Source organism: Vanellus vanellus, assembly GCF_965231255.1.
Source record: "Vanellus vanellus genome assembly, chromosome: 26".
NCBI lineage: Eukaryota > Metazoa > Chordata > Aves > Charadriiformes > Charadriidae > Vanellus > Vanellus vanellus.
Window position 1 is genome coordinate 1,892,298 of NC_138931.1, and position 67,027 is coordinate 1,959,324.

Below are 67,027 nucleotides of genomic sequence, written 5' to 3' on the forward strand. Positions count from 1 at the left end.
AGAACAGGAATGACCATGGTCAAACAGATGCCACTAATTCTGCATTGTTATTCCACTGAGAAAAATAGAGAGGAATGGTTTTTGCTCAAGCACCAGCTCTTCCAGGTCTGTGAGGGGAGATGATGGCCCACTGAGGCCAGGTTAGCACTGTTGTTGGTGAGAAACCCATTGTGGAGTTGGAGGAGGAGCTTCATTCCACCTTCTACCTCTGGGCAGTATAAGTCATCCAAGAGCCGCTGCGCAGCAGTGACTCCCCTCACCAGGACAGCCTCACCTGGACACACTTGTGTACCTGCTGTCGTATCCTATTAGTCCCAGTGCTTTCTGCAAGGCAGGCTCTGGCCTCCCAGGCTCAGCCAAGTTCTTGCAAGGTATTTGCCTTCCTCTGTGCAGCACTGGAATAATAGCGGCCAGTAGCGGGGTCATTTATTTGGCCTTTCATCCTTCAGCATGATGGATGAGGATACTGATAAAGAGCTGCCTCTATAAGAAAGTCTGGGTTTGGTCCTTAGCTCTCATATGTGGCTGTATGAATTGTCTTCCTGCTTCATGAACAGCTGTTAAAGACTTCTGGATCTTTGAATGCTGTGCCCAGGGTTAAAGGCCTTATGATAAGGGCTGGGGATTTTCTGCTCCCTTGCTGTAAATAAAGTGAGTTTCTTCCCTGCTTACAGCCAGATCTTTCCCATGGGGCAGTGTCTCTGAGGAAGCCCCACAGATGCCCCTGGGGCCGCAGCAAATCTTCGTGGATTTCACAGCCTGTTAAGTGTCCTATCCCTTGGCATTTCCCAGCTCCGAAGGCACTCCGTTCCTGAGGGACTGATGCCTGCTGTAACTTTCAGGCCAAGGAATCACAGCTGCATATCACTCAGGAGGAGGGCAGAGGGGAAAACATCCTCATCGGTTACAGAAAAGTTGGGAAAAGGAAAGCTATGGCATGGGAGAGGTGTGCAGGAGGCTCAGCTTCAGGGCTGGTTTTGCTTCAGCTCCCTGCATGACTTTGCAGCACCGACTGCGCAGAAGTATGTGCTTTAATTTTCTCTCCTGTTTCTGAGCATATTTTCCATTATTTTCTGTCTTGTCTATGCAAGACAGAACGCAGGATAGATTTAGATACCTGCGTTCTGTGACTGTACATTTCCTAGTGCCATGGGACACTGATTTCATTTGGATTTCTAATTTATTTCACAATACTGTGGAATAATTAGAACTATTAAAGCCAAAATGTTCTTTGCTGCCTGTTTCTATTAGGCAAAGCAGCTCAGACTGTCAGGTCTTTGGGGAGGGAGGAGGAGGTTTGTTTTTTACCCCCTCCCAATCTTTTGTCCTTCGTAACCTTTACTTCTTTTGCTAAAATTAACATTCATGCAAAAAAAACAGAGGTGGAAAATTGGTCCCGCTTCCCATTGCAGCAAACATTCCTGCGGAGGAAAGGTTATTCTTTTCATAGCCGTGCTATAGGGCATATCAGATGATATAATCTGCCCTTTCTCAGGCTAAATCATCAGCTCTAATATGTTTTCCTTCTTTCGTTATTACTATCCTCTCCTTGGAACATGAGTACTTTCCGTGTTGACTGTAACGTTACTGTCTCTGCTGGTAGCAGATGGAAAGCCAAGCTGGAGGTACAAGTCATGTTACCATTAAGAGCCAGCAGCGAAATGTAGTGGTTTCTAATGTAAACCTTCACGTCATTGACAGAGCTGTTTCTCAAAAAACCCCAAAGAATAAAAATCCCAACCTTGAGGCACAGCTAAGTGTCCTGGCAAAATCCTGTCTTTAAGAGAGTTTTACAACTGGTTTTGATGGAACTGGGAATTTTTAGCTTTTTATTGGAATAAATCAATCAATCAGTCAAGTGAGGGCTCTCCTGGGCATAAGCAAGAAAGAATTCACATACTATGAAATCAAGCAGCCACATTTTTGAAAGGAGGAATATTCCTAATAATCAAATTTGAAACATCAGTTTGGGGTATAATCAGCTGAAGCAAATCAGCCCCACATAATCTTGAGTGCATGCAATGAAAATCAGAATTTCTATGTGCTGGGAAGAGCCAATGTGCCTGCATTTGTTCTAAGAAAATGAATTTAGAAATGGCAAAACATTTTGTTGCAGTTTAAGTTAAATTGTTCATTTTAGGTGGACCCAGTGTAATTATTCCCCCTGCTGACATCTTTCATTTCCTAATGAGCCAAAGGTTCCTATGCAGTTATGAAGTTCACATGTGGATTCTGGTCGCCGTTGGGCTGGTTTCGTGCTGGTGCTGAGACACTGACTTCAGGGTTGTCCCGCTTGTTAACTTCCATAAGCAATGCAAAGATCGTAGCTGGGTCGTTCCCATATAGCGAGGGTGGGGGGTGGTTAAGGTATCCTGGTAGAGATCCAGGCTGTCTGGGTCCCCGCTTTGTTCGAAATGGGCGCTGGAGGCACAGCTCCCTTGGGACGGCTCTCAGCGGCGGCTGGCTGCTGGGCTAGGGAACGCTGGACAGGCTGAGTGTGAACTCCAGCCGTGCTGCTCTCCTGGAACTTTGGATGTTAAAGTTAATATCCCTGGCTGCTGACCTGCCGAGGCCTCCACAAGCTTTCTAGAGCCTCCTCGGTGGGTCATTCTCAACCAGTTTAGAGACCCTTTCCTCCCTCGCTTCCCGATCCTGTATGGCCAGCTGCCGTTAGAGAGCAAACCCTGAACTCGGGAGGAAAAAGAGGAGCTGGTTTTGATTCATTTCACTTGCAAATTTAGTGCCTTGCCATTGTTACATCTTTAGGAGCCCTATAGCCAGTATGGGATTTTAAAAGCGCTCTGTATTCGCCGTCTCTCCCTTGTCCCATTCTCCGCTCCCCCCCAGCCTCCTCATTCCCTATTCAAGGAGCTGCGGTGAGCCTTTGTGCTCCGAACGCCCAGCAGTCACCGTTGTGTCTCCGTTCATCAACAAAGAGAAACCTTATCTTCTGATGGACACATACAGCACATTCTCTGTGACATTTAAATCTCCCTTTGTAGCCAACTCAGATATTTTTGCTGTTAAAAGAAGACGGTACAGCTGGGTGATTTCATTACTGCAAATGTTATTACAGTGAAAGCCTGTTTAAGACATAATGTCACTGAAGGGAAAATAGGATCTAGCAGCAAGTGTGGCCTGATGGAGGGTGCTGGGATTCATCACAGGCTGAAAGAAACCTCTCAAACATCAGACCTGCTAATGGAGCAGCCTTTTTCTTCATCAAATCAAACCAGCCACTTCCTCAAAGCCCTAAGGCTAGGAATTAGAAAGAAGATTGAAAGGAATTAGGCACCCAGCTCTCGCTGACTTTATATTTGAGCTCCTAAGCTGTTCTTGCTGCTTTAGAAATTATAGCTGGGCTGCTGGGGTTCTTAGTGCCACAGACGCAGTGAATAGAAATGCATTGTGTCAACGGCAGCCACAGGCCTCAAAAAGACACTGCTGCTGCGTGTCCATGTTCATAATGATGAGTGCTTGGACCAAGAACACTCAAGAAAAGAAATAATCACAGACAGGTCCCAGCCTCCCTGAAGTCAATGTGAATTTGCTAGGGACTTGGCCCCAATTTCCACCCTGACGTAGCTATAATTCCTTTTTTCTCCAAAGCAGATTTCCCTAAGGATTTTGGATTTGCAAGAATAAAATTTGAGCTTCTAGAGTCAGAGGTGTCACGCAGCCAGATCAGCGCTGAGCTCCGGGAGTGTGTGGCTCTGCACACGTGGGTCTGAGCCGCACCGGGCAGATGTGGCAGTTAGTTACAGCGCAGAGCCGTCCAAACAGACCTACACTGCGCTCCCAACCCTCTGCCTTTGCGAAACTGGTTTCCAGTGTTGATTGGCTCTGTTTTGAAGATCGCTTTGCTATGCAAGATAGATGTGACCTTCATCTTAGCCTTTAAAAAGCGCAAGTAGCTGAGACTCCTTGCTAATGGGATCATGAACGTCTCGGCTGTGCTCCCTTCCGGGGGGGTGCGGGTGGTTCTCTTCCATTTGACATCTTTCTGAGCACTGAAACACAATGAGCATCAGGTCAACAGCAAACCTCCCACCAGCTTCAAGAAGGTTTGGACTGTGCCCCAGCCTGCTCTGCTAACAAGATGTGACAAGCTGAAGTGAGCAGTTAGACAGAAAGCATCAGGATTTCACAGCATATTTTGCCAGCAACTTATTGTTTTTTCAGCTGTTTTTTTCTTTGATTTTTTTTTGTCCTCCTTGCGCTGTAGCAACTCAAATCTATCCCAGGCTGCTTCTGACATTAACAAGACAGTGGATGACAGGCAAAATGCGTCCACGAGCATTTTGAGTCTCCCCACTAAGTAATCATAAACACTGCAAGTTTGCAACAAAGCAAGCAGCTGTCTTTCTCCCTCTGGACACGGACTGCTTCCTCACAAATTGAGGCTCTGCAGGTTTTACAGCTGTCGGACAATGAGTCTGGTGCCTGTTATTTCCTCCTCTTTTTTTTGCTTTTTCTTTCTTTTAATGGAAAATATCTCAGCATTGCCAGAACTCAAGTGGCCGCCTCCAGCAGTGAATCAATACAGCCAAGTGACGAGGCTTTAACTTTCTGGCCGACGCTACTGGAATGGGCACAGAGGGGTTGTGTTACTTGCGCATCTTCTCTTCCAAGGGCTTATTACCTTCGATCACATTTCTTACAGGGAAGCAGATATGTATTTGGGGGCTGGGAGAGGATTTAACAGCGCACAGCTTCTGTCCCAGAGGTGCTGAGAGTGAGGAGGGTGGGCTGTGCTTGGGGAGACCCCCGGCAGGGTGGTCACCTCGAGCTTTGCAGTCTCCTTCCAGACTGCTAGAGCACGTATGGAGCCCCAAAAGAAATCTTTATCCTTGACCTAAATGGAGGCAAGTAGAGAGTAAAGATTACTCTTTATTACTTCATGACTTTGACAGAGAGTCAATCCTACCTTGGATTGACTGGTGACATGACCTTAGCCTTTTCAGGTAATTTTTCTGTGATATATTCTGAGGCAGCCTGCAGTGGACCCCACCTTTACAATGCGTCGTGCATGGTGCAGTTAGAGAAAAGCCTGTGCACAGTGAGAGCGGGGGATTTACCTCCCCCAGCTGGTAGTTATTGCCCCCTTCGCTGAGTGCGCAGCTGCTCACGGGCAGTTTCGGCGCCACGTAAATCACATTTGTTCAAACCCCTTTCAGTATGTGGCTGTAACGCTGCTCTGTCATCCTGCACTACCCTTTTCAACAATGCCACCTTCTTACCCTGACTGTTAACGTATAGTAGGCTTAATTTTACCTTGTTATGCTACAGCTATCTGTGCCCTCTGCACTCCCTCCGTCTGCCAGCCTCCTCTGCAGAGGGTCTATCAAATAGCACATGTTGGATGAAATACATACATTCTTCCTGTTTATGATTGAGTATAATAAAGTCTGGCTCCTGTGCCTTCCAGGTGGCTTTTGGACATGCAGCATTTAGTGCGTGCAGTGATTGATCTCTGATCTTTAAAATAGAGCTGTGAAGGCCAGGGTGAATTTGCATGCGTGGGGAGTATAAAGCCAGGAAATAGCAGCTCTGAAACTCTCTAACCCCTGCCCTTTATTTCCTTGTGTTGAGTTTTCCGTGTCTGACAACGCGCACAGTGGTGATTTATGTATAACCAGAGCAGCCTCCAGTGGTTGGATCTGTGAACTTTTCCAAGCAGCCCTTTATCTTAGCTCACTTGTGGGTTTTGCAGACCCCAACCCTGATTCCTCCCTGCTCCAAGCTCAGCCTTGGAGAAGGGGGGAGAGCTGGGAGCAGCGGGTGTCCTGCTTATTCTGCTGGGAGCCGATTTCATCCCTAATTGAGCTGAAAACAGCTGCTCCATCCTCGCTGCTGCAGGCCTGCTGTGCACAGCAGTTTTTGACAATAGCTGAGATATAGGGATATCATAGCCGCCTGTGCCAGCATCCCACCCCTGTTGTAACAGCAGCATCCCCCGCAGCAGGCAAGTTTGTCGGTCAGGGGATATAGGAAATCTCTGCCGGTGCTATCCTTAAAATATCCAGCCCTATAGATACCCTCTGCAGTGGTGCCTGTGACTGAGGGAAGCCAGATCTACCTCTGTCTCCATAGCTGTGCTCCCACATAATCTTTGTCTGCCAAGGACCAGATGATCCTTCCCAGTTAGGGGCTCAGGCATCACGGAGTGATAAAGCTCGCAGGGCTGTGAGGTTGCAGGACACCTTTGTGTCCTGCCCTGCAGCTGGATGCTTCCCAGAAGGAACAGCTTTTAGAGAATCACTGCCAGGAGGAGGGAATGTTTTGGGGTTTGGTTTTTAAATTCTCTGCCTGTGTCTTGGTAATTAGTTCTCAGAGTGATTTTTGCTTCTCAGGGCCCTTCAGGGCAAAACAGGTGAGAGACAGGACTCCGACCTGGGGGTGATTAGAAGGAGGTGGGGAAATTTAGCAAGATGCATGTGAAAGTCACAACAAACCCCAAACGGTGTTTGTGCCCGGGCCGAGCCTGCAGACCAGAGCCAGTGCTCTGAGTGGCCTCTTGTCTTCAAGGACGGGAGCTTCAGAAGCGATGAGCTGAGCTCATAAATCCTGCCGGGGAGCAAGGAGCAACTCAGGCTCTGCTTCAGCACTGATGTTTATGGAAAACAAGGAGAGGAGGTGAGGCAAAGAGGTCTGGTTTGTGTCTAAGAAACTTCCCTTATAAAAAGAGAGATTGCTGACACTTTTCCTTGATGCGGCTGCCCAGGCATTTCAAAGCATCTGAGATTTCATTATCTAAGAAGCAGTCACTGGCTTTGTTGGGGACTTCTGGCTGCTTTACAAAGCAATTCCAGTATTATTATTGGAATAAAAACATAACAACTACTAATCCTCTGTTTAAATGACCAGTAAGTTCCCTGCAGGCAATGCTCTGCCAAAACATTTATCCACCTAATTTTATTTCATGTAGTTTTTTTTAAATTCGGATTTAACCTTTTGTGATGGGGGTTGTAAGCACTTCTGTTTAGAAGCGCGTTTTACAGACTACTGGGAATGTAATTCCTTGGTGCAGGGGAGGGAGAGGGCCTCAGCTTGTCCGTGTTAAAGGTGTCTCGCAAAGCTGTGAAAGTGCAAATTTCCTTTTAGGTCACTCGACCTCTGTTTGTCGGAGGAGCGCTGCCAGGTGGAAGTGAAACGCTCAACCTTTCTGCAGGTAAGTGGACTCAACCCCTTTATTCAGGGGACAAGACAGGCTTTTCCCAAGCTGGCAGCATCACCCAGCAGTGCAGTACTGTCAGCTCAGTGAGGACAGCAAAGCCATCCCTCGCCCAGGACCTCCTGGGGTCTGTCCCTTGCTGTTGTCTGTGCCCCCTGGGAGCCTGGGCATGCAGGAGCTGGAGCAAACCAGGGAGGAAGGGGATAAATCAGGTCTCTCAGTGCTGCTCCTCATGTGTTGAACAGGAGCCAAAGGGTGGGATCAGCGACTGCTCCTCGCTGCCTGGGAGCAGAGGCAGCTGGCAGCAGGGCAGCCCTTCTTGAGGGCAGGAGCTTTTGGAGGCCCTGCCAGGAGAAGGGAAGGCTGCTCCTGGCCACCTGCGGGGCTGTACCTAGTACCTCTGGCTCTCTGTGCCTGGAGCTGGTGGCAATGTAGCTACCTGACCTGTCGCATCTGCTGCCCCAGCGTGGCTGATGGACAGGGAGCCAGTTAGGGCTGGGCACAGTCACCCTGGGGGTATTCACACAGCAGAGCTGTTGGATAAGGAGCATTTGGGATGGATGGGGCTGGCGCCTCTGTTCCCTGAGGGTCAGGTGAGTGTAGCTGGCAGGAGGGCTTATTACCAGATCTGCAGCTCTGAGAGCTTTGTTAGTCTTGCACGTGGGTCTCTCCTGGGACTTGTTAGCACCGGGTGAATGTTTCTGTAGGTGCAAAGGAACTGGAACAGACAAAGTCCATCATCCCTGATACCCAGATCCTACAGCGGCCAGCAGTTACTGCTTGGGGAAAGCAGCTAAGAGCAGGGCACATCCCAAATGCCTTCCTGAGCATATCTTCCAGCTTCTGGGGTGTTATCAACTTCCTAGGCTGAAGCTGTATCCAGAACTTCATGGGAAAGCCTGAGAGATGTGAAATCCAGGTGTGTTCAAGGTCTTCGAACCCACATATGCTGTTAACCTCCGGTACGGCTCCTGACAACTCTGTCATTTAGCTATGCACAATGCAGGGGTAAAACCAGGCCTGTGGTGTACTGAAAGGTGTGTGCTGCTTTGAGGCTGCAGTCCTGGAACCTGGGCTGTCCGTGATGGATGTTGAAAAAGCCCAGCTAAACCTCATCGCATGCACATACCATGGTGCAGGTGGGACAGGACACGTATCTGGTGATGCTAAGTTCATCCTTGAAGCTTCTGAGGTTGCATCCTGGGATAACCACAAGTTAAGCTGAAAACAAAACAGGAAATTTTCCAGGGTTTTAATCAAATAGCAGCATGGGAGGCAATGCCATAAATCTTCTTAAGATGTGTCGTTTGGCCTGGAACAGCATGTTTCAATTCTTCCTCAGGTTGTTTTTCCCACCACACTCCCACTTTCTGATTTGAGTCAAACTTTTAAATTGAAAGCCAGCACTTCAAAGGGAAAAGGAGAATATTCTGCCTGGAAAATGTTTAACTGAAATATTGCAGCACTTCTGAAATGAACGGTGTCATTTAGAAAATGTCAAAACAAAAAGCTTCAATCTTTTGAGTTTCCTCTTTCTTTTCTTTTTTTTTTCCCAGAAAAAAAGTAATCCCTGACTTTGACATGAATTTGTAAATAGTTTGTCATCTCACCACGTACATTCTCCCCCCAGGCTTATTTTCGTAGCAAATGAAGAAAATGTCACCAAGCCCTGGCTCTGCCAAAGAGACCCTAGCAAGCCGGGGACACAAGGTCAACTGTAAAAAAAAAACCAAAAAGCTGCGAAGGAGCATCCTTTAGAGACGGCTACAAATTTATGATATGGGTAATCATGTAATCAGCACCACTTTATTGGCTTTTTCTTCTCTCCTTCTCTGTGCGCCTGTGGCTTTTGGTTTGCTGGAGGAGGAGTGAGAGAAAAGCTGGCAGGAGAATTTTGGTATGTTGTTGTTGTTGCTGTTGTTTTTGTCTGCGTAGTAATGGGCACTTACGTGTGTATGTCTGTGCATGCTTGCATGCGATCTCTGCATTTGTGTCTGTCTCCCTCATTCCTCCCTTATCCATCCATGCACAGCATGATATAAACAAACCTGCCTCTGGACATGTCATGGCTTAAAATAGATGTTCATACATCAGCCTTTCTACAGCAGCGGCAGCAGCAGCAGGAAGACATGGCCGACTGGATCTGACTACAACACTCACTTTGAGCCGAGAAATCACAGCTCTCACAAAGGTAGAGTAACGGGGTGGGCGTCTCCTTCCTCCTGCGTGTGTGTCTGTCTGTCTGTCTCTGCGGAGTGTGCGGGGCTGAGCAGCCTGCGCTCCTTCAGCGATGCCTCTTCAGAGCTCTGTCTGTGCATCTAGGCAGGCTCTGGCTGTTTCTCCCCTCCCTCCAAGCGTGGCACGACTGGCAGAGGGGCTCCGGAGGCAGCCATGAGCGTGCTTGGGGCAGTGGGGTGCGAGCCCCCGGGCTTGGCTGCCAAAAAGGGGGGGTACAGCCGATGCCTGTGAGGGTTCCGGGAGCCAGGAGTGCTTTGGGGTCTGTTCTGAGGTCTTGGACGTGGGGCAGTTTCTCTTCCCCTGCAGCACTTTGCGGGGGGCTGGTGTGGCGGCGTGCTGGGGGTGGGATGCTGGAAACCAGCTTTGGCCCTGAGGTTTCTAGAGCTGTACCCCAGGATACGTGTGGATCGCTATTTTTCCAGCCAGCTGTAGCAGTAAGAGGGTCTGCTATTTGGCTAGTTACAGCCTTATACGGATGATTTAGTTGCTTTTTTCAGACCCTTCTGCTGTTTGTTTCTCAATGCTGCCCGGGGCTGGTGGCATGTGGCCGCGCTGCAGCCAAGGTCACACAAGGTTTAAGGGCCCCGGCACACGGCCATGCTGATTGCCTTTTCCAGGTGGGGTTTGCCAAGTCTGAATTCCCAGCGTGAAGGAGTCCAAAATTCATCAGGGCAGGGGAGAGGTGTCAGGGTGAGATCTGGCCCGTACCCGTGCTGGGGGAGCGCGGTGTGCTCAGTGCCAAGGATGAGCAGTGCCGGCAGCGCTGATCTCCCTGGAGTGCCAGGCAGGGGCTGAACTGCCACCCTGGAAGAGGGAGTGGGGAAGGAGACATCCATGAGTCTCCTCAGACTCCCTCTCTGAGCTCCCCCATGCCCTTGCAATGTTTTCCTCCTCTGCACATTGCCAAGAAATGGCTGGAGGCTTCTTCCTTCTGCACTGTTGGCTGCTGGCCGGAGCCTGAGGCAAAATGTCAGAGCAGACAGACGTGCTCTGATCCAGCCTGGCCAGCCCAAGGTCGCTGCATTTCCCAGGGACCACTGGCCGGTGCTGAGCTGCTGCTAGGGGGCTGTGATGGGATGCTCTTTGGACACCTTCCAGGGCAGCTCAGGGCAGCAGCAGTGATGGTGGGAAAGAGAATTGTATTCTCATGTAGGGGGGTAGTCTGTCAGTGGGGCAGCAGCAAACGAGCAGAAAAAGGCGGCTCTGACAAACCTCTGGCTGCAGGGACTGTTAACTGCTCCGCATGGGTAAGGCTGTCCGGGGAGGTTTCTAGCAGATGCGTGACAAGTATTGGCATGATCTAAAGGTTTGAGAGCAGAGTTGCATCCTAGAGGATCCACTTTGCAAAATGAGCTTTCTCATCCCCTGAAATTAACCCTTCCCACCCCAAACCAGTCCTAGATATTCAAATGCAACAGCAGGACCGCTGTACTTGGAGGGGTTAATCCTGCCTCTCCCTCCCCACAGGCTTTTGTGCCTGGTCCGTAGGAGGCTGGGTCCTGGCCAGACTCTGCGTGGTGCCATATGGAATCCTCCACCTGTTTGGGGGTTTCTCCTCCCCAGTCCTGGTGGCATGCCCAGACCTGGCCGCCTTTCATTGCTTCTGATAGCAGGTTGGCAGCAACAGTTCTCGCGCTGGCATTGTCCCGCTGGCAGGCAAAGCCCCAGAGCCAGCTCTGAAGGAAGGTGGTCCTGTGTAGAACATCTCTTGCCAATGTGGCCTCAACCCAAAGTCATGGAGCTGGAGCGAAACCTCAGCCTGTGGAGACTCAGCAATCTGGCTGCCTCTCTGGCTTCCCTCACCAGCCCTGGCATCAGAAACTTCTCCCCAGCAGTAATGCTTCTTGGAAAGGAGTGCGGGTGATACACTGTCTCACGCTGGGAACCACTGGGTAGCTGACTTGACACAGCCCTCTCATCAGGAGGGTGAGAACTGACTGCTTTGGGCCAGTCTTTCTACAAAAGGAATGGAGTGAGAGGTCCCCAGTTCTTCTAATGGCATCTCCATTGTTTCCATGACAGGACCGTGGGTGGCAGCAGCAGCAGAAGCGACCTCCAGGCCGCTCTCCGGCCTTCACGAACCCACAGGTATGCCTTGTGGGTCTCGGCAGCTCCAATGGCTTTCCTGTCCAGGTTCTCCAGGCATGGCACCAGGTCACCAAGCCGGGGCTCGCGGGAAGAGCGCAACAACCACCCCATCCTCAGCGTCTTTGAGCTTGAAAGGTTGCTGTACACAGGAAAGACAGCCTGTAATCATGCTGATGAGGTCTGGCCAGGACTCTACCTGGGAGATCAGTATGTATCGGAGGGCAACATAACTGGGGGGTTCGGGGTATTTTTGTGAAATGGGGAAATCTGGGAGGGGAGGTTGGGAAAAGTGAGGGAGAGGACGACATGGTGGGTGTGGTACACTGGGACAAAGGAAGAGGGAGGACATAAGCATGGCTGTGCAGAGAGTTCAGAGCGCTGCTGGGAGGGGGGGAGGATAGGCGGAGGTGGTGTGCCCGTGGAGTCAGAGATTGACTTAAAATTCAAGAATCCTAAGAATCTGGCATTTTTCCTTTGCATCCAGCTTTCTCAGATGTAAATGTTTGTCCAGGACAGCCCTTACACTGTCCTTAGAAACTTTTCTTTAACTCATCTGAACTTATGCATCTCTGTACTGTTTCTTACTCTCTGCAGAGATATAGCGGCCAACCGGCGTGAGCTGGCTCACCTGCGCATCACCCACATCCTCAACGCCTCGCACAGCAAGTGGAGGGGGGGTGCTGAGTACTACGAGGGCACGGGTATCCGCTACCTGGGCATCGAGGCCCATGACTCGCCTTCCTTTGACATGAGCCCCTACTTTTATCCTGCAGCTGACTTCATCCACCAAGCGCTGAATGAAGGTCAGTGGGAAAGATTTCTGGGAGTGGGGAGCTGGGATGGGAAGGAACTGTCCCAGGCAGATGGGAAGCTAGGTTGACATCCTATTGCTAAGCATCCTAGAAAACAAAGGTGTTTCTGGCCTGGAATGGTGTCTCCTGCACTGGATCACCTCCTCCAAAGAGGGGACAGGCTAGGTGAGAGCACTGGCTCCACAGGTCACAGTTCCAGCCTGTGTCCTTAGCTGTGACTGGTCCTATTCAGTCTGTTTTGGGACATCCCAATACACTGATACCCTTTGCCAAGAGAGGGACCTCAGTGTATCACAGTCATACTATAACCTCTGACCCCAGAGGCTGCACACCTAAGCCGCAGCTCCAGGACACCCCACGGCAAACAGTCGGGTCCTCGGTGGTTTTTTAATTGGGATATTTGGTCTGCTGTGACACAGCCCCTGTGTTTCACCCCCAGGAAGGATCCTTGTGCACTGTGCTGTTGGGGTGAGCAGGTCGGCCACCTTGGTCCTCGCCTACCTCATGATCCGCCACCACATGCCCCTTGTAGAAGCCATAAAGACGGTCAAGGACCACCGCGGTATCATCCCCAACCGGGGTTTCTTGCGCCAGCTGGTCGCCCTGGACAATGCCCTGAGGCTGAAGAGGAGTGCGTGAAGGAGGACGAGAGGGGTTGTGCGGTGGGAGCGTTGTGTGTGCGGTGCTCATCTGATGCTGATGCCCGCTGAGTGGCAGAGATAGGGCTTTCCTCACGGTGCAGATGCTTGGCAGCTAGTGGGTTACATGCAACTGGCCCCTGGGCCTCCCCCTCAGCTAAGGGGGTCCCCAGACATGCGAGCTATTCCTAATGGTAAAGCATAGGCCCTCAACCTGCAATCTTGCCACCTAGATAGGCGTAACTTATAGCCTCCTTCCCAGCCTGCTCGCTCCAAGATGCCTCCGGAGGGACTCGGCCCCACGTTTCAGGTTACTCTATCCCTGTTGGCTCCAAGAAGCCTTCAAGGCTTTGTTCTCCCACGTGGCAGATGCATTTGCCAAGCCAGTCCTGTCCCTCCCATGAGACTGAAGCTCTGTGTGTTCCTTGTCTTGTTTCCCATTCGGTTTTGGTCTGTATAGCAGTGTGAATTAGGTCTGGTGTGCGGGCTCAGGCAAACAGGCCTTTTGTCGTCGTGTTTGGATGTCCTCCATGCCTAGTGTTAACCTGTGAAAATAAAGCCAGTGCTAAGGAAAAAGCTTGGCCATCCCTTGTGTGCTTTGAGACAGACTTTATGTGTTCAGGCTGGGATCCGTCACAGGAGTCGGTGGGAGACCATCACCCTGAGTGGGATGAGATGGACCTGAGTCATCCCAGATCCTCGGTGCAGGGGCTGAACCTGTCAGACTCCACTGGTGGCCAGTGCCTGTGCTGGGCCTCCCCGCTCTTCTCTTTTCCAGCAGTGGGGACAGAAAGGGGATGCTCCTGGTGGAAAGCAGAGCCGGGCTGGCAGTCACCAGGGTCGCCATCCATCACGAGGTGGCGATGTCGGTCTCCCAAAGGCAGGCAGGCACCAAGCCATCACCCAGGCTTGGGCTGTCCACTGGGGCCTGCGAAAACCACCTTGGCTGCTTGCGAGCCGAACCTCAGGAGGGTGGCCAGGGCCAGGAGCAAGTGTCTGTGGTGGCCCGTGGGTGCTGGGTGGCCCCACGGGTGCTGGGCTGGCACACTGCCACCACTCATTGTCCGCCTGCTCTTATTATAGCCCCGTTCTTCCTCCACTTCCTGAGAGCTCATGGAGCACCACTCGGCTGCCGGCTATATGTTGTGCTGAGATCATGTTAACACATAGCAAGAGGAGCCCGACGGCCACGCAGGGTGAGCTGCTTGGCTTGGGGCACACTGAGGCCCGTGCTGTAGCACCCCATCACTGCTGACTGGTGGCCCCGAGCAGTCCTGCCCTGGGGAACGCCTGCCTTCAGCTCAAGAGCAATAAGGAGAGCAAACTTTAGTTTGCAGAAGCTGTGGTGTCCTCTGTGAGTGTTGCACGGCTCCTGGGCTGGGGACTCTGCTCTCAGAGGCCCCTGAGGTGCCACAGGGTGCTCAGGGCACGGCACCATCCCAGAAAGGCAGCGGCAGAGAGAACAGACCGACTGCTGGCAGCGGGGCCAAGGTTACCCCGAGCAAGGGCTGCAGACACTGAGGCAAGGAGGAACGGGCATTGGGCAACGCGCAGGGGCTGGTCGCGCTCTCCAGTGTCGCTGGGTGCTGCTGGGACTGTTGGACATGCCAGAAGCTTCGGCGGGGGCGATTGGAGCTTGGCAAGGTCCTGAGGGGTGTAAAGTGCCTCCTGTCTGATTTTGCAATTCTGCTTTGTGCTCCTTGCTGCTGCGAAGCTCCCTTTGTGCAGCCTGCTGCGAGTCGGCCCCCGAACGCAGAGCGTGGCTGTTGTTTGACAAAGCTGGGATCAGGGAGGCTCTGAGCACGAGGGCAGGTTGTGTTTGGAGGATCAGCAAACTAATCCAGAGAGCGAAATCACTGACAGAGCCCATGGTGTGCTGTACCTCACTGTGCTTGCAGCGGCTGAGCTCCTGTGTTGGGAGATCAAAGCGCAGCATGGGAAAGTACCCCGATTTCTGGAGGTCTGTCGGCACAGCCCCAGCAGAAACCTGCCTGATCCTGGGATCTATTGGTGGAGAAGGACACACAGAGCCCACGATACTGCCATCCCTGACATGGGGCACGTGGGGGCACGCAGAGCCATTTCACAGCCCCACACTGTGAGTCCTGCTGCCCTCATGGTCACCAGTCACCTGCAGGATCCACAGTTTGGATGGAGACTCTGATCATGTCTAAAACCATTCCCTGCACAAGACTGAGAGCCATCAGGAGCTCAGTGCCTGCCAGGAGGTTCCCCCAAAGGGCTGGTGCATCCCAAGGACAGGCTGGGCTCCAGCCAGGTGGCATGTGAGGCAGGTAATGCAAACTTGAGTCATGTGCAGAGCATTTCTGCTGGATGATGGGGCTGTATTTGAGCAGAGCCCCTTGCCTGTGCATGCTTCATCGGAACATGTGGCAGAAAGGTGCATCGTGGGCACACGTACCATGGGGACGTACGTGAGGGGAATGAGGATCATGAGAGGCTTGAGAGGTAGAGCTGTGTGAATTTCATGAAGTTCAACAAGGCCAAGTGCAAGGTCCTGCGCGTGAGTCGGGGCAATCCCCAGCACAACTCCAGGTGGGTGGAGAATGGATGGAGAGCAGCCTTCAGGAGGAGGACTTTGGGGTGTTGGTGGATGAGAAGCTCAACACGAGCTGGCAATGTCTGCTGGCAGCCCAGAAAGCCCCCAGTATCCCGGGCTGCATCCCCCGCAGCGTGGCCAGCAGGGTAAGGGGGAGATTGTGCCCCTCTGCTGTGCTCTGCTCTGGGGAGACCCCCCCGCAGTGCTGCCTCCGGCTCGGGGGGTCCCCACAGCAGAAGGACACGGAGCTGTTGGAGCGGGGCCAGAGGAGGCCCTGGAGATGCTGGGAGGGCTGGAGCCCCTCCGCTGGGAGGACAGGCTGGGAGAGGTGGTGGGGGGGGTCAGCCTGGAGAAGAGAAGGCTCCGGGGAGACCTCAGAGCCCCTTCCAGTGCCTAAAGGGGCTCCAGGAGAGCTGGGGAGGGACTCTGGGTCAGGGAGGGGAGCGATGAGACGAGGGGGAATGGTTTTAAACTGAAGGAGGGGAGGTTTAGATGAGATATTCAGAAGGAATCCTTTGCTGTGCGGGCGGTGAGCCCCTGGCGCAGGGTGCCCCGAGGAGCTGTGGCTGCCCCATCCCTGGAGGGGTTCAAGGCCGGGTTGGACGGGGCTGGGAGCGACCTGGGCTGGGGGGAAGTGGCCCTGCTCAGGGCAGGGGGTGGCACTGGGTGGCCTTCAAGGTCCCTCCCAACCCAAACCACCCTATGATTCTCTGACACCGTGCGCGGTAGGAGCGCCCACCGCGGGCGCAGACGGCTGTCCCACCGCCCCCGGCCCGGGGCGCCCCTTCCCCTGCCTCGGCCCCGCCGTGCTCGGCGCTGCGCCCGCCGCGGGGGGGGCTCCGGGGGCGGCCGCGGTTCCGGGGGCGGCGGAGGCGGGGGCGGGGCGGGGTCTGCGGGAAGGGCCGTTCCGCCACCGCCCAGCCCGGCCCGGCCCGGCCCCGCCGCCGGCCATGGCCCCGCCGCGCCGCCCCGGCCCCGGCCCCGCGCAGCGGCTGCCGAATGTCCCCCTTCCAGTGGTGCAACGGTGAGAGCGGGGCCGGGGGGGGCTGTGGGACCGGACGGGGCGGGGGCGATGGGGATGGGGGGCCGCTCCCCTCCCTCTTTCCCGGGGCGGGGAGTGGGGGGAGGCTGTGGGACGGGAGGTTTGGGGGAGCGGGCATCCCCCCCTCCGGCCCCTCTCGGGAAGGTTCCCCCTGGTTGCCCGTCCCTGCTCGCCCCCGACCCCTTTCCCTCGCCTCCCGCCGCCGGAGCCCTGCGGGGGCCCGGGACCCCCCGGGAGCCCCGGTCCTGCCGCCCCCGGGGGTGGGATGAGCCCGGGAAGGAGTTTTACTTCCAGAGCAGCGAGTCCTGCTCGACTCCCAGGAATAAAGCTAATTACTATATGAGTGTGCCATGCCTTCGCTTTGTGGGGTGCCTGCGATGACCCACACAACCCCCACACCCCCTTTCTCCCCCCCTCTCCCCCCTTTGTACCCCCTTCTCCTCCTTTCATGTCTCCGCAGAAGTGGAATAAACTTATTTTTAAAGGGCCCCAGACGCGGCCGCGGCTCCTCGCTCGGCTCCTGGCTCTGCTGTTCGCTGTCAGAAATGCTCAGGAACGTGGAACCGAGTTTGCACATGTTGAGGGTTGGTTTTGTTGGGTTTTTTTGGTTTAAATGAGAAGTGGTTTGTTTTTATGACTAAGTAGTTGAAAAGCTGCGCTGGGAATTCCACCATCAAAGCCCAGCCTGGGCAACAAAGGCTGGGTTATTTTAATTTATGAAAGGGTTACAGCCTTTGAAGCTAAATATAGTGCAACCAGTGGCTTCCTGTCCTGTAACACATACCTTGTGTGCTCTTGTGCGACGCGGGGGATAGGCAGCCCCTGGTCCTGCAGGCACTCGGCCCGGGACGTGTGGCGAGTGTGTGGGTCTCCATTAAACGGGGTACGTGTAAATGCCAACGTGGTTGCATTAAAGAAACATCCTAAATAAGAGAAACTTTGCTTTGCGAGGCTCTGAGCAGCCGCAGCTCTCCTCAGCTTCCCAAGGCACGGGCTTTGGGAAACTCCGCGCACAGAGCCCAGCCTTGTTCAGAGGCCGAGCCGTGGGTTCAGGGGATGAGCTGTGGGCATCGGAGTTGTGCATTTTGGCTTTAAGCCCCGAGCTCACAAATACTCAAATCAGCAGAGTCTGGCAAAACTGCTTATCTGGACCTCGTCAGAATCAGGGCCATTGGTATAAATAAGTCTGAGACCCAGTAAAGAAATCACGTTTTCAACCTAAATAGGTACAGTCAAGATACCATAAGAGATGGCGTACGCTGCCCTGCCTTGGCGTTTCAGCTCCTCTTCTGCATCGCATTTTTCCTCCTGTTGCCCGGCTGTAGTTCGGGGCACAGTGCAGTCCCCGGGCACGGGCCAGGTCACCGATTTGGAGGGGCGCTGGCGATCCCCCACAGAGAACTGCTCAGCTTAGGGGCAGCTTTTGCGGGAAGCCGATTCCAGCTTCACAGCAAAAATTATATGGAAGCTGCATTCAATTTTCTGATGCAAAGCCCACAGCTTTTGTGTGGGAGTAGAAAGAATGGTTTTATTTAATGACCTGCTGAGTTTTCCATTTGTTTTATTGGAACAAGAATTGGGGTGAGGGAGAAGCTCTGCTCAGCAAAACCCCCCCGTGCCTGCGCAGCATGGGCAGAAACTTGTGTCCGTCCTGACTTGAAATGCTGAAAAATACTTCAAAGTGTGGTTTGCAGAGGGCCAAACCACACGGCATGGCCGGAGCAGGAGGGTCAGTGCCTGCAGAGGTGTCGGCCAGGCTGTTTAGTGGGGTGGTGGTGGTTAAATCATGCTGTGGGGTTTGGGGGGGGGGGGGAGCAGGGCTGGGGTCACCCCGTTTGGCAGCTCAGCTTGCGGCGGGGTCGAACTGTACCTTCGGTGCTTCTGCTTCTGCCCACGAAGGGGAGGGTTTGCAGTTTGCGTGAGAAACCGCTTTGCTGGCCAGATGAGCCACCTCCTTCTTCTGCGCATCCTTCTTGAAGTGAGGGGGGTCCCGAGAGTCAGTGTGTGTCTGTAGGTACTTTCCCAGATGTCTACTCACCCCTTTTTTCTCATTTTTCTATTAAATAATTATTCCAGCACGCTACCTTCAGGGATTCTCGTTTCAGGTACAAAACCGGTAGACTTAAGCTGGTGAAATGGGTTGTTTCGGTTTGGGTTTGGTGCCCATCAGGTCTTCATTTTGCGTTGGTTGGAACCAGATTGGATCCGTTTCCCTTGAACTAAAAATACGGCTGCCTTTGTCAGGCGAAGGGGTTTGCGCTAATCAAAACCATCACGCAGCCGAGGCGCCCACCGCGTCGATGGGCTCTGGTGGGGAGGAGCGGGAGGGGAAGGGGCCGCCCAGCGTTGGGAGGACCTCGCTTTTCCTGTCGCCTCGCCGAGACCCGCTGCTCGAGGGCTCGTCCTGGCGGGACCTTCTCATCTCGGCCGAGCCGATGGCTGTTCCCCGATGGGGAAAGGGCACTTCCCCGGAGCCCCGCTCGCTTTTCGGCACCGCAGCCTGGAGCTCGTGAATTCTGGAAAGCCTATTTAACGGGAATGAGCCTTGCTAAGCTGGTGAGTCTAAAATTAGCCTTGCCAGCTGTGTTGCGGCTGGCGGGGACGTGCTAGACCGGCTCCTCTCTGCTTCCTTCAGTACGGGGCAGCAAGTTACAGCGTCTCTCGTTCCACCTCAGTTTTTTCCCCACTGCTGGTTTGAGTGCCCCTCTCTTGGCACCCACATGGCTTTTACAGGCAGCAATTGCCACCTGGGGGGAATTTGGGCTTCTAACATGGGGCAGTGCTGAGTGAGCAACTTGCGGTGTTGGGGAATAGGATTTCTGCCCCACGGGATGGGGTGCGGAGCGGGGACCACGGGGACAACCCCCTGCAGAGGTGTGAGGTGCAGGTGTGACGTTCAGGGGGTTGTACGCTGCCTTTTGACTCCTTTAAAATGAGCGCAGAGAGATGCACGGGGGGGACGGGGGGGGTGAGCCTGGCATCAGCGGGGTCTGTCATCCCTGGGGATCTTTTTCCCAGCCCAGCGCTTCCCCTGGCAGCGTCTCGCGGGGCAGGATCGGGTCATCCCTTGGCAGCAGCGGGAGCCGTGGCTCGAGCAGGGCAAAGCTCTTGCCATGAGCAGCAGCAGCAGCGTTTCAGGCCCCTCTCCCCTCGCTGTAACTGGGGTTTGGGCTGTTTCTGCCACCACGGCCCTCGTGGAACGGAGGGGAATGGCTGGTGCTTTTCAGCAGATTCTTGGAATAGCGCTCAGTTTGAAATACACGTTATTGTCTTACTTGTGACCCGTCATTGTTGCCACAACCCGCCGCTCTCCGTTTGCCCAGCTTCCAAGGAGGCTTCCTCCATCCACCAACAGCTGCTCTCAGCCTCTGTCCCACCACCGCGCACGCCAGCATTACCTCATTTACTTGCTCAGTGGTTTTTTTAAGAGCTGATAGACTTTTGTTTTCTTTTTGGTGACCATTTCTCAATCATTTCCAGCAGGGAAATGGAAAAAAAAAAATAATAACCTTTCCTATTGTCTTTTCCTGCACCTGGTGGTCTCAAGAGCAGAAGGGTGGGAGAGCAGGACCTGACAAACAGATCCTCCCTTTCTGGCTCTGTCAATGAGGTGGCTGATGAATTGCCTCTGCAAATTACAGGAGGTAAAGATCGGCGAGTGGCTCTGCCCTCTGTAGCAGGAAAACCTCATTTCCTATGGTCCAGACTCTTGTCTGGTACCTGCTCCGGCTGCACAGCCGCAAACCGCCATCCCCGGAGCTGAGTGCCTCTCCGGCCACAATGGCTTTGGCCATCGCACCGATGGGGGTACATCAATTCAAAACTCACCACAAAGCAGATACCTGAGAAGGTGCCGGGCTGGCTGCGCCACCAGGAGCACCGCCGGCACGTGGCACCCCGCGAGGTCCGCGAGTGCTCCCTCCCCCAGCCGAGGGCAGCCTGCGCTGGCTGTGCCGCGGTTGTGCCGTGGTTTACAGCGTGGAAGAGCTCTGAGCTCACTGACGCCACAGCATCGCTTTTCCTACTTGGGAAGACTCGCTCGGCCTCCTGCACCCAGTGCGTTGCAGGCACTGCTTTATCAGACCGAAGCTGGTCCGTGCTTTCCCCGGGGAGCTGCGTCCAACCGGGCTGGGCGAGCGCGGCCGCCCCGGCTCTGCCCATGGGCACAGCTCCCGGCCCCAGTGCCATGGCGAGACCGGGAATAGCTGGGAATTAAGTGTCCCAGGGCAGGATCTCACCCCAGGGGTGCCGCCTGCCCATCATTGTTCCGCAGATGCCCTGGGCCCCTCTCGAGCACACGCCGCTGCCTTCTGTCCCCATCGCAGCAGGGAGGGAGCCAGACAGACCAAACCTGAGATCTCGCCGCTTGTGTGGAGGTTTCCGTGAAGGATTTTAGTGGGTTATAATTAAACCCAGAAGTGTTTCTGTAGGAGCTTTTTGATGAGATTGCGCAGCGCGGGAACAGAGGGGCGGAAGGGGTGGGGGGGGGAGATGCTCCGCAGAGCACAGATGGGGCTCGGGGGCTGCTCTCCTTCAAAGTCCCGTCTGAGCGAGATCTGATGAGAAATCAAAGCTCCAGTTCTTGTGGGGTCAGCATGATTTCAAGACATAAAAAGCAGTGCTTGTTTAGTGCCAGAGCCTGACTCCGCGTCAGCTCCCCACAGAGGCAGCTGCAGTGGGGCTGCTCTTGCTGTGCCTTTCCCCCCTCGGTTCGGTGGGGACCCTCCTGGGGTGGCCGCGCTGTCACCCGCTCTGCATGACGCCCTCCTCTGCCTTTTCCCCGTGGTGCCAGACTTGCAGCGAGACGCGGTGGCCCAGGAAGCGGCACGTGGCTGGTGTGTTGCTGGTGCCCACGTTTTTTGCTCAGAAAAGGGGATTTGGTCACTGTGCTGCTGAACGTGCTCCTGCACAGCCCCGGCGCTTCTCTCAGCGCCGAGGACGAACCCGCCACTTGCCATTTCTGGCTCCCACAGAGCAATGACAGACGCCAACTGTTCTTGTTTTTCAAGCTCTTTTTTTTTGCTCTGTCCTTCCCTAAATCCCCTTCCAGCCTCCCTGCATTTCTCTGGAGATGAAAGCACGGGGCCTCCTTTCCTCCCCGACGCCTGGATTCTGCCTGGGGTACGTTTGTGCTGCTGGGGAGGGGGTTTGTGACTGTAGAAATGCAGCGGTGTCCGCTGCCTGTGCTGCGCTGGGCTGCTCCGAGGGGCTGCTGCTCTTCTGGGGAGGTCTCCAATTCACGGGCCACAAGACGATGTCTTGGCTGTGGTTTCTGCCCACTTTGCAAACTCCGGAGGGGACAGAGTCAGCCCAGGCTCTCTCCACGCTCACAGCACATCTTCTTCACCTCTTTTTCCCCTTCTTCCATCCTAAACACTGAGTTTTCTCTTCCCCCCAAAGGGTGCTCCTGCAGTCTGGGGCTGATTCACACCAGTAGACCCTGCACGATGCCTCCCGTCACGTTCCAGGACCTGCCACTGAACATCTACATGGTCATTTTTGGCACTGGCATCTTCGTCTTCGTGCTCAGCCTCATCTTCTGCTGCTACTTCATCAGGTGAGCTGGGGGTGGCCGTGGCGGTGGGTCGGCATCCCCGGGGCACCCCCAGCCCTTCTTGTCCCACGACACGGGAACCGCTCGCCAGGAGGATCTGCCCCGAGGAGTGGGGCCAGCTGCCCGCCGTGCTCGGGCCGGGCGCGATCGTGGTCCCCGCAGTCCCCTGCAGCCGGAGCAGGGCAGGAAACACAGGAAGGGGCTCTTGTTTTTCAGGGGACCACGCGGAGGGCCGCATTGTGTCGGGCAGGGAAGGAGCAGTGCCGCGCGGGAGAGGATGTGTCTTTACATTCACTCCCTGCTCGGGGAAGGCTATTTTTAAACCCAAAGCCGAGGCAGCAGCTGGTGTGTTTCTGCAGGGCCCGTGTGGCTCAGTCCTTCCCCCAGGGATGCCCCAGCTCTGCCGGTGTCCCGTGCATCTCTCCTCAGCCATTTTTGGGACTGAGGAAGCACGTCTCGGTGCCTCGCTTGGAGGAGAAGCTCAGCTGCGAGCGGTCCCCTTCTCCCCATGGCTTGCTGGGTTTCTCTGCCAGGCGGTGTTCCCCGGCGCCCTCGCCCCGGCCAAGGTCGCAGCAGGGTCGGGAGCTGCCGGCAGGCGAGTGCTGGAAATACAGCGTTTCCTGCGCCGTGAACGACTTCCTAAGGCAAACAATCGGGGCTGCCGGCTCTTATCGCTCCCCGCTGCTGATTCCTGCCGGCACTGGAGGCGGCATGGGGCCCCGTGGTGCTGCTCTGCCTGGGGCACCGCAGACCCGGAGCTGCTTATCCCCAAATCCTGGTCGGGAAGGGTGCGTCCCCCTGATTTCGGGTGCCTCCCAAATATTTTTGGCCACACTGTTAAGATGTGACCCCTGAGGGTGCTGTAAAACTGACGGTGCCTTTTTCTTTCCCCCTCTCCAGCAAACTGCGGCACCAGGCTCAGAGCGAGCGGTTCGGGTACAAGGAGGTAACATGATGGTTGTTTTCTGCACGTACCTGTGTGGGAGGTGGGCACAGGCGCGGGGGGACACAGCGGGGACTGATGCTGCTCGTCCCCAGCTGGGCTGAGGGATTCAAAAGCAGCGTGACGGGACACACTGCCCGCTGCGCCCGGGCTCGACCTGCCCGGCTCGGTTCAGCTCCCACTGGGGGTCCTGGCAAAATCCCTCCTGCTGTTCAATCCTCTCCCTCCTTTTCTCCTCAGGTGGTTCTGAAGGGCGATGCGCGGAGGCTCAACATGCATGGGGTGAGTGGCACCGCCTCTGGGTCCAGATGGATTTGGGGCTAACGGGGACGATGCTCTGGGGCACGTCCCCTCTGCTCCGTGGGGTCGGAGGGGCTCCCAGGCAGATGGGGATGTGGGCGCTGCATGGCTGAGAATGGGGAGGGAAACCCCCTCCCCGGGGGCATTTGGGGAACTGGGTTGAACTCCCAGCTGGAAATACCCAGGAAGAGGCGATGCAGCAGCGGGATTCCCCCAGCAGCGGCATTCCCGGTGGGAGTGGGGCCACGGGTTGGCATCGCGCTGGGTGCCACATATTCATCCTCACCCTCCGTCTTGCCTCCCGCAGCAGACCTGTGCTGTCTGCCTGGAAGATTTTAAGGTGAAGGAGGAGCTGGGGGTGCTGCCGTGCCAGCACGCCTTCCACAGAAAGTGAGTATTGGCCGGGGCGGCCGGCGGAGGGACATGGGAGGGTTTTTTTTGCCCGGCGGGGATGTGCATCCTCCTGACTTTCTGCCCCACAGGTGCCTGGTGAAGTGGCTGGAGGTGCGCTGCGTTTGCCCCATGTGCAACAAGCCCATGGCGGGTCCGGCACAGCCCCGCGCCGGCATCGGCACCCTCCTGGATGAGCTGGTGTGAGCTGACCCCCCACCCCGGCTCCTCGCCGGCCAGATCCAGCGCGGGGACCGCTGCTCCCCACCCACTGCATCGCCCGCCCCGCAGGATCGGACTCAAAGGATTTGGGGGGTTCTGAGTTGGGATTTTTTTTTTAACTCGCAGGTCGTTGTTTTGTTTTGGTTTTTTTTTGGGGGGTGGGGGTGGTTTGGTTTGCTGCGTTGTGCTCCACGTGGAAAGGAGCCCCCCCGCCCTCCCCCTTTGCTGCACAGAGTATTTTTGTACCTGATCCCCGCCCGCGGGGGGCTGTACAGTTTTGTGTAAAAAAATGATTAAACGGACAATTTCTCAGCCAGTCGGAGCTGTGAGGCGCGGGGGGGGGGGGGGGGCCGCGCGCTAAGAAACGATTCAGGGGCAAGACCTCTTTTTACTCTGTCTTTCGATACCCGTAACAACGTGACGCCAACAGTGACGCCGCTGATCCGCCGGGCGCTCAGAAGGGAATTGTGCCACGTCGTAACGTAGGGCGCACACGTCACGCAGCCGCGTGCCACTCCCATTCATCATATGCAATGAACCGGAAGGATCGGTCGCGTTGTGGCGCGCCTGGCCCTACCATCGCGCCACCCGCCCCGAGGTCAGGGCGAGGTGAAGCCTTCACCCGTTCTCCCACTCCCGCCGGTGCAGACTGCTCTGCATCAACTGTACCCGCAGGCACAGCCTCTCCCCGCCTTTCCCGGGACGGCATGGCCACGTCTTCCGCGCGTTCCGGTGTTTCATTACCCATGCTAATTTATTCACCCATGGCCACGCCTCCTTGCCACCACCTTTACGGCAAGGGTGGGATTTTGCGACAGCGGCACGGTTTGCGGCGCCTGTTGAAGGAGGCGGTCGCTCCTTGCTTTGAGGGGAGTGACCCCCCCAGAGGGCTGCTGCCAGCGGTCAGTATAGAGAAGCGGATTCAAAGAGAGGTGTTGGGGGTGTATTTAAAAGGGTTTTAGAACGGGGAGGTCGCACCGCGGGGTCGGAAGTGGCCCTGGGGTGCGGGTCCGGCCCGGCCCGGCCCGGCCCGGCCCTGGTCAGGCCATGGAGTTCAGCGGCCTACTGCGAGCCCTGAGGCTGGAGGAGCCGCGGGCCGGGGCGCAGCCGCCCCTCGCTGTCCCGCCGGCCGAGCAAGTTTTCCTCCAGATCGGGCTGCGCTTCTCTGAGGGGGCCGGCAGTGCCCCCAAGGCCGGTGTGGTCAGAGACCTGGGTGCACTGGTCGAGGCTGCGGACTGCCAGTGGCTTTTTGGAGGCATGAGCCCTGCAACGGTGGGTGGGTTGGTGACTGCGCTGAACGGCTACGCAATACCCCCAATGCAGGAGCAAGATGCTGCAGATCTCCCCAGTAAGGACAGTGCGTATGCTTCTGCAGCTGAGAGAGCAGCAGATGTTGGCTCAGTGTTTCTACACCTCCTTGCAAAGCTGGAAGCTGCCAAGACCCAGGAGTCTCTGGGTGTCCCCGTGGTGGGTCCAATCCTATGCTGTGTGATGGGACGCATGTACATCTTTGCTGCAACGCATATTGTGGAGAGACCCTGGACAAATGCGAGGTCTCAGTTGGTAGCACAGGAGCTGCTGGCGTTGCTGGTTAAAGCTGCAGGCTGTGGGTCAGTGGCTGAATTCCTTCAGGGAAAGAATGAAGATGAGGAAGGAAGATTTGCAGCAGTGATGGGGATCCTGAAACAGGAGATGACCAAGTAAGTAGGAAGGGGAGAGCAGTGCTGGAGATGGTGGTGTGTTTGGCTGGTATCTGTGTAGGAAATGCTGGAAACTTTGGGGGAAACTGTGTGAGCTCAGGCAGTACAAGACACTAGATGATAAACGCGGGGCCAAGAGCTTTACAGACACCCAGTAATGGAAAGTTAGGGGGGAGGGGGATAATCAGTCAGAGCTTACTGTCAGCTGAGAGGCCCAAATGAATAGGAAATGAGCATTCCTTAGTTCCAGTGTTTGCTGAGCTTGTGTATTTCCAGAGACACTTGGAAATGTAACCCTGCCACAAAGTTTGTGTTCTCCTGGACACTGAATCATGTCACCCGGCCCTGGCTTAGCCATTACCTGGAATGTGTCCTCCCACCATCGCTGCTCATCTCAGACGACTACCGGGAGGAGAATAAAATCCTGGGTGTGCGCTGCCTCCATCATATCATTCTCAACGTGGTAAGAGATTTGAGAAATTAGATCCCTTTCTGTGGGTTGCTTGAAGGAAGGGTGGATTGGACGCCTGTTAGGATTCCTAACTTGTAATCCTGGTTCTGCTGTTAACTCTGCAATTCTGCTCTATCCTCCATACTGCCCCTGTGCGTTTAAACATGTGTAGTTCTTACACCTGTTAACAGGAAACAAAGAACTGCTTTGCCACCTTTTGAACTCAGCTGATTCACATATGAGACTGACAATGGTTTGCAGAGCAGGATATTAAAGTAATGCCAGTGAAACTACAAAAATGCAGCTGGGAGATGAAGGAAAGTTGCTGCTCCTGTGCATGGCAGGGTTTAACCTGCATTTTTTACAGCACCTGCTCCCACTTTCTTGTAAGCAGTGTTTCTAATGCGCAGTATGTGCAAGGGTTTGTGAAGGCTGTTCTCTTTTATTAGGTTAAGTGCATGCTGAGTGTGATACATGGGAATAATGTTTTCTTCTATGTTGTTGCAGCCAGCTGCTGATCTGTGCCAGTTCAACAGGGCTCAGGTTGTGTACCATGCCCTTTACAACCATCTCTACTCTCGAGAGGCCCCTCTCATCCAGGTAGGACAGCAAAACTTCATTTTAATCTGCCTTGTGGTATTGTGTATCGGCCCCACTTGGGATAGGCAGGAGGAGGCAGAACCTGTTTCCTTGCAGACAGTCTAGTCAGGCTGTTACCAGCCGATGCTTGTGGCCAAGAGACAAAGTAACTCAGTAGATTTCAGGAAAATATCAGTGGAGGGAAGATCTCTTGCCTCCTGTCCCTTTCCAGGTGGCAACGTTGCTGAAGAGGGCTGGTAACAGGTAGTAGAAGTAGTTGGGTCTGTCAGATGAACTGCAGCAGCTGTGGGTTGTCAGGGCGTTTGGGAGTAACTGGTGTTTTGTAGAGAACATCAGCAGAATTTTCCAGATTTACTGTCTCGCACCAAACCAGGCAGTATTGCTGTGCCTGCTGGACTTGCTGCCGATCCTGGAAAGAGCCCAGCGGCAGCAGAAACAGGCCAGACCAACCACCCCCTGCGATGAGGTTCTGCAGCTGGTTCTGACTCACATGGAGGCAGAGCATCGCCTTGCGCTGCGGCGGGTGTACGCCAGGACCCTGCCTGCCTTTGTGCAGAGGTGAGAGCAGCAACTGCAGCCCTGCAGGGACTTGCTTTGGCCTTGGTCTCTATCTCCCTTCTCAGTGTGTGTTTCTTTGTGTCGGCAGACTTGGCATCCTGATAGTGCGGCACCTGAAGAGGCTGGAGCGAGTTATCCTGGGATATCTGGAAGTCTGTGATGGCCCTGAGGAAGAAGCCCGACTGGGAATACTGGAGACACTGCAATGCACCATAGAGCATGCTTGGCCCAGGTACTGGTCTGGGGGTGAAAGACACTATAGAAACCATATCCTGAATGCTGTCCCTCTTTCAGAGCCAAAGTTACTGTTGCTTGAGGAAAAATCCCTGAAATATTAAGGGAGAATCTCTCACACGGAGGAATTGCGGGCATTACTGGTTTGCTGAAAAACCTGACCGAAAAGTTAAGCTGGGTCCTCATTTTGATCTGTTTTTTGCCTGTTCTGGAAGCATCGTCTTGGCTAAAAACTAAATCTGTGTTGTCTGCGTGGCAGAACTGTGGAGTAAGCCCTGCGCTGTGAATTAGGCTGCCCCAATGACAGGCATTCCTGATGCACCATCCTAAGGTTACCTCTGTGTTTGGGGCCTTTGTCCTCCCTCCCATGGACATACTGAATGCAGCAGCTTCTTCAGCCTCATTGCTGAAGCGGTTGCTTATCTTAGGCCAGCTACAATCCTGCTCCACACGTAAGTGGCAACTAGCAGCTCCTGCCTGAAGTGTCTAGGAACCGCTGAGCAGGGCTGTGCTTTCTCCTGACTTGTGAAGAGGATTTAGAGTAAAGTAGCGTTGCCATTTCCCTTTGCAGGATACCATGCAGGCTCCCTGTGCTCCTCAAAGCCCTGCTGAAGATGATCTGGGATGTACACACTGACCAAGGTTCAACGCCAGAGCCTGTAAAAGCTGCCTTGCTCCAGGGGGCCACCGAATGCCTCATCCTGCTGGATCGCTGCTCTGAAGGGCAGGTGAAGGTGAGCCGGGGACACAGCACTGCTTCATCTCTGATCCCCCTTAAAAGGGGCAGCATGGTGCATGCAAGAATGCTCTTGCTTCCTCAGTCCCACAGTATTTTGAAAGCATCAATTTCCACCCGCTTCAAAGTTTAGTACTTGATTTGATAAGTGACTTGATACACATCAACAGGTATACACTTTGTAGAATTCTCATCCAACAGATAGCTGGCAGAGGGTTGATAACACCATAAACCTCAGTGTGCCAAGGCATTGGAAATTGATGCTTTTCTTGTTTCAGGTCCTGCTGGAAGGCGTGTACAGCAGCTGTGAGGAGAACCGCATACGGGAATGCATCAGAAAAGTGCAAGAGAACACATGAGGTGTGGCTGATCGATGCTCACCCCGCTTTTTGTACAGTAAAATTTTTTTTATTTATTTAAAGTTACTGTCTTTCTCATCCCACCTGTTAGCCCCATACCTCCCACGAACAAGATACACTTGTGTGCTCGCCTAGCCACATGTGGGCTTCTCCAGCTTTAGAACAAAGCAGCAGTGCCCCCCAGTCCAGGTTCCTTCCCGGAGCACAGTCTGAGCTGAGCCTTCTGTGGTTGTAGAGAAGGTGGGGAGTCTTCTTCAAACTGCACTTCATGAAGGAGTTGTACAAACTTGCTGCCTGGGGTTGGGACAGAAACCCTTTTTTTTTCTTAAAGTATTAGTCTAGAGCATGGAAAAAGTAATTAATGAGGGTCCTGCAGAGTGGTGAAAGCTGGAAGGAGTTCTAGTGACAGATCTGAGTCCTGTCATTCAGTACAAAATGCGGGTTCAGGAAGGAGTCAGGCTGCTTTCGTTTTGGTGGTTGGCTCTGTTTCTTCTTCATACTCTATTTCAATGTAGCGGCGTTTTCTTCTGGCTGGTCCTTTCAGGGGAGTTTTCCCTTTAGATTTGGAGTGAGAGGCTTTCTTCTCTACTTCTTCCTCCTCTTCCTGCTCCTCTTCACTACTTGTCTCCAACTTATCCATGTCCTGAGAAAGAATGACAAGAGTGATGTCAAAGCATGCTGTGTAACTAAACTTCCTCTTTCTGCAAAATTATCTTGCACATCCAATGCCATTTAATAATTCCTGGCTCCCAGCTGTCTAGCCAGAGGAGATGGGGTGTAGTGGATACAGTGCAGTCTGACTGTATCATTATGTTCCACAAATCTGATTTTGCTGGCTCTTATCCCATCACCAGAGACACCAAGAGGGTGGAGGTCACATTCAAACAGCTTAGCCTGACAGTTTATACCTGGTGCTTCACTTACCTCAAAGTCACTGAGGTCACTGTCATCTGCTTCCACAAACTCTCTTTTATCCGTGTCCTGTAAGAAATAAAGTCAGGAGCTAGTACCTGCACACTGAGCACAATACATTGTCACGACTCACAATGGAAGAGCCATCCAGGGCACCGCTTGCACACACATGCTGTTTCTGAGTTCACCTCTCCTAATCTCTTCTTCTCACCCCAACATTCACACTACAACACCCAGCATGTAGGTGAACCAGAGGTCCTGCACCAAGTCAGGGAAGATTAACTGTGGTGCTGTGGCTGAAAGCATTACCTCATCATCTTCTTCTTTCTCTGCGTCAGACTCGCTCTCGCTTTCTGCATCTTGCTGTTGTAGAGCTTTGTCAAAGGCGTGGATGGGGAAGTTGTAAATGTCTCCATACTGAAAAGGAAAATACAGATTTCCTGTAAGTCACAGGAGGAAGACAGCCGTTGGTGGTATGGTCACCTAAACCCCATGGCCTGCACGGAGGCAGTACAACTTAGGCTGAACTTGTGGCTCAGCCCTTCCCTAATTCTGAAGCACACACTCCCGTACAGAAAATGAGGGACTCTGCGCTTTGGGCAAGCAAGGCCTCCAGCCTGTTACAAAGCTACTCGAAGGGCAGTGTGCAGTCGTCCCCTATCCCTCCTACACAAGTGGTGCTTCTCTTCCATACCAACGCCCATGTCCCTCACTGGAGAACCAGCAGGACAGAGGGCAGTAGAGCAGTTCCACTGCTGTGTTCCAAGTGCAGTGATCCTTACCGTATCCTGTTTCAGTCTTTCCAGTAATTCCTTCTCAATGGCATTATCCAGCTGAGCGGCAATCAGAGCTTTCTCCTGATGGAGCAAAGAGGAGCTGTGTCAGTCGTTTGAAAGACGCGTGGAACAGAAGCAATAGACAGGAGATTACATGAAAGAGTGGTGTTACCTCTCGTCTCTTCTCTCGCCTTTCAATCTTTCTGCGTAAAGGAACGAGCTTCCTCCTATGGGGAACAACAGGCACTAGTTAGTGAATCTGTCAGCCTCTTGTGTAGCAGGTGAGCAAATTCTCATTTGGGGGAACAACCAGCAGTTATATTAAGTGGATTTATATATTCAGACTACACCGCAGTTAAATCCGTTTCAGCCAGGTTTGTTTCCAAGCCTGCCAAAGCCTCAGGAAAACAGCTAGGTGCACCAGGGCCCTGCATACAGCCGGTGACAGTGGCTCAGGGGACAGGCAGCAGCTTTAGGCCAAACCAACGTCATCGCTCTTGGTCGCGTCACTTACTGTCGCTTCAGCGTCAGCTTCCGGATGCGGATAAGGTACTGCGTGATCTTAGTGAACCGCTGCTTACATTTGTGTCGGATGAACCGTGGCCAGTAGATGAGGTTCTCGTCTATCTCTTCCAGCGCTTTCTCATAGTTCTTGCTCAGCAGGACCTGGAGGGGGGAAAGGGAAAGGGTTGAGCTATGGAGCAGCAACAAAGTAGGGACACGTCTGCTCCTGGGAGGAGTGCCATTGCTCCCTGCCCTCCCCTGCCTCTCGGTGCGTTCCATTAGAGGTCTGTTAGCAGTCTGCTCTCGTTAACTCACCCGCTCCCAGAGCCGACGGGGAAAAGCTGCCCGCTCTATCGTCTTCATGTACAGGTAACACCGACCTAAAAAACAAACAGAGGAATGTGATCCCAGGAGAAAGAGACTGAGCATGTCCTCATCATCCCAGGAGGGAGACCGAGGATGTCCCTGTGATCCCAGGAGAGAGATCAAGCGTGTCCCCGACAGCGGAGTGCTGGGAGCCAGGGTGCCTGCAGGGATTCGCCCCCTCCCCACCCCACAGACTGTCGGGTGCCGCTGCCGGGCTCTCACCTTTCTCCTCCCGGATGGTGGCGTACTGGCTGTTGGCCAGCGGGCAGGAGGAGCGGTTGCACAGTCCCGTCAGGTTGTACTCATTGCGGCAAAAGTTTTGGGTTTTTGTCCTGGAAGGATGGAAGTTGGATTCAAGGGGAAGGGCCTGCCCTGTGCCTCGCAGCCACAACTGTCACGTGTGCCACAAGGACAAGGGGACCATGTCGCGGTCTGAGGAGCACCCAAATTGGCCCCTCCCGCTCCTCTCCCCCCTCAAGCTGGGACAGCTCAGCCCACCCCGTCCCCCCAAAAACTCACGTTATCTTGTAGGAGCAGAACTGCCTGTTCCCCAGCATGTCCCACACAACCTGCGAGGACAAACAGCGGGTGACACACACCACCACCACTCACCCAGCGCCCCGGGAAACCCCGCCGCGGCTCTAACGGGGCGGGGGGGACACACGATCCTTCCGCCACCCTCCTCAAGCATTGCGCTCCCCTCTCTGCACCCCACGGGCAGGCGGGTGCGATGCCACAAGCGACGCAGGGACAGCCCATCCCCCTTCACGGCCCCCCCTCGGGTCCCTCTGTCCCCCCCGGGCTGGGGACGGGGACCGCCCCGCCACGTGGTGGGTGGTGGTGGTGGTGATGGGGGGCGGTACACCCCAGCCGGACGGAACCGACTGAGCGGCGGGGCGGCTGCCGGGCGGGGGGCGCGGGCGGAACCGAATCAACCGGCGGACTCACGTCGTCCGAGTGCATGGCGGCGGCGGGGCGGGTGGTGGGGTCGGCGGGCTAGCGCGCCGCCATCACCGGAAGGGGCGGGGCCGACGGCCTAGGGCGCCGCCGCCGTCGCCGGAAGGGGCGGGGCGAAACGAGATCTCGCGAGATTTCCTGCGCTGGAGGGGAAGGGGCGGGGCCGGGGTGTCATGGCGGCGGGGAGGAGCGTACTTCTCCGCGGTGCTCAGCCCGGGGAAATAAAGTGGTGGCACTTAAACCTGAGTGGTTGTGGCGGGCGGTGCGCGCTGCTAACGGAGCTCCGTCGAGTGCGTTGTCCCTGAGCGGCATCGCGCGGCTGCTGGTCGAGGGCTGTCTCGCGTGAGGCGCCGGGGTAGCGGCTGAGAGGGGTCCGGCCTCGGGCCGCGGCGGCTCTGCCCTCCCTCCTCTGGGCTTTCGGTAACGGGGCATGGGAGCTGCGCGGGGACGGGGCCACTGACACCACCAGCTGCCGGTGCAGACCCACACTGTTTAATTTTCCGCCACAGGAGCTGTGAGGGAAGCGTTTGTCTGCCCAAGGGGGAAAACTGCTTCCTGCGCCGTGACCTGTCTCGTCTCCCTCTGTCTCCCCGGGCTGCAGAGCTGGCGGTACCTGCTCATATCCCTGCTAAGGCACTCAAGAGTTAGATGAATATTTTCAGCAGAGCGGGTGAAAAAATCAGGTCGTTTGATGCAAAGATTATGACCTAATTCTTCACTCAGAGCAGAGAAACTCCGTGAATGCCCCCTGGAGCAAGGCGGCTTTTACCGGCTCTGGCGTTGAGCCTCGGTCAGTGTGTACGGCCCAGATCACCTTGAGCAGGGCTTTGAGGAGCACAGGGAGCCTGCGTGGCATCCTGCAGAGGGAAACGGCAACCCTGCCTTACTCTAAATCCTCTGCAGTGCAGCTAATTTATTAATTACAAAGCCTGAGCTACCAACGCTGGAGGAAAGAGTCTGAGTTTTGTGGCCGATGGTGGGTGCGGCGCCTGGGGAAGGCTGGCGGTGAGGAGCCCACCGGGCAGGAGCCGGAGGCTCCTCTGCCTTGGTGGTGGTGCAGGGGTGGGTTTCCAGAGCAACCAGCCACCAGGCAGGCAGAGGGGTTTAATGTTAATATTTAGCTGGGTGGCGCGTTGCGGAGGTGTGAATAGATCCCCAAATAGAATGGCTCACTTTTTTTCCTTCCATCACAGAGAGCAAACAACGTTTTTCCTTTTATTCTTGGCAAAGCAGGGAAACAGGTGGAAGATAAAAATAACACAGGTTTTGAGAACAGGCTTAAGCATTAGTCACTTCCAGTCAGCCTAAGAAATATAATTTCATCTTGTGTGTGCAAAGTGAGGGGCAATGGGCCCACCGTGGATGTGGGATTGCCTAACAATAGCCATTTATGACCTTTGGTAATGAGTCATAAGGTACCAAATATTGACGAATTGTTATTATCCTCCCGTTTCCCTGCTGGCAAGCGCATCTGCATTGTGCTGCCGGAGCTCCAGAGCAGTGAATCATCTGTTCTTTCTGGCAAGTGAAATGGCTGCACATTACACAACTGCTCGTTCAAGACAGAAATGAGTTTATATAAACTGCCAACAGTGGAACCAGAGAAGTTGTAAGTTTGAGGTCTCACTGGAAAAAATGAGATCACGGGAACTTCTCTGATACTTATAAAATTAATCTGGCACTTCTATTACTTCACTCTCTGTCTCTTAACTGTAACGTACTTTTACAGATCATTATACTCGGTAATTATTGCTAACAGTGCAGCTGCTCTCTTTCTAAGCTTGTGCCCAGGAAATTGCAAAAGGGCAATTAAATCAACGTATTGTACTTCTTGTTGCAGTGGGTTAAGGTTGCAAACACAGCCTGTTACCCCATCTCAGCTGAGAGGCAGAGATTTTTAAAAATGCTCTATTAGTCACTTATAATCACAAGGGATCTAACTAGCTTTGTTGGCTGAGTCTGTGTCGAAGAGCCTAAAACTGCTTTCAGCCATATTTCTACCTGAAATTCTTAGAGTTCTTCAAATAAATGAATTAATGGATGTTGAAAAAAACACACAAGCAGCTCTAAGTAGCACAAAAATAGAGCAACACACAACGCTATACTGAGACAGCAATGAACGTTTGTTTTAACTGTCTTCAGAGGAGCGTGGAGCACATTAGCAGTACAGTGACATCTTTATTGACGGCCTGGCGGTGACACAGACGGATTGTGCCCGGTTGTTACAGAAAGGTTTCACGCTGTGGAGTACAGCGGAATTCTGGAGAAAGAAATCTCCCAAAGATGATGCTGCTGATTTCATTTTCGTTTTCTCCAGTGCTTTTCTTTCAAGAACAGTAAGTGCTTTAAAGACATTAACAAATGCTACTGGACTCATCTGGGAGAGATGATGATATTATCCTGGACTACGTGGGTAGGCCGTGCCCAAGACAACGTTGTTCTGCAGAACAGGTTGATACGATTCTCCTCATTTTTGTAACTTTTTTTTTACAGATGAGCTGCAGTGAGTTTGGGTAACTAGCCTAGAAGCCACACAGCACATGAGTGTCTTAACTGAAACGATAAAGCCTCCAAATCCTGGGTCTGTAGTCCCTGCTGTGAATCGCGTGGCCGAGAGAACAGGACAGCGATGCAGCCTGTGTCCGTCCTGTGTCCACAAGCCTTGGGGGAGGCTGGGTGATTCTGGAGCACTAATACATCTGTGTTGTGTCAACATAATACAGCTTCAAACCAGGGCACGCATCCTTCCACTTGCTATTCTGCATTTTCTGCCTCCACGTCACTGTCATCTGTGAGAGGGAAGTCGCGCAGGGTTTTCTGAGTGGTGTAGCTTTTGGTTTGCATGGGGCATTCCTGGTTTAAGATTGCCTGGGTAAAGGAGAGAAAAAAATCACACTTTAGTAAAAATGGTGATTAATTTGAGTAGTTAACAGGAGTATTACCACTTGTAGAGCAAGCTAAAGCAGCCGACAACTTTAGCCCAGGCAATACAAGCTGTGAGTTAGGGAACGGAGCATAGCTCTGAACTTTTCTGGTTTTATTGTCTGAGTTTTCTGTCCCTTTGTTGAGGGCAGAGTAGAGCCGAAAAGTTAAAACGCAATCCCTGGCAAATTTATTCTTATCTCCCCCCAGATCTCTGGATTACCAATCCCCTATACTTTAAGGGCATAAAGTATACTTAAACTCACAATCTTCTCCTCTTTAGCGGGAGGGTTGCGCAGGTACCAACAGAGAGGAGCGTAAGCAATGTTGATAACTCCAATGATGATCATCAGCCAGGGAAACCCAATAGCTCGTACAATCGCACCGCCTGTGGATGGACCTGCAAATTTAAAAATTACAAAAGGCTAAGAGGACAGAGAGCAAAGGGTGCCTTTCCAGTTTAGAGGGGGTCTATAAATCTACAGTGTCTGGGTTGCAGACTCCGTGCCGGTTTCTCGCAGTGAACGCTTGGTGGAGGAGAGGGAGTGATAAACCAAGCGAGATACACACGGCGTGCATCATCCCATGGGTAAGCGTTCCTCCGTACCAATCGCAAAGCCCATGCAGAAGGCGACATCAGCTATGGCGTAGACACTGCCATAGACGGAGGTGTGGCGAAGGTCCACGAGGTATCCCATGATAGGCATCATTGAGGAGTCCACCATTCCTGCCCAGAGCAAGCAGGACCTGATCAGTCATCACCTTCCCCGAGGGCAGCGGTGAGAGCTGCGTTTGGGCTGTACTGCACAGCCTGAACGCCAACGGCTTACCTATGGCGAAGCCAAGGCCACCGTTGGGGCTGATCAGCCCGTAAATGTTTTTGGCCAGAGGTACCTTTAAGAGGAGAGAGAGTGAACGTATGAATGAGGGCAGAAGAGCTGTGCGAGGTGTGAAGGTGCAACAGGTCTGTGAAACCGATACACACGTGCAACCACTGAACACGTACTGCCCACCGGGCACGTAACCCCGTTTCAGTATGATCGCCCACACTGCCCCTGCCCATCCTTCTACAGAAAGGTCTCGAAGTTGTCTTGCGCTACTTACACAAAGGAGACTGATTCCCACCACAGCCATGCCGATCAGGGAGCACAGCCACCTGCAAGGAGGCCGCGGTCAGGAGGGGGCGGATGTTCTCAGTGTGCACAACACCACGAGCGTAAGTCATGCTGAAAGCACAGGACTGGGCTGGGCTGAGCTGAAATCTCCCCGGTTCCACTTACCGGCCCATTTTGTTAGCCAGAATGCCGAAGAGATTGGTGCCGATGAGGTAGGATATGCTGGCGGGGAGGAACGCCATCCCTGAGCGAGAGAGAATAAAAAAAGCGCGTGTCACTCTCAAGCAAATACAGGGGATTTAGGAAAATAGTCACCTCAGGAACTGCCTCTCTCATTTGGAGAATATCGTGAGCCAGGCGGGGCAGGCTGAGGCCCAGCACCCGCTCTGGGGGTGTCTGTCCATGCAACGCTGCTTCTCCGTGTCCTCCACGGCCATCGCTCCGTGTCACGGCTGCGCCGGCTGCCCCGTTGCTCCATGCCCTGTAGAAGGGTGGGGGTCCCTCCGTGAAGACAGAGGGGGCCATAGAAAGTGCATTTCCTTATTGGTGGGGGGAAACTAAGGCACAGTGGTGCAGCCACAAGGTGTGGGTGAACGACCTTGTGCTAAACGCAGGACGTTTTTGTCCCCTCTGCCTTAATAATCTCGTCTTTCTCTCCTGTCGTGCTTTGTTCCTCTTCCACCTTTCTCCCCTCGCCTTCTGCTTTTCACTTACTAAATAAAAGAGGAATAAAATAACTGCTTAAGTAAAAAGCTTAGGGATTATTATGTAGTCAAAATTAAATATTTGCACTGTTTGCTGATTTACCAGTTGTTTATTTTTAATATACTCTCTCACCGACTATAAATAAAACTGATCAGCTCCATTTCACTAAGAGAACTTCCTTATTGAAACACACTGATTTATGTTTAATTTTCTCTCCTCTCTTTAACGGCTCCAGAGCACGGTTAATCCTGTAGGTTTAGTCCAAGCTCTTCTGTGTTTTTTTTTTTCCCAGAGCTATGGGAGTGGGCAAAGTGAAGCATGCAAATAAAGAAGCCCTTTGAGCTCCTAACAGCTTGTGAGGTGGGTGGCTTGCGGGTGAGCTGTGTCTAAATCCAAACTGCTTTCACATCTCAGGTACCTGAAAATCTAGTGAATATATTTGGGGTTTTCTTTGATGTCTACTGACCTCTGGGTCCTGCTATGTCACCTCAGAGGTTCCCCTTGAGTTCAGTGGTGATGGGGACAGCCCTGAGGGCATTTCTCAGCCTGTGACCTTTGTGGTCCCTTCTCCCCGCAGCGTTGGGGCGCTGCTTTACCCTCGCCCGTCCCTGCTCAATCACTCGCTCATGAGAAGCATCGTAGCCTTTTATCGGGATGGATGCTCCCGCCTGACCAGAGGATAACTCGATTAGGAGCTCTCTCAGCCCTCCTGCACCCCGGCTGCAATTCAATTTGGGATGTAAGCGTAGCCTGGGGCGCCCCCCGGGTCATCCCTCAGCCAATTGGGTTTTATAACAATTAGTTTTTATTTTTGTAGCAAACACAGACAATGTTATCTCCATATCACATTTTCTCGGCAGCTGGTAATTAGCACGTACCATCCTGTCCTGCCTGGGACTCTCTAAATGGCCTTGTTTCACTCAGAGCTGCTTCTGCAAAACCCATCTGGCTGCCACGATTTCAGCCCAGCACGACACCATTATCTGCCCTGCAGAAGACAGGCTTCGACAGGCTTCCCATGCACCAAACAGCCTTTCTTCCACCGTTATTGCTCTTGTGGGGAGTCTGATTCTATACAATTTTTTCAATAATAGAGAAAAGCAGATTGTATAGCTACCGCTAAGGACATTTCCAGCTGAAATTGGAGCAACACGCGGCCTGGGATCGCTCGCTCTGTGCGGGTGAGGGTATATATTTTCCTATTTTTGAGAATGATATAAGAGATTATTCAATCCATCTCGCAGTGCCAAAGCGGGACCGGTTCTAGCTGAACTACATCGAGCAACTATTTAGGAGTGAAGGCTGCAAAGCGCGGCACCTACCCAGCTGCCATTTCGGGGAGCACATGGTTTGCATCATCCAGATGGGCAAGGTGGGCTCCAGCATGGCCACCCCCATGTTGGAGAAGCAGAGGGCTCCTGACAGGGAGAAAAGGGAGAAATGCTCGATTTCAGCCACCTTCTGCTGCTGGTTCAACAGGCGCGAGCGGATCCCTTCGATCGGGAGACGCGGGCGCAGAAAGGGGAGCGCGGTGCCTGCTGGCGCCCGCCTTTACCTGCAGCCACCAGGATGTAGGGGTCTCGCAGCAGGGTGACCACCGGCGTGCCTCTGGTGCTCTGCGGGATGGCGAAGGGGGGGTTACCCGGGCCGAGAGCCGCCTGGGCGTTCGCCCTATCCTCGGCTCAGTGCCCGCACAGATGCTCACACCTCTGTACTCACCTCGGGGCAGATCTTAGAGGGCTGCAGGATGCAGAGCTGCAAAGCTGGGAAGAAAAGAGCGATGTTGGCTTACGGCTGGAGACAGCATCGCTTCCACCCGCATTGCCCTCTGGCTTTGCCTTCAGCCCGAACCCCTTTCGTGGGCAGAGCCCCCGGGGATGCAGTGACTGTGTTTGGGGATGGCATTGGAGCGGGCAGAGGGCGAGGTGGGTCCCAGCCCCGCTCCCATGGGAGGGAGCAGCAAAACTGCCTGAAGTGGACCCTGTTTGAAGTGTTTTATCAACCCATGAAGCAGTCGGGTATGCAAATGCTCTCCGTCAGGCTGCCAGCTGCCTGCTGGGGAGCCGCAACTAGAGCATGACAGAAATTAGATGTGGAAAAGAACAGGATTAAAAAAGAAAGTTTCATATGTATGGGACCAACGTTTCATTTTCCAAAAGCTCTTACATGCTTCATTAAAGACGTCTTGCATTACATCTAGGCAAAGTTGGTAACTGTGACTATAATTTAATTAGCTTAGTACTTTCCACTAAAAAATGGACGTTTCTGCTATCTATAACTTTGCTGCCGCACTCTGCAGGCTCTCGTGGCTGCATCTGTAATACAGCTATGGGAGAAAGAACAAGGATCACCATTTATGCTGGCGAAGTCTAATTCCTTGGTGGCGTGGTGAAGAGGCTGCAGACAAGTGTGCCTTTCACAAAGAATTCACAGTTCAAAGAGCTGTACTGAATGTGCTATTCAAGCCATTAAAGCAATCAGGGGGTTTATTAGGTAATGAGGGACTAATTCTTGCTATATTGCTATGTCATGCATCTGGTGGAAGAAAACATATGATTTAGCAATAACAGAATAACCGGTGCTGATGATATCGCCCGTGTTGTATTAACGCGCCTCTTCCTTCACACAAACCCTGTGAGATTCTCCCCAAAACATCCACTTTTAAATCTTTTCACGTCTGTTTTTTTTTTTTTTTCTTTTGGTAGCATTAAACCATTTGGCTTCTCACCTCCATCTAAGAGGGCGAGGAAGGCCAGGACCAGGAATGGAGACGATTTCCCCACGAACTCGTACATCACGCTGCCAAAGGGGGCCCCGACTGCGAGGGAAAGGCTGTGTCACACAGCGGCAGTGCCACCGTCCCCAGCGCCCGGGGAAGCAGCACTCGGCTCCTGCCCTCGTGGTTTTCTCTGAATGCCCCGGCGGCTGTTCGGTGAAGGTGGAGGGAAGGTGCCGGCTCCCGCGGGCAGTGGCTGTGGGGAGGGAGCAGAGGGAGGGAGGAGGACAGGACGGCCGTGCCCGCGGGATGCCAGCGGGGAAGGGGCACAGGCAGGCAGGTGGGAGCCGTAGGTGACGGCCGACAAAGCTCTGGAGATGCCGTTGGTGTAAACCCCGTCGGGAGCAAGGTTTCCTTACTCAGCACGCCCAAGGCCAAGCCTCCGAGAGCGATCCCCATGGCGTTGCCCCTCTCGAAGTCGTCCGTGTAGACGCTGGCCAGCATGCCCAAGCCTGCGGGCAGAGAGAAAGCGGAGGCCGCGGGAGGGTGGCTGGTACTGGTACTGGCGGGGGGTGGCTCCTCTCTGAAAGCAGCCCGGGCTTTCGCGGGGCTTGCCTGCTTGCCGGCTGGGCTGTGCGGGTGCACCGTCTGCGCCAGCCAGGCAGGCGCAGCGAGGAGGAGGAGGAGGAGGCTGAAGCCGAGGAAGGCACTCGGTGCGTCTGTGCTGCTGATCATTCCTGAGATGATAACTGAACCCAGACAAGGGAGCCAACACGGGGACTGGGGTGTAGCTAAAACATTTACCTGCGACCGAGGAGAAGGAGGACCCAATGCCTTGGAGGGCTCGGGCGATGAACAGCAAGGTGTAGGTGCCTGAGAAAGCAAACACTGCGGAGGAAGGAGAGAGACGGCGTCAGGCAGAACTGCGGACTGAGCGTTAAAACCCTGCAGAGGGTGACAGCAGCACAGCTTGCAGCATTTTGGGGGCTGGAGGGTGCTGGGTGCCGCTCGTCCTTTCTTGTCACCTATTTCTGAGACTGGCTGCTCTGGGCACACTCCTTTCTCCTGCATGGGGACAGTGGTGCAGGTATGGACCAGAGTATTTTCTCCTGAGCTGCTGTGGATGAAGGGCAATACTCACTGACTGTGGAGAGGAACATGATGACGAATCCGATGAACATGGGGATGTGGTATCCTATCCTGGAAAGGGAAAAAAGGCACCATCTCAGGGAGGGTCCCTCATTCCAGCTCGAGATCTGGTCTTGCTGCCCAGCCTTAACACACACGTCTCCGTGGGCTGGTGAGCATCTCCTGAACGTGTGGATGTGCCCGTGGGTGCTGTTCAAGGGAGCACCCAGTGTCTAAGTGCCCCCAGATGGTACTGTAAAGCACTCCCAGAGACACGGCTCTCTTTTGCCAACTCACCTGCCCACCCACACCATGTGGAGACAACACACACGTGTCCACTAGAGACAAAGGCAAAGGAAAACTCAGGGGCAGAAAATCCGAACAACAACATTATATCCATAGCAGGGTGGGAATCCTTGTTTGTTTATTTGATGGTTACTGGTATTAAACAGCATCTGTCTGCACCTGAGGAGCGCATTAGTGAGGCTTATGTTGTAATATAAACTTGGAAGCTGTTTGTAGGCTTTTAGAAAAGGTAAAATTCCTGCTTACATTGATGCATATATTCTCCCTTTTGCTATTTTCCCTGCCAGTTTCTGTAATTCTGTGATTGCGGTGGCTGCACACGCGCAGCACAGACCTTCGCTGCTCAGCTAACGGTGACGGCATTAGCAGGCAGGAGCTGCCCGTCCCCGGTACAAACGCAGGTCTCTGACCTACCTGTTGGTCAGGAGACCCACGGACGGGTTGACCACCAGCTGTACGAGAGCCTTGGAGGCAAACAGCAGCCCCACGCGGACGTTTTCCTTGGCGAGGAACTCCTGACCCTCCGGGCAGCCGCTCGGCGGTGGGGGGCTGCTGGCGGGGGGCTGCGGCGGGGGGCTGCTCGCCGTCCCGTTCGCCAGCTCCATGGCGCTGGTGGAGCCTGAGATAGTCACTGTGGTGTTGTCAAAGTAGGAGAACATGGAGGAGAAAGGAGGAGCCTTCAAGGCTGGAGGGGTCGGCTCAGTCCGGACTGCTGCAACAGAGCCGTTGGCGCCTTCGTATTCTGTTGTATAAAGGAAGGTGGGGACAATTGGAACTGAAAAAAAAGCCAGGGAAGGGATCAGTTAGTGATTTTACTCCGTTTTCTGGCTCAGCATGTAGCTGAAATCAATGGTGCTGTCTAGATGTCGGTGTTAGGGTTACTAACTGCCCACCCCCAGCCCTCCCCACGGCTCTCCCTGCGCAGGGACCCTGCCGGCATCGACCAAGGAGCCAAACCCCCGAGGTGGCACCCAAAGAGCCGCACACCGTACCCACGACCGTCAGCAGCATGTTGTCCAGTAGCAGCGCGACGAACACCACCACCAGCACCAGCCTGCGGGACGCTCTGCCCGCTGCCAGCCAGCGCCAGGGCACGCGTTGGGCAGCCGGCGGCATGCTGAGAGCCTGGAGCTCAGCCTGGGTCCTGCTGCCTCCTGGCTTCAGGGCTGAAGGTCTCCTATAACCTTTAAAGAAAACACTCCGCGTTACAACCTCCCGCAGCTCATGGCTTCTCCCTTGAGAAAGCAACTCCTGAGGTCGCTTAGCGTCCGTGTCCTCCAAGAGCTGGGTGCTCTTCCCTAGAAGCTGGGACCACCGGCTTTGCTCTCAAAGACCATGATTTTATCCAGCTTCTATTTAAAGTTGCGGGTGGAGTACGCTCTAACCCATTTCCACTCTTCTGAGACATCTTGTACCTGCTTTGAGGCATCATTTAAGTCTTCTTCCAAAGACTCAAAGCAGAGATCAAGCCGGTAGCTTATCTGTGGTAATCTCTACATCTTTTATTCCATGTTTGTTCTTTGGAGATTAAATTAGGTCTCAAAGGAAATTCATTTACCTTACATGTCTTTTCATTTGACCTAATTGAAATGTCATGGCAAGATACAAGACTTAAAAGCCTAACGTATGTGATTAGGATCAGGGCTTCAGAGGGACTGCAAGATGATTGCTTGCTCGGTCACACTGAAAATATCAATTAGAAAATTGCACTAAACCAACCAAACAATTAGCTATTTACATTCTTGTGGCTCATAGGCACTTCAGAGACTAAGTGGCAAAACGGATGGAGTTGAGCCCGAACTATCACTCTTTCCAATACTCCCGTGGTTTCCTGAAGTCCCAGCCGATGGTATTTATCGAATTTTAATAAAAAAAAAAAGCAAGCAAACCTTCCAAACCCTCGATCATTGAATATGAGTGCTGCACAAGTCACTTAGTTGGGAAACAGGGATGGTTTCTCACCGTACCTCCAAGCAGTAGCAAAGACCAAATAAATGTGTGTGTATATATATATAAAAATTAGAGAGAGAGAACAAGTAAGGAAGCATAGACAATAGAGACATGTAGACTGATGTAGCCCTCACATCTCAAGCCACACACCCTGTCCCCTTCTCAAAGCAAACCTGTTGCGTGGAGCAGAGGAAAAGGAACTCTTACCCTGGAGCCCATGTCGGTGCGAGGAGCCGCTGCTGCTGCGGGAGGCGGTGTGGGCTGCAGCCGCTGCTCCCGGAGGATTTACGATTACCTTTTATCAGAAGAGGATATGAGTGTCCCTCTTCCATGGAGATTTAATTGGAACCTCAAACAAGTTCCATTCAGCCCTGCAGCTCCCTCTGCGTCAGCGCAGGCCGGTGGGGTGGGCTGAGGGGGAAGAGGAGGAGAGAGGCAGGAGTGTTTATCTGCAGCAGAGGCTCCTGCTCTCCTCTCGGGGCTTTCATCGATGCTTATCTCTCCTCGAGCACCTTAACTCTTGCCTGGGTCTCAGTACACCGAACGCGCTGCCCCGGGACTGCTGAGCCCTCTGCCCCATGGGGGAAGCCCGTTCTGCTTCCTCGGAGGTGGTTACAAGGGGCAGCGAATGGATTCCTCGGGGGGGGGCAGGTGGGCATCGTTAAGTGGCCCTGGGAAATGCATTTATAACATACATGATGGTCCAGGTGTTGGACTACTGTCCAGAGACTGGTGGCCGTTCTCTTGCTGCCTAGCGCTGCTTGTCCTTGCGACGGCTGCCCTCCTCCAGCCGTGACTCCGTGTCACACATCCCGGGGTAAAACCAGGCGGATTTCACCGAGGGGACCTGCAGCACCTCAGGGGGGTTTTGGTGAACTCCAAAGCTCCGGGAGCACAATTTGACGAGAGAGCGCTATCGCACCAGTCGCTCTTCCCTGCTCCCTCCGCACAGGTTTGTGCGTCACCGTGGGCTGTACGTGTGTGTTCTGCCGGTGTTGGCAGTGGGTGCCGGTGCGTGGGCTGACGCCTGCGTGTCGCTGCCGCAGGAGAGGCACCGGCCAGCGAGCGGGGAAGGACTCGCTGGGGTGGTGGGGGAAGAGGCTTCTGCAGGATACACAGCCGAAATGGCAGCAGCTGGGGGGGGGGGAGGAATTTGCTAAAGGGTCTGTGTGGAGGCTTTGCAGGGAGATCTGCGTTCTCCACAGCCTGCAAAGGGAGGGGAAGGAGCCGCGTGTCCGACAGTCGCCGCAGCCGGCACTCCCAGAGTCGCTGCTTCTCCCGCAGGATGTGGTACACAGGGCTCCCTCCAAAGCATCCCTCCTCCGGCAGGTTTTTCCTTCACGCGCGGAATGCTTTTAGCATTAGAAGGAAAATAAACTGAGAGAAAGCTCTTCCTCAAAAGGAAAAGAGAAATCTTTAGGTCAGCGAGTCTCAGGCTGTGGGCCGGTCCATAGGATGCTGACAAGCTGCCTTTGCTTAGTCCACAAGGTAGATCAGCTTTTCAGGATTTCCAAAATTCTAAGTGTGGTGATAAGCCTTCATAGCGGAGGGAAATATCTTTAAGGCCAGAATGCCCTGATCTGGCCTGTCATTTCTGAGCGGTATGGGGGACTCTCACCTCTCCCCTGGGTATCAACAGGTTATGGTCCCTCCACATCTGAGTCCTGCCCTTGCCTCCTCCCCGCGGAAGGATGCCGGCAACGGGATGCCCGTCCACAGCCTTTCCCCGTGCTGTTACGCTGTCTGCTTTATCTCCAGGGACAAGGAGATCTTTCTTGAACTAACAAGGCCGGTTTCTCATAAGAAAAGCTGGATGGAAAACTACATCCACGCATGGGTGAGGTACTGCAAATGCCATTTACAATGTGATCACTTTTCTTCCACCAGTTCTGTTTTCTTAAACTTTTGACACTTTGCTCCGTGATTTCTTTTTTAAACCAAAACCGATACCATAATTCTTTCAGGATACAGAGATTTACCACAGAGAAACAAAATAAATCCTAAACATATTCACCTTTTTTTCTGTTGGCGTGTAAATCTGCCATTGAGGCCATTTATCTAGCTTCTGCACAGCCAGAAACTATTGCTGATAACGTGAGATGAGTGCATCCTACCAAGGAATTCCCTGGGTGTGCATTAGAGCAGAAGTTGAAGCCTTTAAATATGTTTCATGAGCTGAGAATTGAACAGAACTGGAACTGGAAATTACTTTCTAAATATCCGCAAAGTAGGCAGAGGATGAGCAGCGCAGCACTACCATCTACTGAGGGAGCTCAGAATTGCTCAGCTGTACTGTGGGCTCTGGATAGAAAATAATTCAGATTCTCCTTCAGGAGGCGCATGAGGAGACAGTTATTATTATTATTATCTTTTTCTTTTGTAGGCCCCAAGGTCAGGACACCACCTCATTTGGCAGCCTTAAGCATCTGAAGGAGATTGCAGTCGTGTCACTCGTTTTGCAGAGATGATGGGAAAGATTACTCAGATGTGCTTTGGAAGCATTTCCACATGTCTGTCAGATTTTCCCAGGCAATTCTCTTTGAGATTTTTTTTTTTTTTTTAACCATTACAAATGTTTGCCATGAATTTTTCTTTCAATAACCCGACGGAAAAAAATGATTACAATTTTCTTCCTGGCCAGACTGAGGTAGTGCAGTATAGTGAACATTTCTAACGTAATGAGAAGTATAAGAGAATTTATGGGCTGTCTCGAGGCCCAGCGTAGGACGTGGGCCTGAAAATTCGCTGATAGCAGACCTCACGCCGGCTCTGCAGGCTGATTGCAATTCCGGTGAATTCAGTCGACAGCAGGCTTCGTTTGGCGAGATTGCTCTCTGCTGCTGACTCACCGCAAAGGTGCGGTGAAATACATCCGCTGCGCGGCCAGGGCTCCTGCCTGCCAGCACAAAGCAGCATTTCCCAAAGCAGCGTGAGACAAATGCCTTATAGATGTAATACCGCCAGCCCGGGGTCGGGCGAACACGGCGGTGTAAACAGAGATGGGAACAGGCACCCGTAAAACCATACTTTGCTTTAAAGTCACTCTTTGCCAATATTTCCTTTCCCAGAAGGTTTCTATTACCCAGCGCGGGAACCGCTGCCCTGGCGTTGGCCGCTGCCTGTTGCCTTATGCTCTCCTGCGGGCGAATTTGCATCGAATAAAAATATTTCCAACACAAAAAGGTCTATTTTGGAGCAATTGGAGTTTGCATCCCTGGGCCACCTTTTAGCCGGGCTTGGAACGCAGGTGGAAGCAGTTTGCAAAGCGGCGGGGGTTGAAGCAGCCCTCGAGGCTCTATTCGGTGAGTGCTGCTGATTCGTATATTTATTAAGTCTTTTCGACTTTTCACAAACAGGAGAGCTTGGTGATGTGCTCAGGGTCACGTTGCATTAGAAGGAGAGCTGAAACCTGGCCAAATCCTTCCAGTTTTGTGTTTAATGCACTCGACAGCATTGTCCCTTTGTCTAGGGATTATTTATTGTGTTTACCTCCTCCTTAGCCAAACAGTTTTTTGTGCGATTGTTTAGGGTTTTTTTTTCCATCAGTCTCACCGGTCCCTGCTATTCTGTTGCTTCTCCAAACGAGAACAGAATTGCCAATATCTCTTTGAAAACATATTCCTCCAAAATATTTCTAGTTTTAACATAGAAGGAGATACAATATTGTTTTATAACATCAAATAATTCTATCTCACTGCTAAGCCAGGAGGAGAACAAACAGCAACTATTAAAATTCAAGATGTATGAAGAGATACATAACCCATAAGGAAATAGAAGGTTGACAGGCTAATGGTTTCCTGGAAAAAGGTGTTTACAAATAGTGCACTTTTTTATTATTATTTTATTAAATTAAAGGTTTAGAGGCTAAGGCAGATCTCATTCTGTCCTTTAACCAATTGTACAAGTCCAGTCAGCCCTTGATGTCTGAGTATGAGGCACCAGTGCGGGTAGGGTGTTTCCATCAACAGCCCTGTCTCGTTGACAGTTTGTACTTTATTTCTTATCTCCAATCTGCCCATATCAGCTACCGCTACGCTCTTAGATCAAAGTGCTGGTTTAGACTGAGGCATGGCTGGGATGTGACACACATGGAGCTTGTGGGACCCCAAACCCCACCGCCACAGCACTGCCCAGTGGGGCCGGCAGGGCCCCAAATGCCCCTCGCACCCCCGGTCTGGGGCTGGGGATGGCTGTGCCGGGGTCACCTGGGTGAGAGGCCAGGGCTCTGCTTTCCTGTACGGCAGAATTACTCCTTTTCTTGTCTTCTCAGCCATTTAACTCTTCTGTCAGTTCAGTAGTTAATTTTCTTTCTTTCATTCATTCTTTCTTTCTTCCTTTCTTTCTTTTCTTTCTTTTCCTTCCTTCCCTCCCTCCCTCCCTTTTCCCCCTTTGCCTTTTTCTCTTTTTCCTTTTTTCTCTTTCTCTCTTTGCCTTTTTATCTTATTATCATCTTTTTATCTTTTTTCTTCTCTTTTCTTTTCCCTTTATCCCTTTTCCTTTTCTCCTTTTCCTTTTCTGCTTTTCCTTTCCTTTTCCTTTTCTCCCTTTCCCTTTCCCTTACCTTTTCTCCCTTTCCCTTTCCCTTTCCCTTTCCCTTTCCCTTTCCCTTTCCCTTTCCCTTTCCCTTACCTTTTCTCCCTTTCCCTTTCCCTTTCCCTTTCCCTTTCCCTTTCCCTTTCCCTTTCCCTTTCCCTTTCCCTTTCCCCTCCCCTCCCCTCCCCTCCCCTCCCCTCCCCTCCCCTCCCCTCCCCTCCCCTCCCCTCCTCTCCCCTCCCTCCCCCCCCCCCCCCGCAGGACCCTGGACAGCTCCCTCTCCCTCTCCCTCTCCCCCCCCGCCCCCTCCTCCCCCCCTCCCGGTGGGCGGGGCCCGGCGCGGCGGCGTCGCTATATCAGCGCATGCGCGGCGGCGCGCGGGGCCGGGGCGGCGGAGAAGATGGCGGCGGTGCGGGCGGTGCGCGGGCTGGTGAACGGCGCCGGGCCCGGCGGGCCGCGGGAGCAGGCAGCGGCCCTCACCCGCGACTACCTCTCCCAGCCGCGCCTCAGTGAGTGCGGGGCCCCCGGGGGGCGGCGGGCGGGTTCTCCGGGGGCGCTGCGGAAGGTGGGCCCGGCCCGGGGGCGAGCGCCCGCTGGGCCGCGGGCGGGCCGGGCTGTGCGGCGGCGGGCGGGCGAGGCCGGCAGTCAGCCCGGGCCGCTGCTGGGGCAGAGGCGGCCTCCCCCGAGCGCTCCCCGGGCCCTCCGTCGGGCACAGGCGCCGGGCTGGCCTGGGGGTGCGCCGGGGACTCCGGAGGGCCGGGGGCCCCCGCCCGAGCTCGGCGTTTAGTCGCGCCGGGTGCTGCAGCGGCGCTTTTCACGGCTTCGTCCTCTCTAACCGCATAAATTAGTCACACGCTGGAACCAGGAGTCGGTTCCCCGATGGGTGACATGAGACGTTTTGGTGTCCTTCGTGGAAAACTTATGTTTTTAGCAGGAACCGAAAATTACTGTAAATCACAGAGGGTGGTGTGGATTCTGTTCCTTTAAAATGAAGTTGAGAAATGTGACGAAAAAGAGGAAATTCAGTAGCCTTGTAGGAAACCCTTTATTGCAGTGTAGTAGGGGGAAAGTCAGAGTTGTTTGGTGCATTTTTTCTGGTCTTTTTTTGATCTAGGTAGTAATTACATGAGTGATTCTACCTAAATAGTGTATGTACAAGGTGGTAGCCAGGGAGCTTTTTGGTGATGGTTTCTTTGAAGATGTCCATCTGGTTTGAAAAATGAGTCGACCATTACCATTCCTGCTCCCCTAAACCTGCCCCTCTGCTTTACTCTGGAGTGGAGGCTCCTGCCAAGGTGACTTCATATTCGGTTCATGTTTTTCTATGTAGATTTTGGCTTTTTCCCAAACTGACACTGCTTGCAAGCTGGATATGAAAACCATCTCTGTTGCATTTGAGTTGCCATAGAACTGGTTGATCTTAATGGAAACGGGAATTTTGAGTCAGTGACGAGCTGCTTTCAAGGGGAGTTGATGCTGATTGATGTCAAGGAAGTATCTTCTCGTGGCCAAAGCAAGGAGAGTGAGCCTCTTCCTGTTAATGGAGGAGGAAGTGCTCATGAGACAGTCATGGGATGAAATGCTTTGCTCAAGATAATGTTTTCCATTTCTTGCGGACAGTGGGCTGCAAACGCTTGCAGTCTAAGCAGAGTCCTCTGTGTAGCATAATGTCTAATTTCCTTTGCTCAGGAGAAGGGAGCAGGTCAGCTTGTGCTTTTGATTAAGGCTAATTCAGGGACACATGTAATGTCTCCAGGTGTTCAGCAGGATTTTAACAAGAGTAAAACTGAGAAATAGGAGTTCCAGCCTTGGACTATCTTACATACCCAGTGACCCTCAAACCTTATCTAATCAGTTTTGATTGATGCTGTTTAAGAAGTTACATTGTGACAGTTCAAACTATTTGTTTAAGTGTAAATACCGCGTTGTTGACAGTCTAGACAACACACGGTAAGTGTGCCAGACCTGGGCAGACTGAAGTGTTGAAGCCAGACGATGTGGCCTGGTGCTCATGGAACTTGTGACCTTTCCTAGTACCACGTGTCCCTGTCTCCTCTGCTGTGTAGTGTGACCAAGGATGGGTGCTGGTGTCTCTCCTGTTCTGCAAATGACTCCACTTGCTCATTTTTTCCCTCCCTGGGATAAGTGATTAACAGTCACTCTCTTGGTCACTGCTCCTTGTGATCCTGATGAAGCTTTGACTTAGTGTTACTTTTATCTGTGGATCAAGTGATGCTGGGCTCCAGCTGGGATGCCAGTATGCCCTTAGAGCAACACAGGACTGTTTGCTACATTTTCACAGCTTTTGCAGTGGGCTGATAGAGTGATGAATTCTGGGCACACGGTACCCCAGAAGTTGTGTAGTGCTAATACTTGAGCTGCAAGATGTTTAAGACATGAGCTGTCTGATGAGCTGGCTAGCTGCAGCCTTCTATCGGGTGTCAATTCTTAAGTTAAACCAGGATAACCTGAGAGTAGGAGGAGTTTGTCTAAGGTGAAATTCAGCCTTTTACAGTATAGTACATTGACCTTTTCTTGGAGACAGGAAAGGTATTATAAGGTTTCCTTTTAGCAGTGTGCCAAAACCCACAACTTACTGTAGAAGCTCTGATGATAAGCTTTTGAGCATGAAATCTGCTTCCTTTGGCAAGTCCGGGCTTTTGCGTGGGCTGTTTCAGTGTCATGGAGCAGGACACTTTATTGTTTTTTTAAAAAAAAAAAGCTTAGAAGTTGAGTACTGCTATTAAGGCCTTCTCACCATTTGTTGGACATAAATTGCAGCGGCACCCTCTTTATCACAAATTACAGATGTTATCCATGCTTTTTAAAGATCTTGCAGTTGTGTTTTTTCTTAGCTTAAAAAGTCAACTCTACATTGTATTGGCATTTCTGGTGGCATCCAAATTATCCCTGGATGTAGACTTGCAGTGAATTTGTGACAGTCAAGAAAATGGCGATATCATATATCTTAATGTTACCTCAGGTGCTTTGTAAGTAGCAGAAAAAAGTGCTGGCCACACAACTCAGTACCTAGTCCTTCTTGTAGAGTTCATAATAAACATAGAATTGTTACAGAGCTGGGACTGAAATCTGCAAATCTGAGACTGGTGATAGAAATGAAACTTGGAAGAGTTTATGTAGGATATTTCTGATGTTCTGAGGCAGTACCTGACCTGTGGCTTGCTTTCTTCCAGCTTATAAAACTGTATCGGGTGTGAATGGTCCCCTGGTTATCTTGGATCAAGTCAAGGTAAAGTTTCAGTTTCTTAATGAATGAAGCGTTTTTGGGAGAGGGTTTACAAGAAAAGCTGTGACAGGTTAAATCCAGACTGCTGTGAAATTCATGGGTCCACTGAGTGATTTTAATGCAAGATATGTTTCTGACTGCTTAGATAAATGAGAATATGCAAATTGCTGTGAGCTAAGGAGAGTTGTGTGTTGCCCTGGAAGAAAGGGGAAGTAGTTGAGACTGTTGGGGGGAAGAGAGGAAACACTGTTTCAGTTTTACCAAAATCCCCAGAATGTTGTCTAAACTCGAATGTAGAAATGTACATATTCACTTTGTTCTTGACCTTTTTGTTCCCAAAACATAAGTGCTCTCTAAAAGGGAGCTATAAACACTTCTGGCTTGTTTACAAATTACTGGGGAGGTACTGCTGAAGGCAAGCAACTGATGCTATGTACAAGCAAAAGTCCGCTTTCTCTTCTTAGTGTCAGATGCTGCATTGTGGCTTTCTGTTAGTGTGTCAGGACAGCTAGGGTTTTTAGAACAGGTTCTGTCAGGTCTTTTTGCAGCCTGCAACTCTGGGCAAATGTGTTATAGTCCCTGTAAAAATGGCTTTAGCCTGATAAACTTTAATTGTCTTAGAATAAGGTTTGTTCTGATGATAAAATTGTTTTTAAAAAAAATGTAGTAGTTAAGCTTAAGCTTGCTTGAAACTGATAATGTTAGTTTCATGACTATTCTTCTGGATTGTAATGTTTTCCACCATATCCCTTGCTCGTCTTCAGTTTCCTAGGTACGCAGAGATTGTCCACTTGACTCTTCCTGATGGCACAAGAAGAAGTGGGCAGGTGCTGGAAGTCAGTGGGTCCAAAGCTGTGGTTCAGGTACAACTAGAGACAGGAGTGTCTCTTATTGCAACAGAAATGTATTTTATTAATCGGCATCTGTCTGAGCCATGTCAGATCTGTCTTGTGATATGTCCTTTTGGTACTGTACATGAAAAAAAATCACCTACTTATTCCAAGTGGAAGTGGCATGAATAATTTCAGAAGATTGAAAACTGGAGTACAGTGACTTTTTTTTATTTGCATCCCCCCCTAGATTTCTTTGCTGCTAGATTAAAGGAACCGTACTGTAATTGTACAGTATTAGAGTCAAGATCAACTCCTATGCTATGTGGATGCATGTATTTCTCCTAAGCAGCTGTTTCTTGTTAATGTTAATTCTTCTTATCTGAAGAACTTTACCCTGTTGGCAGAGGGAAATACTTGAGATCAAAGGAACGGCACTGGGTTTGTTGGTTGCTGCGGATACACTTCATGAATTTTGTTTAAAGTAGGTTTTTATGTGATGTTTTGTATTAGCAGGCTGCTCTTGAAGCCCTTTACTTGCAGAGGGCTGCCTTGCCTTTCTGTCCTGTGGCTGATCAAGTTCTCAGGCTGTGAAGCAGCATTCTAGTGTGTTAATTTGTAAAGCACAATACTTACTCCTTTCTCCTGTGTGTTTGTTTTTTTTTTTTTTTTCTTTCTTCTGGTATATTTACAGGTATTTGAAGGAACTTCGGGTATTGATGCTAAGAAAACATCTTGTGAGTTTACTGGGGATATTCTTCGAACCCCTGTCTCTGAGGATATGCTTGGTAGGTACTTGCATGTTGATTTGAAGAATGAACAGACTTATCACATGCTAACTTATTTTCACAGTAACTTACATCTGATTTTATTGCTGTTTCTTGTAGGCAGAGTGTTTAATGGATCAGGAAAACCTATAGACAGAGGCCCCATTGTCTTGGCTGAAGATTTTCTTGACATAATGGGTATGTTGTTAATCCATTTCTGGTTTGGAGTTAAAGACAAATCTGGTGTTCTGATTTCTGAATGTTACTGTAGTTTTGGTTTTGAACATAGGATCTAATTTTTAGGGGGTGTTTAAGCTTATTTTTAAGTATGTGTGTGGCATCAAACTCAAATCAAATTTACACAAGTGCAGGATGATGAGGTAGAAGAAAAGAACTGTTTTCAGTAATGCTTGGAAGCTCCTCTTTGAAGTATTTGTAAACTGTCTTAATTATACAGTCTCCAAAGATAAAAAGCTAATAACCTGACAGGCTTTTCTTGAAAGTGCTCTTACAATTTACATGACTGTAGAATGCCAGAGTCTTGGGATCTACAAAAGGCTCAGGTTTGACCAGGTGCATCTAAAGATTTGTAGGTCTAACAGTGGGGTTTGCAGCTTTTGACATGAGCCTTAGATCAGTGCTCAGGGTCAGTGGTAACTTGATCATGCTTCAAATATGTACATGAAATAACATGTGTTCTCTTAAAAAAAAAAAAAAAATAACAGGTCAGCCAATCAATCCCCAGTGTCGTATCTATCCAGAAGAGATGATTCAAACTGGCATTTCTGCTATAGATGGTATGAACAGTATTGCCAGGGGGCAGAAAATCCCCATATTCTCAGCTGCTGGCTTGCCCCACAATGAGGTGAGTACTCAAAGATACTTTGTAAATGGTTAGCGTCTTACATTTCATTGGGGTTAAAAAGTAAACCAAGTTAAATTCTGGTCTGTGTAATAGCATCAAATAGACAGATGGACTGAAACATTCTTTTCTCTAGATTGCAGCTCAGATCTGTCGCCAAGCTGGCTTGGTGAAGAAATCCAAAGATGTGATGGACTACAGTGAAGAAAACTTTGCCATAGTATTTGCTGCTATGGGTGTAAGTCAATATTATTGGAGGAAAATGATGCTTGAGTAATAAAAAAGACAATGCTGAGAGTAGCTGAACATTACTTTTTTGGAAGTGTTCTCAGTAGCTCTTAAGTATATAACTAAATAGTGCTGAATGGCTGAAAATTCCAAATGGCCACAAGTACCAGATGTGTGTCTGAGCAGGATAAAGTATCTGAAACTTAAATTTTCTAGCCTGGAAGTCTAGAAATAACTCATTCTGTTGGGAATGTAGGGGAGTCTTCATGATACAGAGGGCTTTGTTTATGGATTATTAATGAGGTGTTTAGACAATATGATGCAAAGTGTAGTACACTAAAATTTGGTCTGGCACTGATGGCTTAATATCGTGATTTAGGTGAACATGGAAACTGCTCGGTTCTTCAAGTCAGACTTTGAGGAAAATGGGTCCATGGACAATGTGTGTCTGTTCCTGAATTTGGCTAATGATCCAACGTAAGTAGTCACACTATGATGGCTGGGGAAAAGGCTGAAAGAACAAGTAAACTGGAAGCTGAAACCTTGCTGCTGTCCTGCCAGATGTCACTTACGTTGGCATTTTGCAGCAAAGTTGAATATGAAATGCTGGCACTCCAGTTGGTGCACATAGCAGGTTTTCAGAGGATTTAAGTATTTGTAACTTTGGACTGTAGCCTTGCAGCCTTAAAGCACTTGCCATAAATAATGCCATACTGTTCTGTTTCAGCATTGAACGCATTATCACGCCTCGTCTAGCTCTAACAACAGCAGAGTTCTTGGCATATCAGTGTGAGAAGCATGTGTTGGTCATTCTGACAGATATGAGCTCCTATGCTGAAGCTCTGCGAGAGGTACGCATTTATTAACTCGCATGCTGGGTGTTGGCAGAAAGGGTTTGTGGTATAAAGTGAGAGTGTAAACTTCTGCTCAAGCTGTTACAGTTAGCATTCATTACAATGTTCTTAAATAGACAGTGAGGCTTTTAGTTATTGATTGTCTAGGATTATGTTCAGCAGTCAAAAAGCTATTGCTTCTGTGATAGCTAAACTTATTTGACAAGTGGCATTCAGCAGTTTGATATTATAGTTTCTGATTTGCCTTGGCATCTTGTCTCATCATACATGGTTGTGGTGACATATTTCTCTTAACAGGGGTTCATGTGGCTGTATTTGGTATCACCTGCAGGAAGTACTTTAAGTCACTAGTGTAGTTTAATTAGGGGAGACGGCAGGTCTGTGTGAGTGGTCTGATTTCTTGGAAACGTTTTTCTGGATTGCCTCAGGTTTCGGCAGCTAGAGAGGAAGTGCCTGGCCGTCGTGGTTTCCCAGGTTACATGTACACTGACTTGGCTACTATATATGAGCGTGCTGGGCGTGTGGAAGGCAGAAATGGTTCCATTACTCAGATTCCTATTCTTACCATGCCTAATGATGGTGAGTTATGTTCAAGTGTTTTTAGTAAATAGCAGTTTAAAGGACTTCTTTCGAGCAACCTCCTTATCTTGGATGCACAGCAAAATTAGGAGGTCCTGTGGCCTTTAGGTTCCCATGTAAATATTGCAGTTCTTGGCTGCCTTTTCTGTCTATATTGCTAAAAGAAATGCTTTGTCCATTTTGGACTTCAGGACTGTTCTCCAGCCCTCTATCAGTAGTGCTTACGGCTCTAATCCTTGCTTAAGAGCACTTAGTGATATATGGGAGTACTAATTGATGGCATTTTTCCTTGAGAAGTCACAGCAAAAAGCTGCTGCGTTGGTGCTAGAATGGACATAAAAGGTCTGAAAACTGTCAAACCACTTTTTTTTCCCCCGCAGATATTACCCATCCTATCCCTGACTTGACTGGATACATCACTGAGGGACAGATCTATGTAGATAGGCAGCTGCATAACAGACAGGTGTGTACTACGCTGGATAGAACATATTTAAGATTACTTTTTGAAGTCTTAATGTTGAAATTCATGGATGTCTTTTTTCCTTCAGATTTACCCGCCTATTAATGTCTTGCCCTCCTTGTCTCGACTGATGAAGTCAGCTATTGGAGAGGGTATGACCAGGAAGGATCATGCAGATGTATCCAACCAACTGGTATGTAAAAACCTTCAGAGAAGCAGAGTTATATTTCAAATATCCCTCTCACTAAGCAGTTGCAACCCAGAACACTCCTGAGACGGCTTTAAAAGCACTGACTGAGTGGTTAGTGAGACCCTTTGGGTTTGAATAGAAATGGTTACACAGATGATTGAGGTAAAAGCACTTTTTTCTCTCCCTTGTAGTATGCCTGCTATGCTATTGGAAAGGATGTACAGGCTATGAAGGCTGTAGTTGGTGAGGAAGCTCTTACCTCAGACGATCTTCTTTATCTGGAGTTTCTGCAGAAGTTTGAGAAGAACTTCATTGCTCAGGGTAAGCGTCTGGGTCTAGAACATCGCAGTATGCAGTAGTACTTTGCAGGTCTTGTTCTCAGATGTGCCTGGTGGTGAGACAGTTTCCTGCCCCATATTTCAGTCGGTGGTTGCTTTCTGCAGGTCCTTATGAAAATCGCACTGTTTACGAGACCTTGGACATTGGATGGCAGCTTTTGCGAATCTTCCCCAAGGAGATGTTGAAGAGAATTCCTCAGACAACACTGGCTGAATTCTATCCTCGAGATTCGACTGCAAAACACTAGCCACAGCTTCATCTCTAACTCCTAGCTCTGTGAAATGCTGTTTGTTTTCTTTTTTCATGTGTTGGTGTTTACTTGTCGCCCTTACAATTAAAACCAAGAATAGGTGACATTTGTGCCAGTGTTCCAAAGTACACTGATACCAGTTTTTAAAATATCCCTTCTTCCAAAGCCTGGATCTTCAGGAAAACATTTAGACCAGCTCTTATAAATGTGCAATAGCTATCATGAAGCTTGTTTTTTGGACTGGACTCTTTGTAGGCGTTTCAAAGGAATGTCTGAGGATTACCAGAAATTGCAAATCTTTACTTTGAAACCAGGAGCACGTGGTTTAGAAAACATGAAAGAGCAAATGTGACTGCCTTTGTCCATAGCATCTGCTCGGTGCGATCATAGGCAGTTGCCGTGCGGCTGGTAGAACAGATGGCACTGTGCTGTCCTGCTGTTGTGCCTGAAGAGCAGGCTAATATGTGGAAAGCACAGTGCGTGGCAACGTACCTTTCTGAAAAGTGCAAGTCACTGATTTTTAACTACGGCTTAAGATTCTTAAGGGTATGTGTGAACTGAGAACACTAGTAGGCACTCTAGGTGCTTTTCCACAAGCAAAGGATCTCTTCAGCGGTCACGGGCCAGTGGGTTGCTACCTGAAGGTAGTGTGATAAGGCTTAATTACAGAGTTGAAGGTTTCAAATTGAAGTTTGCAGAGTAAGTTTCCTACTTACCCTTTTTCTTTTTCTTTGAATTCTGGAAATACCAGAGACACAAAAGAGCAGCTAAAGCATTCTGAGATCGGTAGTGTCCCAGTGAGCAAAACTGTAGGTGATTCAAGGCTTTGTGCTGCTACTGAAGGGGATTATATGAGATGTGAAAGAAAAAACAAAACTCTTATACCTGACACAGTGGTACTGGTGGGAGGTCAGCTTTTAAAGTATGTCTTGTACTAAACGATGCAACAGGAGAAAGCAACTTAATGTGTGAATGGATATTTTGAATTCTGTTATAAAGCATGCTCCAGGTGGCACTGGGTCCTGAGTCGTGTTTGAAACTGTTGTGGTTTGCACTCCAGGCACAGATTTGGCTAGCCAGGAGAGCTCAGCATTCCCAAACACTGCAAACTTGGCTAGTCAATTCGGTGTTGTGTTTTTTTCAAATTGGTTCAGATGGGGCTCTGAGCCCAGTGCTGGCAGGCTTTCTCGCTTTTTTCCAGGCTTAATGTAGTCTAAGCTCTGGTCTAGCTAACCAAAGCATGTTGCACCTCTCTCAACGCCTTCAGTGCTTGTCTAGGAAGGTGCGAACATGACTCGAATGATAGTGTACTAATTCCAGCTTTCCCTGACGTCTCCTGTGTGCAGTTCTTTCTATAGTTTGTTCAGTGTTCTCTGTAACTTGGACGCAATAGCAACTTTATTCCAGTGCATTCCACCCTAAAGCTGTGTCAAGTCTATTTTTCTTGAGGTTGGGACGGGAGGTTGGAAGTGTTGGCATGAGAATACTTTAATGTAGAGAATATCTAAATAAATTAAATATGGAAGGTGTTGGAAAAAAAAAAAAAGGAAGCTTTTGTGATTCTGTGGTTAAAAACAACTTTGGGTCTTTCAGCAGTGGCTGAGATGTCCTTTGCCACTGGGGATCCTGTTTACCGGATTGAAACTACTTCGTAACGTGCTGAAAACGCTTTTTACTTCCATTTCTGTGCGCGCAGTAAGAGCCACTTGAGCCACCCCATGTTATCACTGGAGCTGGCAGCTTTTGAGGAGGAGGATTTAGCCTTCAGCTTCAGGAGTGAGTGCTTTGTGCTGGTGGAGCGAGTGGGTGGCGCAGTCTGGGGAGAGGCTCTGCAGGTGTGTTGGAGGATAACACAACAGCACTGTTCCCCCGTGGCAGCCTCTGGGGCAAACTGCCCCGTGAGAGCTAGGAAACCTTAAAAGGCTTCTTGAAAATGAGCGGAGACATATGTCGACTTTAAATTTTCTGTATGAACAGTGCTACTAAAAGTGAGGGAGGCCTGGGCAGGTTGATTTAGGTTTTCTGTGCAGACAGCCTGTGGTGCGACTCTGCTTAAACCCCCGGTGTCAGTCCCTCCGCGCACCAACTGGTGCGGGGCTGCAGCGTGGCTGGTGAAGCTGAGAGACACAACAGTGTGAAACGGGGTGATCCGGGATTCTTCCTGGGGCACGCCAGGGAGCGGAGGTGAGCCCGAACACACCTTCCTTTGCTGAACAAGGTGCACATCAAACCCAGTCGCTTACCAAGGGAAGAAAGCACCTTTCTCTTCTGCTGATTGTGCTACTCGTCTTTAAAGAGTTGGGCCCTGATGTGCTGAGCTGCACCGACACCGTCTGCGGAAACGGTTTGTTCTGACTGATAAAAGCCTGAGGCTGTCTCAGGTCTTCTATTAAATGTTGTGCTGAGCTATAATTCAGGCTGTTTCTTGTACAGAAGTACAAGTCCTTGAGGTAGATAAAGGCACTAGCTCATTTTTTAAAAAAAAAAAAAAACTCATTTAAATGTCCAAGCTGCTTCCTGTGGTATTTTTCACCAGGAGAGATGCTAAGATACAAATCCCATGTCCTTGGTATTAATAATGGCTTTGATTGTCCCACAGAGCTTGAAACACTTCATTTAATGTGGTGAAAGAAGGGTAAGGAGGATCTAGTATGCTAAAAACATGTGTGATGGCTTAAAAAAAGTTTGGCCGAGTGCTTTTGAATTTTTCTACCCATTTACCCCCTCAGTTGCAGTCACTGGCTTGAGGGAGAGCCCATGGCTGGGACACGGGAATAACTACGGATGGATTCAGCTGCCGGCACACAGTAATGGAGTTTTTGAAAACATGAGTAAGAGGAGAAATTCCAAAGTCCGCTGAATTCCTGAAATTCTTCAGCAGGTGCCAGTTCCGGGGACAAAGGTTGAACAATTATTCCCGAGGGCGGTGGAGCGAGGCAGCTGCCTCTCCCCGAGTCCCTGCATCCCTGCAAGCGTCTGTGTACGGATAACGCGGCTCCTGGAAGGTGCAAAGCAAAAGGAATTCTGTAGTTATAAGCATATTTGTGGCAATTAAGCTCTCCTGATTTGCAGATGATGGGAGCAAAGGGGAAAGAATGAGATGTATTCTGTGGCTCAGGGCAGGCTGGGAGCAGCTCTGACGCATGGACAAGCTCGTCCGGGCCACACAAAGGTTTGGGATGAATATAAATAGCGAGGGTGGCTTTGTGCTGGGGATAACATCGCCGCTGTCTGCAGCACAGGGGAGGTGCGTGCTCAGCCTGCGTCGCGGGCAGAGGCCGGCCAGGCTGCAGTGGACGCGGTGCGGGATGGAGCGTGGCAGCTGCCACGCAGCGGCACTGTGTGCCCGGCCGGCAGCGAGCCGAGCGGGGATGGAGCGAGCTGCTGCGTGTCGGCTCCCCAGCCAGCCCTGTTACTGCACTCGGGGAGGACAGGGCTGGTTCAGCCCCTCTGTCACCTGGAAATAATGTATTTTTTTCCTATTAAATATTTAAACAGCAGTGCCAGGACTGCTTCAGGGATTATCAGACCCGCTGGAAGCAGCAGTGCATGCAGTGGTGCCTCTTAGCTCGTTTGGATGCCACTGGCTGCAAACACACTGAGTTTGGGAACGGTGTTTGCGGGGAACAGTGGGAATGGGGTTGGTTCTGGTTTGCTTGGCTTTGTAAGGTCAAGGGAAAAGGTGGTGCGTATTGCCACAAAATCAGCCTGCTGAGACTCTCCAGCTCTCTTCTGGGGGAGTTAATTCAGGCTTACTTGTGGTTTAGACCTCTAGGACTGCTGGCTCAATGAGGCGCGTGTGTCTGGCAGAGGTTTGGTGGCAACATCCAGCTCTGACCTGTCCCCTCTCCTCCCTGGACGCCTGTATGGCAGCAGCCACGCTGCGCCGCCTGTGCCACGCTGCTTCTCTGCCGGGATGGCAGGGCACGCCGGAGCCTGCTCTCCTCCGGCTCCGGAGACTCGGGCAGAAATCTCCATCTCCCCGGCTGCTGGAGAAAATCCATCTGCCCACACAGGCACAGCGTCGCTGTCACCCTGTGCGGGGCAGGTCCCTGGGTTGCAACAGAGCCCGTCCTACAGACCGAAGCTCCCAGGTAGCGAAGAGCCTGAGCCTGGCACGGGGCCCTGTAAGAGAGGAATGACAAAAATAGCTTTAGCTGCTGTCAGCCGGAGGCCCCGGGAGCAGGCTGGGGCTTGCAGCACAGCTATTTTAGCGCTGAGCCGAGAACATAGCCCTTCGCTGGGAAAATGGGGTGGGAAAGCAGAGGGGCGCTGAGGAGCGGGAGGAAGGATGCCCCTCCGCATGGCATTGGGCCGGGCGATGCTGTGAGCTCCTGCCATGGCGCTGAGCCGGATGCTAAACAAACAGCCCAATATTTCACGGCGCGGAGACAGCAGGTACCACACTGAATGGGATGTGCTGCTCTCCCAGCTGCTGCCTTAGCGCATTTACATGCTGTGGTTTTTTTTGGGTTTTTTTTTTTTTTGGTAATGACTAATGAGGACTGCCTGGGGGTCTTATCCCCCTTCGCCAACTGATGTCAGCCAGTCGGGTCCCTCCGAGAAGCACACGCCAGCTGTCGGCTCATTTAGGAGGGGAAGAGAGCAAACGTTGGCTGCCTTTCCCCCACCCGTCCCCTCGGGTTCGCAGTTGGGACTGGCAGATGCGAGGCAGGGGAGCGGGCTGGTGGGGAGCGCTGCCGCGGGTTATTTGCACATCAAAAGCAGCTTTGCCTCCGACCCTCTATCACCCTGCGAGCAAGAGGTGGCTCGGTTTAATTGCTCTTTCAAAGGCAGCCCCGGTCTTGTCTCTGCTGAGATTTTTAGGTCTGACTCTGCCCCCCATAGCCAGAAACTGGTGCGGTGGCACCGGGGTGTTAAAAGAAGATGCAAATCAGCTTTTCTCCGTCTTGGAGCTTATTTGCATTGGCTGATTAGTTCAACGACTAATTCAAACTCCTTCTGTTTGAGGGCGGTTGGCGCTCGGGCAGCTGGAGCTGAGCTAGCCGAAAGCACGGAGGAAGCAGGAACCCCAGCGCCTGGGGGGGAGATGCCTGAATTGGTGCAGCTTCTCTGTTCTGCCCCCCATCACCTGAGCCAACTGCACCGCCCCACGCTCAGATGAGCCTGGGGGCCCTGGCACACACCGATGCTGTCCCGTTCGTGTTCGATCCGCTGCAGAGGAAGCACAGGGTATCACGAGGGAATGGCTTTACCCCGGTATTATCTGGGCTTTCTGCTCCATCCTCCCAGGGCAGTGGGGATGGGGCTGCCCTGGCTGAGGCTGTCTCCCCCTGTGCCGCTTTTCTTGCAAACTCACAGCATCCTAACGCTGTCGCTGGGCCTCTGTTCCTGCCCTGCTCCTGATGTGCAGCAGCCCTACCAGGGCCGGGTGGTGCCCACTACCTCATTTCGGCCGCCTGAGACGGAGGATGCTCTGAGCCCTCCCTGTGGAGAGGACACAGCTTTTTCTCATCAGCAGCTTCATTAGGGTTTTGGTGGAAAAGGGGTGGGACCCTCACCTAGTTTAATGGAAGAAACAGCCCGGGGTTGGGGTTTTGGCTTCCCAGTGTCCTGAGCATCGCCAAGACGCCGTCCGTAGGGTGCGTGTGCGCTCAGGGATGCTGCGCTTCCTCCTGGACCTGCTGTGGCTCCTGCTCAGCCCCGGTAAGGCTCTGCGCTGCAGCATCTGCAGTTTGGTTGTGACCTCTACGGGATGGGGATGTCCCCTGGGATAACAGCCAGCCTGGGGGGCCCTCCTCGCTGCTCCCCTCGCCCGGAGATGTGGACAAGCCCTGGGAAGGGCTCGGCCGAGCAGGCAGCGCCCCACAGCCGGGGCAGGCGATGGTGGGAGGTGATTTCTGACAGAAGGTGTCACTCGGGAGAAAGAGAGCCCTCGCACGTGGTTTTTCTCATCTCCTTCCTCCTCGGTAGTTTTCAAAGGCTCTAAAAATAAACTTCCCTCACGCCTCGGGCAGCGTGAGCAGTGCCAAGGTTTCCCTGGGAAGCGCTGGCAGGAGCCGGGTGCCCTTTGGGGAGGGGGGCACAGAGCAGCCTGTGCGTGACTCGGCCCCCCCCCCGCACTGTGGTGGGGCGAGTGCCCTGTGGACACTTTCCCGAATTCGAATGTTTTTCCCTATTTTCTGCGCCCCCCCTCCCCCCAACTTCCCTTTATCTCCCCCTGCGCTGTTCAGACCTGTGAAACCACCAGATCGGTGCAGTGCAAATAGGGTCCGAGTCAATCTGTTTTGGAGGAAAACAGCTTAAATAGTCAAAACATGTCCTTGTCTTTTGTTAAGGCGTTTCCACTGTATCTCTCCCTCTGTAATTGTTTTCTCCGGGGGAGATGGAGGGGACGGCTCTGGGGACGGTGTGTTGGGGACGGCCGGGGCTGGGGGCTTTGGGCGGCGCCGGGCTGGGATGAAAATCGGTCTCACCTGCGGAGCAAGGGGGAGAAGCTGTGGGGTGCACGGGCTGGGAGCGGAGCCAGGCGGATTATCTCCTCCTCTCCGCTCCCCCCATGTTTGCCGGAGGCAAGTTGCCGCTTTTCCGCGCATGGGTTATCCCAGCTGCAGAGCGGAGATAACGCCGCTCGCCCGCGCGGCAAAGCGCTCGCGGGGCTGGAAACAAACAGGGCCAGGTGGAAGGATGTCCCCAAAGGGGACCTTGGTGTGCCGCGATAAATGGTTTGTGGCTTGGGGGGGTGATGTGAGAGGGGCACGGTGAAGCACTGTCCTGTGTTGCCGCTCACCGGCGATGAAAACCCTCTGAATGCTGCTGGGAGAGGCTAAGTCAGTTTTTAAAAATTTATTTATAAATAAAAACATAAAATTACCAGTAGTTTACATCGGTCACCAGAAATAACATCCGAAAAACCTGCAGAAAAATAATTATATGTACAGGCTGAGCCCGGCCGGCCGCGGAGCGGGCAGGGCGGCCGCGGCTCACGCTGGGAGGGACACAGCTGCGATGCGGACGGTCACACACAGCGTTGTGCAAAGGCAGCACGTCGATGCCTCCGGGCGATCACATCATACAGCGCTGGCTGGGGAGGACGCGGGGCTGGGGCGATGGGGACCTGGGACGGTGCCACCGAGGCCGGCGGGAGCAGGAACAGGGCTGGGCAGGCGGGGAGGGCTCTGCTCCCCTGGGCACCCCGTGTGCGTTTGGCACTGGGAAGCTCCTGGTCGCCGCGCTCTGGCTCCGACGTGGGGTGTGGAGGGGGTGCAGAGCCCTCGGTGCAGGGCTATGGCTTGGATGATGCAGAAAATCCCTTCTGGCCCCGTGAGCCGCAGCGGAGCCGGGTGCCATCCTTCGTCCCTGATCTGGCTCTCCAAAACATCCTTCAGCAGGTCTGGGCAAAGGCAAAGGCTGGCTGGCCCCACGTGGCCCCCGACCCACAGCTGCAGGGTTGGAACTGGGATTTGAGGTTGGCTTTTCTCCAGCGGACCATGGCTAAGGATCGGCTTGTGCTGTGTGCCGGGACCGGCCGGGATGCGCCGGGGCGGTGCGCGGGGTGCTCGGGGGCAGGTGCGGAAGGCACAGACTGGTTTCCATGTGTCACCCTGGAGGGGGGTGAGGGGTGCTGAATTTTGCTGCTTGTGCACAGCTTGGAGCCCTTGGCCAAATCTGCCATTCGGGACCATGCAAGACCCCGTGGCTGGCGCCCAGCTCGCTAGTGGGTAAGCAAACGTACTGCAGTAAAAATACCATTGCACCAGCACAAAGCGGTCCCGGCTGGAGACCTCCACCCTGGCAAGCTGGATGCCAACTGATGCCCTCCCGGCCCGTGGGGGGACAGGAGAGTCACCGCTGGTGATGTGCAGTGGAGCCTTGTTATCCACTTGCTGGCGGCAGGAGGAAATTTTAAGAGCTGGGGTAGAAAACAAAATGAAAGTGGCTGGTTTGGGTTTTTTAACCATCTCCTGTTGCCGGGACCCTGTGGACATAAGGGCACGGGAGGAGCTAAGGCAGGCGGTGTCCCCGGGAGGGACGGGTTGCAGGGAGGGAGTGAGAGCGCATGGGGTCAGGGGGGCAAAACACAACCCATTTCCCCCTCCATTCTTCAGGTAGGACTGTGGCTTGGAAATTTCTGTTAATTCTTAAATCCCGTTGCCCATCTGGCAGCTGGAGAACAGGGACACTGAGTCCTTGTCTGTCGGAGCGGGGAATGCCGGGCTCGCCATGGCTGTGCCGCTCCAGGAGGAGGGATGTGCCGCCACGGCTGCGGGACGGGAGGGGTGCGGGGTGGGCTGTGCTCGTTAGTGAAGGGTGATTTCGGTGGGGGTGTTGGCTGTAACGAGGTGGGGTGTGCGTGTGTGCGGGTAGGGTCCTTCCTGAGGCACTACAGCAGCCGAAGGACGGGAGAAGTGGAGGAGCAGCAGGAGGCAGCTCCTCGGTCCCACGGTGCTCTGGAGGTCGGCACCGACCGGAGGAAGGTTAAGGAGGTGTGAGAGCAGCGCGGAGCTTCCTCCGGGCTGCGGGCAGGGAGAGGCTGGAAACGTGCCGTGGCCAATTCCTCTCGAGGATGGTGGGAAGGGCTGTGGTGTCACGGGATCCCTCTGAGCCCGGAATGGAGCATCCCCTGGGAGTTTTGCATCATCTCGTTACCCGACGGGAGATTATTTGCGGAAGTCCTGGTCCCTGACCGCCCCCGTCGCCGGCTTCTCAGTCCTACAAGGGGGCAGAAGGGATGCTGCGAGGTGGCAGCGGGGGCGAGGGGGAGCTGCTGGCACGTCACCACTGGCACGAGTTGCTTGTTCACCTCTGTAACACGACAGGCGACGGAGGGCACCGCCACGGTGCGACGCGGGGAGGGGAGACGGGCTGGTGAGCTGGCCAGGCCACCAGCTCCGCTAATAAATACATGGCTCATCTGAACTGTACAAGGCGCGGGGCAGCGCTTCTCGCCTGGAAGAGATGCCTGTCCCCGAGCTGCAGGGAGGAGAAGGCAGACCTGGCTCAGATCTCGGTGGCGATGATGTCCTCGTAGGGGACGTCGGCACCGGGTATGTCCAGCTCAATGGGCTCCTTGCCGTCTTCCCCCGCGGCGAGCTGCTGGAGCATCTTCTCTAGGTTCTGGTTCCTCTTGTACATGTGCAGGTAGCTCTGCTGCAGCTGCTTCTGGTAGTGAATGACCTTCTCCTTCTCCTCCTTCCACGTCTGCCGCTCGTGCTGGAAGCTGGAGGTCATCTGCTCGTTGTTGTCCCGCTCAGCCTTCAGCTCTGCCCTCAGCCTCTCCACCTCTCCCTGCAGGGCTTGAGCATCATCCACCACGGCGCAGGGCCTGGCCACCTCCCGGGCTTCACTCAGCTGCTCCTTGAGGACGGCGAGCTCCGTCCGCAGGTCCACAATCTCCTGCTCCAGCAGGTTCACCTTCTCCCTCAGCAGCTCAGACTCATTCTTCTTGCGCTGGAGCTCGTTCTCGCACACCTCCAGCTCCATGGCTTTGGTGCGCAGGGAGCCTTCCAGGTCCTGGGTCTTCATCTCCAGCCCTTCCATCTTCACCCTCACCTCCTTCAGCTGAGCTTTCAGGCTGAGGATCTCGGTGGTCTTGGTGTTGAGCTCCGTCTGGGACTCCTTCAGCTGCTGCTTCAGGAGGGAGATCTCCCCCGACTTCTGGCACACCTGCGGGGAGGGACGCAGCACCCGAGTTAGGGCTGTGCCTTGGAGAGAGCCTCAGCACCCGCGGTACCCCGCGCAAACCATGCTGGGCACAGCCGGGGTTCGGCAGGCAGAGACCCCGGCTGCGAAATCCCACCCAGGGAGATGCCCCAGCGCAGGGGGCAATGCCCCCGGCTCCGGGGGGGGCTGGAGGGGACCCCACGCTCGCCATGCACCAACAAGCCGACAAGGAGGGCTGCTGATGAACAGGCATAAGGATTTAATGAGCTGACCCCCCTCATCTGAGGTGTGGATGTGGATGGTGTTGAGGAAGCGCTCAAGTCTCCGTACCCCGACGGCCGACGCTGATGGCTCATGCGGTCGGTTAAACTCGCCGAGCCTGACTCGTGAGCAGACACCCCGCTGCACCCTGCAAAACCACAGCTGGGAGCACAGCACCTAAATCCCGCCGCAGCATCCCGCTGGAGCCTAAACGTGGCTGGTACGGCCGCTCCGCGAGACGGCTGTTGGGGGTTCAGCATCCCGCCGCTCGCGGCGGGACCCGGCGGCTGCCTGTTCGGCAGGGCTCGCGAACAGCCGGGAAAGGCGGCTGGAAAATGCAAATAACCTACAGGTACTGAGAGCCCTGTGAGAAATCCTCGCGTGCGAGGGAGCGGAGGCGATCACCGCGCTCCTCGAAGCACGCCGGGCAGCAGCTATGCTTCTCCCTGTACAGCCGCAGTGAAACGGTACCGGTGTGTGTTACGCGGGCGGGCGAGCAGGCTCGCTTCTGAATTTTCAGCAGTTTAACGGTCTTTGTTGAGCGATACCCAATCAGTGAGAAAATTAAGCTTAAGCACAGAGTGGAAGGTTTTACCGCTCTCTAATAAATGGCCACGGCAAGCCCAAGCAGTTCCTATTTACACCCGGGAAGGCAGCTTTACTGCTCCTCCGGGGCAGGCAGCCTGCAGAACCCTGCGCTGGAGGTTGGAAACGCGAAGTTATTTTAATGACTGGGGATTTGATGCAGCAGTTGTTTCCTTACGCGATGTGAAGTGCTGAGGGGTTAAGAGGGGCAGTGAGTCACTCAATTATAACTTGCAGAGCCTCCACGTGACAGAGCGGGGCTCTCCTCAGCTCTAATATCTGTCTGCTACAGCCTGGGCTTACTGCGCGCGCCATCTGCTCTGCTCAGCCCCTCCGTGGTGCTGCTGGATGCAGGTATAGAAATGGAGAAGAGCTGCGTAGTTTACTGCTGGTGCCACAGCTAACGTTTTCCATGCGCAACGCTCTGCCGTCGGCACTGGCAGCCTGAGATATGTCTTGGTG

The 67,027-nt window shown here is 52.6% G+C and overlaps 7 protein-coding genes across 7 annotated transcripts in view; 4 read left to right on the top strand and 3 right to left on the bottom strand.

Annotated features, from left to right (window-relative positions):
- Nucleotides 1-9,146: 9,146 nt before the first annotated feature.
- On the top strand, nt 9,147-13,518 carry DUSP26 (dual specificity phosphatase 26). Its single transcript, XM_082495715.1, has 4 exons — nt 9,147-9,365; nt 11,435-11,707; nt 12,095-12,303; nt 12,752-13,518. The coding sequence occupies exons 2-4, from the start codon at nt 11,529-11,531 to the stop codon at nt 12,949-12,951; spliced, it is 588 nt and encodes a 195-aa protein (XP_082351841.1). The 5' UTR covers nt 9,147-9,365; nt 11,435-11,528; the 3' UTR covers nt 12,952-13,518.
- Nucleotides 13,519-16,444: 2,926 nt separating this feature from the next.
- On the top strand, nt 16,445-24,273 carry RNF122 (ring finger protein 122). Its single transcript, XM_082495716.1, has 6 exons — nt 16,445-16,534; nt 21,953-22,109; nt 23,007-23,052; nt 23,290-23,331; nt 23,657-23,739; nt 23,832-24,273. Exons 1-6 carry the CDS (start codon nt 16,510-16,512, stop codon nt 23,944-23,946), a joined length of 468 nt encoding a protein of 155 aa, XP_082351842.1. The 5' UTR covers nt 16,445-16,509; the 3' UTR covers nt 23,947-24,273.
- Nucleotides 24,274-24,798: 525 nt separating this feature from the next.
- On the top strand, nt 24,799-28,637 carry TTI2 (TELO2 interacting protein 2). Its single transcript, XM_082495780.1, has 7 exons — nt 24,799-25,661; nt 25,938-26,124; nt 26,620-26,712; nt 27,086-27,270; nt 27,359-27,502; nt 28,076-28,238; nt 28,519-28,637. Exons 1-7 carry the CDS (start codon nt 25,009-25,011, stop codon nt 28,597-28,599), a joined length of 1,506 nt encoding a protein of 501 aa, XP_082351906.1. The 5' UTR covers nt 24,799-25,008; the 3' UTR covers nt 28,600-28,637.
- MAK16 (MAK16 homolog) lies at nt 28,636-32,276 on the bottom strand. The gene is made up of 10 exons (XM_082495781.1): nt 32,106-32,276; nt 31,677-31,726; nt 31,380-31,489; nt 31,107-31,171; nt 30,802-30,953; nt 30,460-30,514; nt 30,294-30,368; nt 29,821-29,928; nt 29,524-29,580; nt 28,636-29,242 (listed from the first exon to the last, which is right to left on the bottom strand). The coding sequence occupies exons 1-10, from the start codon at nt 32,118-32,120 to the stop codon at nt 29,054-29,056; spliced, it is 876 nt and encodes a 291-aa protein (XP_082351907.1). The 5' UTR covers nt 32,121-32,276; the 3' UTR covers nt 28,636-29,053.
- Nucleotides 32,277-34,868: 2,592 nt separating this feature from the next.
- Nucleotides 34,869-42,122, bottom strand: SLC18A1 (solute carrier family 18 member A1; the record flags this gene model as incomplete). Its single annotated transcript, XM_082495839.1, has 15 exons — nt 34,869-34,982; nt 35,303-35,436; nt 35,644-35,763; nt 35,867-35,930; nt 36,141-36,192; nt 36,317-36,395; nt 38,179-38,274; nt 38,412-38,472; nt 38,576-38,619; nt 39,585-39,674; nt 39,992-40,084; nt 40,377-40,460; nt 40,714-40,772; nt 41,421-41,781; nt 41,999-42,122. 15 exons carry the CDS (start codon nt 42,120-42,122, stop codon nt 34,869-34,871), a joined length of 1,575 nt encoding a protein of 524 aa, XP_082351965.1.
- Nucleotides 42,123-47,889: 5,767 nt separating this feature from the next.
- Nucleotides 47,890-57,629, top strand: ATP6V1B2 (ATPase H+ transporting V1 subunit B2; the record flags this gene model as incomplete). Its single annotated transcript, XM_082495675.1, has 14 exons — nt 47,890-47,998; nt 50,684-50,739; nt 51,501-51,599; nt 52,261-52,354; nt 52,454-52,531; nt 53,059-53,198; nt 53,332-53,433; nt 53,803-53,900; nt 54,151-54,274; nt 54,706-54,856; nt 55,237-55,319; nt 55,405-55,509; nt 55,698-55,827; nt 55,950-57,629. 14 exons carry the CDS (start codon nt 47,890-47,892, stop codon nt 56,090-56,092), a joined length of 1,512 nt encoding a protein of 503 aa, XP_082351801.1. The 3' UTR covers nt 56,093-57,629.
- A 7,427-nt stretch (nt 57,630-65,056) lies between these two features.
- Nucleotides 65,057-67,027, bottom strand: part of LZTS1 (leucine zipper tumor suppressor 1) — a gene marked incomplete at both ends in the record, with an annotated part of 3,563 nt that continues 1,592 nt past the window's right edge. The window contains one exon of the mRNA XM_082495717.1: nt 65,057-65,722. Within this exon, the coding sequence (XP_082351843.1) occupies nt 65,057-65,722 (666 nt within the window). The remainder of the gene's footprint in view (nt 65,723-67,027) is intronic.

Coding starts and splice junctions, on each gene's coding strand:
- RNF122 (XM_082495716.1), top strand. CDS start 16,510: ATGTCCCCCTTCCAGTGGTGCAACG. Junction 22,110..23,006: donor TTCTGCTGCTACTTCATCAG/GTGAGCTGGGGG, acceptor CCCCCTCTCCAG/CAAACTGCGGCACCAGGCTC. Junction 23,740..23,831: donor CAGCACGCCTTCCACAGAAA/GTGAGTATTGGC, acceptor TCTGCCCCACAG/GTGCCTGGTGAAGTGGCTGG.
- MAK16 (XM_082495781.1), bottom strand. Junction 30,515..30,801: donor AAGCTGACGCTGAAGCGACA/GTAAGTGACGCG, acceptor TGTTCCCCATAG/GAGGAAGCTCGTTCCTTTAC. Junction 30,369..30,459: donor GGCGAGAGAAGAGACGAGAG/GTAACACCACTC, acceptor TTGCTCCATCAG/GAGAAAGCTCTGATTGCCGC.
- DUSP26 (XM_082495715.1), top strand. CDS start 11,529: ATGGCTTTCCTGTCCAGGTTCTCCAGGCATGGCACCAGGTCACCAAGC. Junction 11,708..12,094: donor GGACTCTACCTGGGAGATCA/GTATGTATCGGA, acceptor TACTCTCTGCAG/AGATATAGCGGCCAACCGGC. Junction 12,304..12,751: donor CCACCAAGCGCTGAATGAAG/GTCAGTGGGAAA, acceptor TTTCACCCCCAG/GAAGGATCCTTGTGCACTGT.
- TTI2 (XM_082495780.1), top strand. CDS start 25,009: ATGGAGTTCAGCGGCCTACTGCGAGCCCTGAGGCTGGAGGAGCCGCGG. Junction 27,271..27,358: donor CTGCCTGCCTTTGTGCAGAG/GTGAGAGCAGCA, acceptor TTGTGTCGGCAG/ACTTGGCATCCTGATAGTGC. Junction 27,503..28,075: donor ATAGAGCATGCTTGGCCCAG/GTACTGGTCTGG, acceptor TTCCCTTTGCAG/GATACCATGCAGGCTCCCTG.